The sequence below is a fragment of the Cyrtonyx montezumae genome, unplaced genomic scaffold (assembly GCF_038088225.1).
Source record: "Cyrtonyx montezumae isolate F1298 unplaced genomic scaffold, pur_monq_1.0 scaffold_11, whole genome shotgun sequence".
Taxonomy (NCBI): domain Eukaryota; kingdom Metazoa; phylum Chordata; class Aves; order Galliformes; family Odontophoridae; genus Cyrtonyx; species Cyrtonyx montezumae.
Window position 1 is genome coordinate 18,445,229 of NW_027071837.1, and position 72,089 is coordinate 18,517,317.

The 72,089-nt window shown below is 41.5% G+C and overlaps 1 protein-coding gene across 1 annotated transcript in view; it reads left to right on the plus strand.

Annotated features, from left to right (window-relative positions):
* Positions 1–71,331: 71,331 nt before the first annotated feature.
* The window catches only part of LOC136044507 (uncharacterized), a 1,848-nt gene continuing 1,090 nt past the window's right edge, over positions 71,332–72,089 (plus strand). The window contains exon 1 of the mRNA XM_065729832.1: positions 71,332–72,089. This exon is cut by the window's right edge and continues 1,090 nt beyond it. Within this exon, the coding sequence (XP_065585904.1) occupies positions 71,332–72,089 (758 nt within the window).

Below are 72,089 nucleotides of genomic sequence, written 5' to 3' on the forward strand. Positions count from 1 at the left end.
TGTTAAATATGTTAACCTTCTCTTTCAAGAAAATCAATGTAAGTCTTTGATTTTAATTCAGTAGTGTCGTATCAGATGAGTTGCCAAACTATTGTAAGAAATTGCAACTCAGCCTCTGGATGGGCTATTACCCATTTGTCATCATCTAGAGACAGGAGACTGAAAACAAGTCAAGGGTCAGATCAAAGACTTGGCACGATGGTCACATACTTCAGTTTTAGAGGAGATGGTAAGACAATGACTCGAATGCAGCAAGAATAGCATTAAAGAGCTCATAGTTCTTTGAACAAAAATAAAGCAACCACATTCCTGGCATTGCATCTCCCTTGGATGAATTTACTTTTCTAGTAGTGTCTGGGAATGCCAGGCCCATGAACCCTGCCATGTTCTCTACAGAACAAATTAGCAACTGAATCTCATTTTTCTTAGATGACTTATTCACTTGTGCTGTCTTCAGCCTTAAAAGAAACCATGAAGAATGAAATATGGGACAGCTTCCTGCCCCCTTTCCTCCTACTATCTCTTAATGTCACAAGTTCTTTCAAGAGGCAAAAAACACCCAAAGTGACCTCTGTGTTCCACTCACATCCTATCATTGTACCAGGTATTGCAGTACATTTCTTGACGTTTGCAGCACATAAGTATCACTTACATCTAGACACATATACAGTCTCTCAAGCAACCACTGAATACTCCATTAGCATCATGCTAGGATGAATATGTTTCTGGATTTTACTAGTTGACTTTGAACCAGAGCCTCAGACCTTGTCTTACTCTCAGGATTACAGATCATCTCAAAGTCAGAAGGAAAAGTGGATGTGATACATTTCAGAATTTCTTCAACCTAATCAGACGCTGGCTGACTCCTGACTCTTTTGATCCTTGTGGTAAAAATAAGTTCTGTACTTGTTAATCAAACCGACTCAAGATAGATGTGTCAGTGTTTTTCAGTTTTTCTTTTTCTGAGAACTATGTAGTTTGTAGGAGTCTCAAAATAGGAATATAGATGTTTTGTCTAGAAACTTTGCAGTTTGTGCAAATTGGAGCCACAGCACTTAGTTCTAACACCTGGACAATGAACAACAGATAACAGTGACCTTCTGAGAAGCTGTAAAAGAAAAATAAGTGAAAATCTCCTCTTAAGTGCGCATGATCGTAGCTGAAGAAGACTACGGCCTTCATCATCTCAATCACCAGGAGGCAGAAAACGACCCCGAGTAACAGCCGGTGCAGCCCAGAAAGAGAAAGATAAGACATGAATGCAGAGATAAGAGACAATAAAAAGAGGGGATGGGAGGCCCCCATTGCGCACCTCTGATGGAGCGGAGATTTCCGGCCACCCAGCGCTGTTTTGCTCATTTATTTCTTGCTCAATAAATTCCTTACTATTGGCAACAATTGGTGTGTATCATTCTCTTCAAACCTATAACAATCCTGAGTGCTCGGTGAAATAGTCATTAAGGTCAAATCAAGGTACAAATCATGAATCAGTCTGTGTTTTCTCCCTGATCATTGCATGAGGAGTTAGTAACCACCTTGTGAGATTTGTGAGACTGCTTACTCCCTGTCGTGGGTGCAAGGAGTCATTAGACTCTGCAACTTTGCATTACCTCCTATCTTAGCTTGTGTATGTCCCAGTGACTCAGTGAAAATATGACTGAATGGCTGTAAGAGATTATTTTTTATACCATTGCTTCAAAGCTCGCTGATGAACAAGTCCAAGTAAGTCCTGGGCAAGGGTTGCGAAATCCTTTATCTAAGGGACACAGCAGATGGGCATGTCCTGGGGCAACAGAAGAGATGGCAACGAAAGAGATAAGTTGCAGCTCAGTGGCCGGAGAACACTCTTTTCTGTGGTATTCATCTTCGGGGGGGGGGGTGGGGGGGGGGGGAGAGATAGCCATCTCAGGGGATGCTTGCCTGGCACCCTAGCACAGGATTTGTCACATAGGCAGGAAAAATGGAGGATAAAAGAGGAATCAACCACCATGAGGATAGGTGTTCTTCCATCAAAACCCTCACGAACTGATCCCTGCATGCTGACAGATTCCCTTCTGGGCCTGTTACTGAGACCTGCTGCTTTCTCCTGGACCTCGCCGCTTCTTCCAGGTGTTCTGCCATCAGAACCTGAATCATGAGAACAGCTTCTCTGTAGTAAAGACGACTCATTGCATAACCCAAACAGCCACATAGCTTGTGTAAACAGGTAGAGCTGCTGTTTGCAACTCAATACAAGGGTGGTCTCATGAAGATAAGGACAACACAAAGATGGGTAGGGTGGCTGTTTACAACACGATGGATGGTCCAGAGAAGATAAGTGGAATGCTGTTTTGCAACTCAGTGGGGAAGTCTGTGAAGAAGGCAGATTTGCTGTCAACATAAAGTAATCCCCTTAACATCTAGAAATTTACTTTTAGCTTTAATGCTATGACCACTGGAGATGTCACTCACTTTGGAATTTCTGTCCATATCTTTGGAATGTAATCAATATTAATGTGTTATGCCTTTAAATGTGTAGTTGTTTCTCTCTTCAGTGTGCATGTTTGGTGGAGAGATCCCCCATGCACCCAGCGCTGTAATAAAGGGAATACCTGCTTGTCACACTCCAATATAAAGAAGGGAGACGAGGTTCTTTATATGTATATGTATACCCGATGGCGAGATTAAGACACAGCGGGTCAAATGTTAGCCCAACCAGTTTATTACAAATACTAGTTGCTTAGGGATATGGGGGAGGGAAGGTGTGCGATAGCAAAGAGATGAAAAGTATGGAGATTTGGCAGAAAGCAAGAGAGATATAATCACCACCGTGGATCCAGCGAGGTTCATAGTAGGTCCGCTGATCTCAGGAACTTGTCAGGTCATCACAGGGGATAGGAGGTGGCAGCAAACAGGCCTCAGGGTCCATGCTAAGACTCTTCGTGATTTCTCCTCAAAGATTTTTTCTTTGGGAGTTCTTCTCCAAAATCCTTAGTTCAGTGAAGGCCTTTTATCCCCCATTTCTCAGGAGTTTATTTGTGTGACATGTCTGGCCCAACAGATAAGCAAGCAGCGGATGTTGCCTTCATTGCCATGCAGGAGCATTGTCTTTGTGGTGGTCAGCTTCTCCAAGCCTTACTCCCAGGGAAATGACTATTTGCACCTATTTCTGCTTATCTTTACAACCATAAGCAGAGAATGGCACCATAACACCCATCCAGATAACCAGCAGTTATCAGTCAGAGTCTTGTCACCAGAAAAGGCCTTTCAAAGCAAACTTTGAGACAAAGAAAAACAGTTTCTGTCTTTCACACTGCTTGACATATTTCATTGGTGTGTCAAGTTACTTTGTCTGATTTCTCCCTCCTGAGCCTGCTACCTGAGATCTGTTGCATTCTTCTGGACACTGCTGCTTCTTCCTGGCTGCCCGTCGCTGCTGCTGTTCACCCCAACCCTGCCACCCCTGCTTTTCTGCCTCAGACCATCAGAGCCGCTTGCAACCAGACCACCCCTAGGATCCTGGCTGGTGACTTTCCCTGTGTTGTACTAATATTTGCTTCTTTCCTATCTTTCCTATTGTCCACCTTCCCTTCCCCATCATCCTTATTGGTAACAGTGACCGCCTTCCCCTTCAATATTTGTAATAAACTTGTTGGACCAACATTTGAAATGTTGCTTCTTAATCTCATGCTGGGTATACATATAATCAAATGGCAGCACAAGATAATGGGATGTCCATATCTTAAACACCTCAGTGTTCTGACAAATGAGTTCTAACACCATCATCCAAAACAATATGAAGTAATTGTAATAGTTATTAATTGAAGATTTACCTGTTCTTATTTGGAATGGGTGGGGAAAATAAAAATGATAGTACTGAATGCACAGAAAGATGGATTGACAACTGTTTCATCTCTAGAGTAGTCTGCTTCCCTGTAAGTTCAACTGGCATTTTCAGAGACTTTAGTGAAGCTTAGGACTACTGATTTCTGATTTAAAGAGTAACAAAATCTGGATTTCAATCTTACTTCTTTGTTCTTACACATGGAACATACTGCATTAATTATTCATTGCTCTGTGGTCAGTCTTAGAGGAGAATTATGAGCTTACATAATTCTCTTACATAATTGAATCAAATGATTTTGATTCAAGTTCTAACTTAAATGTTTACAGATCAGCATTTAACTCGATTACTTCTGACCACTGAGTCATACAGTTGTCATGGTTTCATGATTTTTGGTATTGGTATTCCACTTCATAACATCATGTAGTGCATTGAGAATTAAAGAATTAATGCTCGAGCTCTGTGGATCATCAATAGTTATGGGTATACCTGTCTCAGAAGAGAGCTACATTCCCCAGAGGACTTTGCGTTGCTTTGTACTTTGCACTTTTCTGCTCAGAGGGAAAAATAAAAACTGTTTGTGTATCAGGAGACATACTCTTTCCTTTGGGATCAACCTAGCAGCGAGTGCTCACTAGCTGTCTCACCTTCAGAGTTTAGTGTAAGGTCTTCAGTTTATCGGACACTCTCTCTTGTTCATTTTATTTGATTTATTAGCTTCAATTCCAATTATATTGTATTATATTGTGTTATTTTGCTTTCTGATATCTTATTTAGTAAATTAGCTTTCCTCCTCAGATTGTTACCACTGTTTTATTTCTAGACCCATCTCCCTTTTCCCTTTCCCCCTTTCCTGGGGTGTGGGTCCCATGCACCAATCCTCATGGAACTGGGCTGAAACAGCCCATAAAACTTTTGACAACGGTATAACTTTGTTGAACTTTGTACCTCTCTTTTTATTTTCAGCAGAATCTTCTTTCAGTAAAAGGAATTAACTATAGAGTGACAGTATCCTGGGCTTAATCAAAAGAAGGGTGGCCAGAAAGCAAAGGGAGGTTGTTGTTCCCCTCTACTGTGCCCTTGTAAGGGGACAGGATGCATCTGAAGTTCTGAATCCAGATCCCACCACAAGAAGGATGTGGCGCTATTGGAGCAGGTCCAGAGGATGGCCATGAAGATGCTCAGAGGGCTGGACCACCTCTTCAGCCCTATAAAGAAAGGTTGAGGGAGCTGGGCTTGTTTACCTTGGAGAAAGGAAGGATCTAAGGAGACCTCATTGTGACCTTCCAGTATTCAACGAGAACTTAAAGCAAGATGAGAACTTTTTATGTGGTCTGTTACTGATAGGACCAGGGAGGATGGCTTTAAACCAGAAGAGAGGAGTTTTAGGTTAGACATTAGGAAGAAAGGTTGGGGCTCTGGTGGGGGTGATGAGGTGCTGAAACAGGTTGTCCAGAGCTGTGGGTGTCCCATCCGTGGAAGTGCTCAAGACTGGTTTGGATTTGGATACTAGGTAGTCTGTTCTAGTAGTTGACAACCCTGACCATGGTATGGGGTTGGGACTAGATGATCTTTAAGGTCCCCTTCAACCTAAGGCATCCTATGATACTATCATTCTAAGAACTGTCTATGGAAGGATGTAGCTATGATAGAGACAGTGAAAGTGATTAGATTGAGTGACTATGATGTGATGTGGGCAGGAAAGCTGAAATGATCACAGAACAGGAAGGCAGAGGAAGAGAGAAAGCACTAAACATCACTAAATTATTTAGTAAATCTGTCCTGATGACCTCAGTGAGTAATTAGTCATGCCTTTGTTGAAACTTTACTTTTTTTAACATGCACCTATTTGCTGTTAAACATAACAATGATATAATGGGGTTACAGTCCCAGGACTGAAAGGAACAACAGTGACCACAGTAGTTGCCACTGTCTCCAAAGACTCTGTAGGGGTCTACCATGGAGTATATAAAGTATATTATAGTAAGCAGCAGCTAGAGCTACCTGCCTTTGAAAATGGCATCCATAAAAGGAGACATTTCAGAAAACCTCAGCCACATGTGGCAGCAGTCTGACATGAGCTTCACTGACAGCAAGTTTTATTGATTTGTGAGAGCAAGTTTTATTCAATAGATATTGAATGACAGTTAACTAACAAGGCAATTATCCAACACAGCCAATATGGGCCTTAGTAGTTTTATTTCCTTCTATGATAAGGTCATCCAATTAGTGGATGAAGTAAAGACAGTGGACATATTCTTTCTGGATTTTAGAAAGGCTTTGGTATTTTTCTTCACAGCATCCTTCTGGACAAATTGTCCAACTGTGAGATAAACAGGTTTACGCTATGCTGAACGAAATACTGGCTCGATAGTAGAGCTCAAAGTTCTGTGGAGAATGGAGCTGTGTTTGGCAGGCAGCCAGTCATTGGTGGTATTTCCCAAAGCTCAACTCTAGGGTCAGTCCTGTTCAAAATTTTATCAAAAATCTGAATGCAGAAATTGAAAATATCCTTAGCAAGTTTGCTAATGAAACTCACCTGCAAGGTGCTGTTGATTCTCTGGAGGGATGAGAGGCCTTGAAGGGGAATCTAGATGCCATGGAAAATTAGACAATCAGTGCAAGGAAGTTAAATAAAGGCACATGCCAGGTTCTGCAGACTAGGAGAGCAACCCTGAAGAAAGGAATCTGGGAGAGCTGGTTGACATCAAGCTCAACATAAGTCAGCAGAGTGCCCTGGCAGCCATGAGAACAATACATTAAACACAGCATAGTCAGTTCTACCACTAGGATGTTTCTATCACTATCTGTACTATCACTGCAGCCTCGCTTTGAATATTGTGCATATTGTGAGAATTTGAGCCAGCAATGTGCCCTGGTGGCCAAGAAGGACAGTGGCAGCCTGGGGTGCAGTAAAAAGTACCTGTTCATCAGGTCGAGGGAGGTGACCTTCCCCCTCTACTATGCCCTGGTGAGGCCTCTCACCTGGAGTACTGTGTCCAGTTCTGGGCTCCCCAGTACAGAAATGACAGGGATCTCCTCGGAAAAGTCCAGTGGAGGGCTACAAAGATGACAAAGGGCCTGAGCGCCTCTCTTATGAGGAAAGGCTGAGCCTTAAGAAAGACTCAGAGGGGATCTGATCCATGTCTATAAATATCTAAGGAGCAAGAGGCAAAGGGATGAGGCTGGATTCTTCTCAGTGTAGCATGGTGGTAGATCAAGGGGAAATGGCCACAAATTGAAGCACAGAAGTTCTGCGCAAATGTGCCTAAGAACTTCTTCACAGTAAAGGAGATGGAGCACTGGAACAGGCTGCCCAGAGAGGTTGTGGAGTCTCCTTCTCTGGAGATATTCAAGACCCACCTGGAAGCCTACCTGTGCAAGCTGGTCTAGGGAGCCTGCTTTGGCAAGAGGGTTGGACTAGATGATATCCAGAGGTTCCTTCCAGCCCCCACAATTATGTGATTCTGTGAATTCTGGACTACACAATATATAAAAGATGTTAGAGTACTTGTCCAGAGTGGGGTAGTAAATCTGGTGAGAGACTGGAAGGCATGTCCTATGAGGAAAGGCTAAGGACACTTGAGTTGTTCAGTCTGGAGTGAAGAAGGCCTAGAAGTTACCTCATTGCTCTCTGAAACTTCCTGAGGAGAGGAATGTGAAAGAGATGCACTGGTCTCTTCTCAGTAACCAGTGACAAGGAAATGTTGGAATGGCACAGAGCTGTGCCACTGGACGAACAGACTGGATGTGAGGAAACATTTATTTGCCTTGAAGTTGGTCAAACAATAGGACAGGTTTCCTAGAGAGGTAGTTGATGGATCATGACTGAAAGTGTTTAAGAAGTCTTTGGGTAATGCTGTCAATAACATGTTTTAACTTCCACTTAGCCCTGAAGTAGTTACATAACTTTGTAGATCCTTTTCAACTGGACTGTTCTGTTCTGTTAACATTAGCAGAACATTGCTCATCAAAAAACAGGATGTAGCGTACTCTTTTTAATAAGATAGAATTAAGACATCTGGAGATTGTATCAAGCTTAGGTAGGTAGATATAGGTCCATCTAGAAGCGAAGAACAGATTACAGCAAAACATTCCTTCTGTATTACTGCAGAAGAGCTTCTCTTAGTCACTACTTCACCTGTCCCATACATGGCTACCAAAGTAGGAATAGGAAGCTATGAATTTCAAAATGGAACATTATATATATTCTCTATATTACTGTGAATCATTATATAGAGTAAGAGCAATGTTGAATTGGGTCCAAATTCACTCAACAAACATTGTCAAAAGGACAGAGAAAAAGAAAAAGAATATGAACTCTGAGTAAAACATTTTGTTTGTCAGAAAGTGATCATTAATGACCAATTTTTTTCTCATAAAGAATTTCACCTTGTGACTAAATTCTGTTTGAGACAGTTTCACAAAATAATTTCACTGGCAGCCTTTTCAATGCTTTGTACAGTTATCATACAAGTAGGGAGAAGAGAAAAGAGACTGATAATATAAAAATCAGAATTCCAGTAAGATCAGGATTCATAGAGCACATTTAAAGGCTGTGTAGGCCTTTTCAGTGATTATGATGGTATCACATGCTCCCCAGATCTGCTGAAGATCTTCAAAACTCCTGAAAGACACCTCTGCCTTATAGACACTTCCTTTATTAGTTTTCAAACCAGCTCATAGAGACAAATGAAGACACAACCTGTTACCTTATTCATATTCCAGAGAAACGATCAGGAAGTTTTTGTCCATGTTACAAAGACTATCAATCTCAAAAAAATTGAAAGTCTAGACTAGGCAGTTCTTTGGAATCAATCTGAACTCAAAAAGGCCAAGTTAAGTGTATGTAGTCCTATATGGGAGGTAGTTTCCAGCAGTTTCTGCTGAAATAGTACTGCATTGATTGTTATACATTTGTTGGATGCTGTATTTGCTTCCTCAATTTTCCAAAGACGGACGTATATGCTTTGCACCATGCTAGTTATGTAAGTCCATGACATTTAAAGTATATACAACAAAACACTTAGATAATTCCTTTTTTATGAGCTCAGATAGACTCTAATTTCACAGACTGTTCAAGCCTGACTAGCAGAGGTGAAGAAAAATTCTAATTTCGACTGCAAATACTTTTTCCCAAGTAAAATTTTAGAAGTTATGTAGCATTTTTATGCACATTTAAAATGGTAGTTTTATTATTCATCAATATAGAAATTTGTTACATATATAATACTCTATATGTAAGCAATAGAATCAATTGATGTTCCCAGTAATTACTAAGATCATGGTTACAGATATCTTGAAAATTAGCCCAGGTTTCCCACTATGGCTAAATCTGTAGGAAAAAAAACACAGCAGCACCCACAACAACAAAACATGAAATAGCAAATGAATACCATTTGCTACATTCTGGTAGAGTACATTTTATTCAGCATATGACTGACATTTCAGAACTGGGTTTCCTGTAAAGCTAGAGATAAAGTAATTGTACACATACCCACAAGTCTCTTATTAGTTTATCCTCAGATGCATCACAAAATCAAAAATAAACTTAGAATCATAGAATCACAGAATCCTGAGAGTTGGAAGGGACCTTCAAAGGTCATCTAGTCCAACTGCGCTGCAGTGAACAGAGACATGCACAGCTAAACCACGTTTCTCATGCAGACATCTTATGCAGACAAAATTAAGACAGTAGGAATCTGAAATACATTATTTGTGGTCATTGAAATATTCAAGGATTGGGGAGATGTGGCATTGAGAGACATGGCTTAGTGTACATGGTACAATAGTTGAGCAGCTGAACTTGGTGATCTTGGAAACCTTTTCTAACTTTAATGATTCTATTTATCTATGATTTTATGTTAGTGCACAGCTTTTTTATGATACATTTCTATAGTACTCAGACAATACAGTGTGCTATCTTCTGTACTTTGTAGCACTGGCAATTTGATAATTAGACTGTGAAAACTATAACATAGTGAAAAACACACTGATTAACATTACAGAAATATGACCCAGGTTTTTAAATAATACACAAAGTACCTAACAGCCTCTCAATTACTGAAGATAATTTTCAAGCTAGTTCTAAGGAAATGCTTTCAATTCCAGTTATATAACAATGAAGTAATTTTCTTTATTCTTTTCACTCCTGTCACTCAAAAATACCTCAGTATTTGAAATATCTAAAGGTCAAAACAAAGAGAAAATAGTTCAACAGTGTTGTACTGAATTGGTCAGAGATTTAGGCATTTAGCAAAACAATAGATTAGGGTACCACCAGTATATATGACTACTGTGTTACTAACATATATTAAGAAGTTTGTTTGGAAGTCTGGATATTTAGGCATTCTTGAAAGATCACTTAAAATCTAAACCTTTTTCTGCAACTGAAATTTTCATTAAAACTCTTTGAAAAGAATCCCTCAAAATGCATATCTTTCCCTGTCTTGCCCCTAGCCATTTTGTACAGATAAATCAGAAGAGAGACAGAGCAGATATCCAAAGGGAAATATAACTGAAAATAAATGAAAAGAATTAATTTCTGTTTTCTTGTCACCAAATGTTTTTGTATATTTTGCCAAACTTGAGACTAAAGAGCTAAAATAGGGATTTCATCTGATAATGTAAGCTCGAAACAATTTTGAATAGCGTAATATTTTATCTGTAAATAGTTCATATATAAAAATTATATTAAATAGTTCTATATTTTTATTGTAATTGGAGGACAAGATAACTGAAAAAAGAGAGAGGAAGGAAAGGATGCTATGGGTTTCCTTGAGTGCTACTGCTGGACATGGTATTTATTGCATCAGTAATCACTTTCTCATCTTTTTATCCAGACCTGCATGAGCTCTGAGGCCCTTCCAGTCCACTTTGCAAGCTGTTATACATGATCTTCTAATAGGCAAGAAGAGTTAATAGTGGCTGCTTCTTTCCTCCTTTCTCAACCGTGCCTGGATCTGCTGAGTGAGCTTCAAGCAAAGAGAAAAACAGTCTTTTGTCAGGTTAAGGACAAGGTGTCTTAGAATTATATTCACATTGACCCAGTTTTCACATTCACCGATTATACTGTCATTTTTGTGCCTTATTCCTCTTACATGAGTAGATCTAGAGTCATCTGGCAAAAAAAATGAGACCCAAATTAGCTCTTTCCATCTCTACCAGCCCTCAAGCACTCAAGGTGCCAAGAAGTCATACTCAGCTTCATGGTACTTTTGGCCTTGAAACTCCTAGTCACCACTTATGTACGTTCCACATACTGAAAACTTGTTTTCTGCTGTATTTTAGAAGATAGAAAAGAATATATTTATCCTTCTTATTTTCTTTTTCTTTATTGTATTTTCTGGTTGTTTCTTATTTACTTGCTGCCCCTTGACTGTACAAGCTGCAAATAAAAGTGAAAAGAAATGCAGCTGACAATGGGCAAGCAGGAGTGAGGATATGAGCAGCCCTTATAGAAGGAAGATTATATCAGTAGAGACTGCAATTAATAGTCTCCTCAGTGTGATTTCTATTTTTCTGAAACCTTCCAACCTGTGCCCTTTAAGAAAGGACTTTTTCTAAAGGCCTATTTTTTTTTAAATAGGATTTTATTTCATGTCAGGGAATTCAGTAGCCATTGCAACACATAAAAAGCATTTCTGGGCTGAAAGGAAATGAATTTAAAGTAATTGCTACTCTTTTTTTCCTCAGTACTGCAGTTGTTTAAACAAGTGTATCTGCAGTATCATTCTGTTTAGGTTTGGAGATGAAGAGCATTCTCTTGCCTAGGGGTGCAGTGTGGTATAAAAATTTTTCTCATGAATGCACCTATTCCTCTATTGTTGATTCATATTTTATTATTTTAATTATGCATTCTTCAGAAACTGAAGTAAATGGTGTAGTAAGTACTAAATCTTGTATTTGTACTTTGAAGTCTGGGACCAAAGCAGTGCTATGTTAGTTCTCCAGTGTTAAAAAATATTTTCAATCAGCTTTTCATTCAACTAAAGCAATAATATTGCTGAATGCTAGTAATGTCAGTTTCCTTCCAGAATTAAGTTAATTTTTTTATTCCCATTTTTTCATTTGTTATTAGATAGAAATACACAGAAGTGATTTTCCCGTTCCTGGCTGCATGATCTTGTGAGTGGTGCTGGTCTAGCAGTTATGTGGGGGTGGAGGTAAGCATCCAGATGATCCTTCATGAACTGCCCAAATAATAAGGGAAAGTTACTCTGTTTTCTAAATGATTTCTTCCACCATGAAAGTGAGAATATGATTGCTCAGTCATAGAAGAGCTATGAGGAGGCACGGACAACCATCTACGTTCTTAACTAGTTGAATAATGAATGAGTGGAACACGCGAAAACAGGTATCTTCCACATACCAGCAACAGGGAATCATTACCAGAATCCTAATATACCTAAAATTATTTTGAATGAAGATGTCTCTCGTTTATTTGGTTATGCATGTTTGAAGTGTTGTTTTGTGGTGTAAAGTTACTGATGGATTAGGAAGAGTTAGGGCTTAAATTATTTTAGGGTCTTCTTAAGTACAGTAAAGATTTGTTCATTTCCAGTATTCTCTCATTTTATCATAGCGAGCTTGTTTTTATGAGCTAGTTATTTTCTTAAACATATAAAGAAATAAAGGATAAATATATTTCAGAAGCACCTTAATTGTCTCAGTTACTTGACCAGTTTTGACAGATGGGGATGGAGGGATATGTATAGACATAAGACAGTGTTTTGCAGAATCACAGAATAATGTAATTTTAGGGGTTGAAAGGGACCTCTGAGGATCATCAAGCCAAGCCCCTGCTAAAGCAGATTCCTTAGGAAAGCAGTCTCTCTGAGCAGCCTGTTCCTGTGCTCTGCCACTCTCACAATAAAATTCTCTCATGTTGGTATGAAACTTTCCACGTTGCAGGTTTTGCCCATTGCCCCTTGTCCTGTCACAGCACATCACTGAAAATGATGAAATGACAGTTATAATATCAGTATCTAGATTTAAAAGTATACTATGTGCAATGAGAAAGAAAGAGAGCATCAGTGAATTCTGTGAAATCTATTTTTCAATTAGCTTTTTGCAGGAGACTTACACAATTAGCACTAAATCAGTTATAATTAACCAAATTTAACCAAAATCAGCAAATAAAATTTCCCTCATATTTCATTATTTTAACTGCTATACAAATAGATTAATTAAACCACCTTCCATAGTATCTTTCAGGTAAAATAATTACCAATTATAATTGCACTTCTTGGGATGAAAGTTAGGCAACATATAGTTGTCCTAAATCACTGATGGAATGATTTGCTGATACAGTATGCAATACAAAAACCCTGCCACCATGTCAGGGGGAACAGATGTAAAGGAAATAACGGGGTTTTTTGGGTCTTTTTTTAGGGATATTGAACATTCTTTGGTCTTTAAATATATATTTGAACTCACAATCTTGACTCTAGTTTGAATTAAAGAAGATGAAAGTACAGAAACTTCCACTCCTTGCAATGTCTAAAAAGAAGCAATTTGCCTCTTCTGATGAAAGGCTCTGGTATCAGGACAATTTCAAGAACAAAGTTAATGCTGAACATGCCCTTACACACTGTCCTGCAGAGGTGCTTCCTTGAACTAAGGTCATGGTTAAGCGAATAAACAGAAATAGAGGCATTCTACTTTTTCTTCCTAAAATACTGTAGCAAGGTACCAAAATTAGCAAAATGTTATTCTCATCATTAAACTGAGTTGTATAAAAGTAATTGGATCTAATATAAAATAGTTCCTTCAAAGTTTATTCTTTGGGGTAATCAGGGAGCAGGTGATCATAAATTAAACCAGGAGAGTCAAATTCCTCAAAACCAGGAGAGTCAAGTTCCCAAACCCCCACTCAGTTATTTAAAAAAATTCACCTTTTTAGAAGAAAAGCAGATGAGCTGGTAAAAATAGCTATACTAGACATGTACATATTTTTTAATAGCTTTATGAGCAGAAGTATCCAGTAAAGTAAGCAGAAAGAAAATACACAACAAAAAGTAACAGAATAAAAATAAGTAGCACTCGGTGTCTCTGAAACCATCAGGGACATGCATATGCAAATGTAGAAATACAATACAAAAAACAGCTCAGTGATGAACCACTACTAGCAGTCATAATCTATAACGCCTAGTAATAAAAGTTTGTTCTCCTTGTGAAATGAATGTGATAATGCAGTAAACAGCTTGCTACTGGGCCATTCTTGCCACTGCATGTACCATCTATCACACTGAGGCAGAATAGCTCTTGAAGAAAAGATCTTCTTCAAGCAAAGCTTAGAATATTAAGCCACTCTAGGCAAGCAGTGGGGAGGACTTAAATCCATTTCTAAAAGATTTGTTTTATTGGAAAATAGAAAGCATTAAAAACAAGGAATGTAACAGTTATGTTTGAAGTCCAGTTCATGCATATTTTCCTCTTACTCCAGAAATTATTTTTTACAGAGATATTTACTATGAAAATTGAATTATATTTTCATCAGATGAATTACTTGCAGGTACTTTAGGTTTTTGGCCTTTGAGGCTGTACTTGATTCAACCAAACTTTATCCCAATTTAAGGCTATCCCAGTGGAATCTGGATGTTAGCTGGTCCTATTACAAACTAATTCCAGTTCTTTGGATACTATCGCAGACAGATATAAAATCTTATCAGATGGAGAATCATGTATTGCATACACCTCTTAGGGATGATGATGTATCCTAAAGTTCTTTGAATTCAGGCTATATGCCTACTGCTCAGCAAACAACATCACAAAACTTACAGAGACAAAATAATTAGTTAATCCAAAGCTGTCTAATAATTTTGATGCCACAGACTGCATGCATGATGTAGTTGAAAACCACTGGCTACAAATCACATACCTGAAGGATGAATGCACTGGAAAATTCATAGGCGAAGTATGAGAGCCACAACTCAACTTCTTTTTTGAAGATATGTACTCCAAGAATGAGAGGGTGGTCATTATTCTTCAACTAAAACCAAAATCAAGTCCTCATATCTACTATATTCTGGTACCTTCCATAGTTTTTGCTAATCTAGTCTTAGGCTGTCATTACTTAGAAGCGAGAACATCACATTCTGTCAAAAAACTGTGTATTAGCAGCACCAAAATTACTTTCAGAAGGTCATTAGGATTCATGTCCATCTTCCTCTTGGTGGAGGACAATGGATCAAAGAGAGCACGTATTTCTTGTGATAAAACAAAAATCCAGCCATTTTAATCTTTCCCAAAGACTGAAACCTGCACTGTTTAAATCCTGTAGATGTCAGCCAAGCATAGATCTTCTAGAGGACGAAGTAGTAGCATTCGGGTACTACTAATTCTGCTTCCCTAGTGGCTCAGTTTTCTTCCTTTTTAGCATTTAAAAATCTTGAAATACAGTATTTTTCCATCATAAAGAAAACGTCAATCCAATATAAATAACAAGTGCCCATGTACTCCTCTACACTGACGAAAGTAATAGAAAGTAGCTGGGCTTCTGCATCCCTTTTCACTAACAGACAATTGTGAAAGATAATTGTTTCATGTCTCAAAGCTTGCTTTCTGAGGCATTTTTTTTTTTTTTGTGATAAGATTCTGGTTTATCTAGGAGGGGAGTGGTGAGTGTCACAAAGCAACATTTTGTGGACAGCTTTACATTTGAAAGCACTTCTTTGGAGGAGTTTGCATTTGAGAGTGCTCAGGAGTGATTACTGGCAGAAGATCCAGCCTATGACAGGATAACTAACAAGGGAGACTGAGGGATGATACCATTGTTCTCTGTGAGGGCAAGGCACAATTTGGGCATCTTCCTGCTCCATCTTATCTCCTGGCAAGGCCTGGAGGGTGGGAACAAAGGAGTTCCTGTGGAGATCCAAAAGCTAGGAGCTACCTCTCCCGAAAGAGCTGACTTTGGACTTATATAAATAAGTTTGTACCTTTGTTAAGGAAATAGAGGAGAATTAAAAAAGAAGTCACCATCATCACCCAAACAACACAACCTCCAACAACCCACTGCTACTGGAGATCAGCATCTGAACTATGAACCTTGGTGACTCTCTCTTGCTTTCTAAAAAGACTCCCTGCTTTATTTATTTATTTTTAGTTTTCTCTCTCTTTTCTACTGCCCATCTTCCCTTCCCCATCTCCTTAAGCAACTAGAATTTGTAATAAACTGGTCAGGCTAACATTTGACCCGTTCTGTCTTAACCTCACTATAGGGTATACATATTAAAAAGATCCTCTTCTCCCTCCTACAAATTGGAGTAAGACATTTTTAAATCCACCCAGTCACTTGAAGGTTGCTTGAAATTGATGCATAAGTGATCATTCGTTGTGTCGAGGAAGAAAAAAGTCAACATAAGGGAAAAGAAGGGCGGGGGGTAAGGGAGAGTTAAATGTTACACAGTTGCTACAAAGGATTTCTTGGTCTTGGTTACAAATGATGCTCTGATCTCTTGGATTTGTCCATCACCAGTTGAAGTGGTTACAAAGTACATAGAGAATACAACATATTGCATAAGTTGAATAAAACACAGGATCATGCAACGAATAAACAGAAGAGTTGCAACAACAAACAATAGATAAAACAGAATACGTTTCACCTATGGGTCACCTGTGAGACAGGAAAAAAGATCAAAGTCTAGGCCTTTCCAAGTTTGGATGGGAACATGGGCAATTTTCCATATACTCTGGGCAATTTGTTTAACAACTTGGCCATTATAATCAATCTTTAGACAATAATTAAAGTCATGCAATTTGACAAAAACAATCTATTCCTTACCAAACTATCAAGCACTAACTAGTTTTGCAATGCCATTATCAGTATTTGTTGCACTTGCAATCTTAATTCTCAGGAGTGTGGGGTAAATAACTCCCAAGGATGGTACTTCACAAAGAAATAGTATAGATGATGGTGTATTTTGAGTAGTTCTATATAGATAGTATACAAATAATACAAAAGAGAAGATGGCTCACATTCAGGATGACAAGGTTCACAGGGAACTCCACGTGGGAGGGATCTCCAAGAAGAAACCCTTACCCGGTAGTGGTCAGCCCTTAAATGGGGTTTGGGAGAGGTGGAGCCAGGCTCCACCCCTTCCAATCACACAAGTATAGCACCTTCATCTGTGCATCCGTGGCTGACTTGGTGCTCACCTCAGGTGACCAATCAGTGGTTCAGGCCATGATTCAGCAGTTCCCATACACTCCACCCCTTCACAACATGAACCACTGATCAAGTAACCATAAGTTGAGCTCCCCTTGATACAGAGATCCAATACATCGCAACGCTTACAAAATTGCCCGTCGCGACGCATGTTGATGTAATCCAAGATAAGTGATGATTGGCATATCAGTCGAACACTTTGGGCCAGTGCTTGGTGGTATCTACTGGAAGCATGCAATCACTCAGTGCAGGTCCATCTTATGCTCCATCAGTCCTGGTTAGACCATCACCAGATGCTTCACATGGTCTTATAGCAACTCTGGAACACTGCAGCATTGTTTGGTTCCTCCTGGTGACTCACAGACTTACGGGGAGTAATATAAGTGTTTTAGAGGTACCAAGAGGGAAAGATCCACTCTCCAGGGTAAGATACAGGCTGTATTCCTGTCTGGGGTTAACACTTCAGCTTGTACAGGGGCATTCCCTGGCCACCTGTACCAAACCCTTTGACCTGATGTCTGTGGCTGTACGACTATATCAGGCACCAAAGCGGGTGTCCTGATCTGCCACAGAGACATGATAGGGGCCCCCTTAGCAATAAAGGCTGGAGTGTTAACCATTATTTCAGTAGGCCATGTACCAATTACCGGAGGGGCTACCGAGCCCCCCACCTCCAATAATCTCCCCCAAGGTGCAAGTAGGCCACACCATCGTGGTCCTACCTGCACCGTCCAAGGCCATCTTATTTTATTGGTACCTGGTTTTAGGACCTCAGGGGCAGGGAGCAGAAGATTGTTTCCACGGCCAATCTGAGGTTTCACTTCGTTATCGGTGCCCGTAATTTGGATCCTAAGTGGGGAGGCCCATGTTGTTTGTAACATTTTCAAGGCACTGGGTCTGCCATCTCTAGGTCTTTCATTCAGGTCCTGCAGGGTCTCGTGGAGTCTCTTTGTCCACCTCTGCAGGGACTGAGAGTCTGTCTTCAGGGCAGCCTTGAGAATACCACTGTAACGTTCAATAAGGCCTGCCCCCGTTGCATTATATGGCAGTTGGAATCTCCACTCAATGTTATTTTCTTCTGCCCAGCATTGTATCATTGCAACCGTGAAATGCTTTCCTTGGTTGCTCTTGATGACTTGCAGTGTCCCGTAGGCAGCCATCAACCTTGTGAGCGCCTTTATAGTGTATGCCTGGTTGGCTTTTTGGTTCATCCCACAGCGCCAGTTCTGCTTACCAAAAGTGGCCCACTGAGCGCTCGCATTCCACGGCCCGGCTCCACTCCAGCGATAGGCCTGCATTAGCCCACTCGTGGTGTCGACACAGGTTAGGGCATATCTCGCCCCCTCAGACTGAGGGAAGGGCCCAATATAATCAACCTGCCACCTCTGTAGAGAATTGTGTCCTCTAGCAAGATGGTTTCAGGCAACAACCTCGGTCTTATCTTAGAGCAGGCGTCACAGTCTCGGCATGCTTGAGCGATGTCCGATAGTTGTACGGGCAGTCCCCACGCTTTAGTGGCTGCCCACATGGTTTTCTGCCCAGCATGCCGCAGCTTTTGATGTAGCCAGTAAGTGATATTCTCAGATGGCGAGTTCTCAACCCATCTAACTCGGGCCAGTGTGCCAGCTTCATAATTTCCTGGTGACTGTAGGGGTCGATGACCAGAAACATGGTAGACACACACAGTTCTGTGTTTAACTGCATTCCATATGTCTAACCACATATCTTTGCCCCAGATCAGTCGGGAGAGAATAGTCCAATCCTGGGTGGCCCACTGTGCGATCCAAAGAGTGAGCCCCCGATACACAGCCCAACTATCTGTGCAAATATTCAGGATACCATCACCAGGTTCTTTGATTATAACCATCCACACCGCCCGCAGCTCTGCCCACTGGCTGCTTTGACCATCCCCCTCTTCGAACCAGATTGTGTCTGTGGCAGGATGGTACGCTACTGCTCTCCACTTACTTGGGTTGCCCTTGCTGGACCCATCCGTGTACCAGGCATCTTCAGGAATAGGATATTTTCCTTCCTAGATGGGACTCTTCTGTGGTGGAGCAACCAAAGTTTGTTTCGGTGCATCACTATGATACGTTACTGGGCCTAGAATCTTCTAGAGCTCTTCTTTCAACAGTGTGTACAGACTGCTACTCTGACTGAGATAGGTGACCCATCGTGCCACCTTCTGTGCCTGGGCCATCCCTGTCTTAGGAAGGTGGGTCAGATCTCTTACCCACCCCTGGATTGGCAATGTAGTCTTGACTATAACTTCAGCCATTTGGGTTATTGTCTCTACTGCTTGTAATGCGGAATAGGCAGCCAATAACTGTTTTTCAATCATACTATATCTTTCCTCTGCTCCATGCCACACCTGAGACCAAAATCCAATGGGGGTCTGAACAGAACTTTGACATTGCCACAGGCCCCAGCCAAAGCCATCCTGAGTTATGTGAACATCTAGCTCAGCTGGGAGGGCAGGATCAAATATACCCAATGCCTGGGCTTGTTTAACCGCCTGTTTCGCCTGATGGAAAGCATCCTGTTCTGTTCTCCCCCAATCCCAAGCCCTTTTTTGTAAGTCTATATAAAGGTCTCAGCAGCTGCACCAAATGAGATATAAAGGAACACCAATATCCCAGTATACCTAGGAATTCCTGCAGCTGCTTTGGTGTTGTAGGGACTGGAAATGCCTGAACCTTATCTACGATGGCATTGGGTAACACTTTGGTCTTTCCTGACCAGACTACCCCCTAGAAATTTTATGGACAGACCTGGACCTTGCACTTTTTGAGGATTGATAGCCCATCCTCTTTCACTTAGGTAGGCAGTTAATGAATCTGCTGCCTCCCCTACTGCTTCCAGTGAGTCGGATGTTAACAGGAGGTCATCAATATAGTGGTATAGGTTCACATTGTTCGGTTTTCTCCAATCAGCCAGGTCACGTGCCACCAAATTATGACAGTATGTTGGTGAGTACACGTACCCCTGTGGCAAGACCTGAAAGGTCCACTGCCTGCCTCCCCACGTAAATGCAAATTGATCTTGTGATTCTTTAGCAGTAGGTATGCTAAAAAACGCATTCGCTAAATCCAGGACAAAATGGTAGGTTTTTAATTTCCCTACTAAGAGTGTCCATTAAGGAGGCAATATTGGGTACGGCCGCATGGATGGGTGGCGTGACCTTATTTAGTTCCCTATAATCCACCGTCATTCTCCATGTTCCATCCAACTTCCATACTGGCCATATGGGGGAATTATATGGGCTGTGTGCAGGTCTTATAATACCTACTTTCTCTAATTCCTGCACCATTTTGATACATTAGTAATCCGGTGTGGTTTCAGCAAACAAATGGGCTCATGTTTTGCGTGGCACCTCAATATTGTCCGTATTGCCCAGATACTAATGTACCTCTGCCATAGTCTGAACTCTCCCACAGTCGTCTGGAGAGCCAGACCCCATAGAATGTCTATGCCCAGGATATATCCTGGAACTGGGGCAATCGACACCTTATACTCCCAGGGTGGGAGACACCCAACCCCCAATTTCAACCATGTTTGGGTGACTGGAATAGTCTGTCCCCCAAACCCACCAATCATCTCTCTATTACCCTTAAATTTTGTTGGGTCTCCATATATAATTGACGTTTCTGCACTGGTATCCACTAGAGCCATCACTTTCTGTACATTTCTTTTAGACCAGAATATTGTTAATTCCACATAGGGCCTCCGGTCACATCTGGAGGCCCTATGGGGACCAGTGTTTTTCGTTAATCCATGAACTTTGCCAGATCCAAATCTTTTGCCACAGGTGGCTCAGGCACTGTAGCCCGCAACACCTGCGGGTGTTTTTTCCTTCTGTTTGGTATTATGAAGTCAGCCAGATTCCAGGTTGTTGTCGGTGTTTCTTGTATAATTCGTACTCCTGATTTTCTGGGAGCACTCTGAAATTTTTGATCATTTTTAAGCTGTTTCCACAGCTGTAACAAAACATGGTTGGGTTGCCCATCAATTTTGGTAAATGCAACCCCAGCCCATATGAGGTCATTAAACATGGTCCTTCAGGAGACCCATACGGGGCCTGATTAGGGTATCCGTGGAGCAGGCTTTCTAGTTTTAATGGGGAAGGCCTCAGCTTCTTCCACTATGCAGACATTGCACTTGGTTCTTATGTGCTCTGTTTCTCCTAAATCTGCCACCAACTGGGCTGCCTGCTGTACGATGGCTTCTGAGGCCACCAATAGATTTAATATAGAAACTAATGTCCCGTAAAGGTGGGAGGGGGCCTGCTGTAATATTAAATCTCGCATGCCTGCTGTAAATTTTTCTGTATCAGGGCTTTCATAAGTGTCCACGTACATAGCCTCCCTCATACCTAATTCTCTGATGTATGTCTGGAGGTCCTCCATAGAGGACCACAAAACAGTGTTGAGGGGAACATCTGTTTTGTTAGGCCATGTTAGGCGGCATGCTGCCATCAACCAATCTATAATAGAATGGTTTTCATCATTGTAGTGGACGGCTGCATATAACCTTTGTATCAAGGCCAGGTTTATTATTATGGACGCTAATTTTGACATCTCTGTCCCATTCACTAGAACACTTTCAGCTCCTGCATCCCATAACCTTAGGAGCCACGATGGTATGCTTTCCCTTGGTTTTTGATGGAACCGTTATACTAGGTCCATCAACTCATTAGCTGTATATGGACGAGCTGTCACATGGAGGCAGGTTTCAGCAGGAGGACATTGGTCAGAAGGCACCCCTGCTGGTCTATCTTGTACCTTTTTTGTTTTTAGAGTTATAATAGGCCAAATCTCGAATGGGTCCATCATAGATGGAGTTTCAAGATCTGCCTTAGAGATCTTTTTTTCTGCAATATCTAAGTCTGCCTCCTCTGATTTTTGGATGTCCTCTACCAATATATTCCGTATTTGTCTTGTGGGGATATTTAGGCCAGGCATTTTGGTTGTTAACGTACCCAGCTGTTGCTCAAGTTTCTCAAAACGCTCTCTTAATAATTGATTTTCAGTTTCCATGATATCATTTGCAGTATCTAATTTAAGTATGGCCATGGCTACTGCAGAGGTGGCTAAGCGCCGCTACTTGGTAACGAGTATGTCTTTATCTAATCCTAGAAAGTAGTCAGTCAAATAAGATGGGGAGGGAGAGGCAGTCCCTGGAACACGCATGGGTCCCCATTTCTCAATAATGGATGCCAACCCATAGTAGGGTGACCCCATGAACCCTGGAATTAGACCAAGGATTGTTTGGTTTAGGGGGGTAACATTCTCCCCCTGGCCCATTTAAGCATATTCCAAATAAAGGACATGTTGGGTAAGTACAAATTATTATCACTAGGTCTGGCTGGCTCGCCAAGTGTGGGGTAAATAACTCCCAAGGATGGTACTTCACAAATAAATAGTACAGATAATGGTATATTTTTAGTAGTTCTATATAGATAGCATACAAATAATACAAAAGAGAAGATGGCTCATCTTCAGGATGACAAGGCTCACAGGGGACTCCACATGGGAGGGATCTCCAAGAAGAGATCCTTCCCTGGTGGTGGTCAGCCCTTAAATGGGGTTTGGGAGAGGTGGAGCCAGGCTCCACCCCTTCCAATCACACAGGTATATCACCTCAGGTGACCAATCAGTGGTTCAGGCCGTGATTCAGCAGTTCCCATACAAAAGGTGATGGAACAGTTTGTTCTGGGTTTCATCTCCAGGCAGTTAGAAAAGAGAGTTATAGTGAGTAGTCAGCATGGATTCACTAGGGGGCGATCATGCTCAATTAACCTGATAGCCTTCTATGATGTCACTACTGGCTGGGTGAATAGGAGAAGAGCAGTGGATGTGGTCTACCTACCTGGTAGCTTTCTGTGATGTCACTACTGGCTGAGTGAATGGGGGGAGAGAAGTGGATGTGGTCTACCTTGATTTCAACAAGCCATTTTACAATTTCTCCCACAGCTTCCCTATAACAAAGCTGAGGAAGCACGGAATGGATGAGTGGATGGTGAGGTGGGTTGAGAACTGAATGACTGGCAGAGCACAGAGGGTTGTGATCAATGGTGCAGAGTTCAGTTGGAGGCCTGTACTTAGCAGTGTTCCTCAGGGGTCGGTTCTAGGTCTGGTCCTGTTCAACATCTTCATCAATGACCTTGATGAGGTGATAGAGGCTACTCTCATAAAGTTTACTGATGATATGAAGCTGGGAGAAATGACTGACATGCAAGAAGGCTGTGCAGCCATTCACTAAGACCTGGACATTCTGGAGAGTTGGGCAGGAAAATAAATAAAAAAAACCCATGAAGGATGAGCTGCTGGACAGGAGCTCTGCAGAGAGGGACCTGGGTGTCCTGGTGGATGACAGGTTGGCCATGAGCCAGCAGTGTGCCCTGGTGGCAAAGAATGCCAATGGTATTCTGGGGTGCATTAAAAAGAGTGTTGCCAGCAGGTCAAGGGAGGTGATCCTCCCCCCCCTACTCTGCCTTGGTGAGGCCTCACCTGGAGAACTGTGTCCAGTCCTGGGCTTCCTGGTACGAAAAAGACAGGGATCTCCTGGAAAGAGTCCAGCAGAGGGCCACAAATATGATAAAGAACATGGAATACCTCCATGTTCCAATACTTTCTTTATGAGGAAAGGCTTAGAGACCTGGATCTGTTCATCCTTGAGAAAAGAAGACTCACATCTGTAAATATCTAAGGAGTGGGAGGCAAAGGGATGAGGCTGAACTCTTCTCTGCAGTGTGTGGCAATAGGACAAGGGGAAATGACCACAAAATGATGCATAGGAAGTTCTGTACAAATGTGTATGGGAACTTGTTCACAGAGAGGGTGATGGAGCAGTGAACAGGCTCTCCAGAGTGGTTGTTAGATATTGAAGACCCACCTGGACATCTACCTGTGCAACCTGGTCTAGGGAGCCTGCTTTGGTGGGTGGGGTTGGACTAGGTGATCTCTAGATATCCTTTCCAACCTCTACAGTTCTGTGATTCTGTGATCCTGTGAACTTCAATATGCATTTCATTGACATGTCCTTCTTCTAAAAAAATACAATATAGTAGATATAACTTGGGATGTTCTATGATTCTATGTTTCTATATATTAAAATACATATTTACCTACATAGGTCCTCCTTGGTCATATAAAACTTGTAACATTACCTCTGGATTGAGTCACTTTCACATGCAATATAGATGAAATATGAATGTTCTGCAGAGCTTGCTACAATACCCAAGATATTCTATGACCTCATTCAAAGCCTTTGGAAAGAAATATCCAGCTAGTTTCTGTTCAGAAAGACCTGAGGTTGTTGACATGTACCAGAACTGCTGAAATCAGAACAGTAACTCAAGGCAGCAAAACAAAACATAGAAGTAAATCCAAACAAAAATCTGTTCAGAATCAGAGCTCGGGAGAATGTTGATAACTATAAAGAGAATATATAAATAATCCTACATAGCTGGCTGTGTTTTCATTTTTCTTTCCACTGTATTTCAAAACTGACTCTCTATAGGCTTCAGATAGTAGAAGCCTGCAGAGTAAGCAATTGTAATCCCACCCCCTCCCTCTCTAGCCTACATTTCTTATAAGTGAAGTATAAATTGTACAAAACAAAAACCTCTATTATTTTACACTGGCTTCCTTTTTTATTCTGACACTTCAGATGTTTCTTCATTTGTCATCAGAGAGATTGTTAGAATGTAGGAAGTGGCATGATAGAGTAAATGTATGAACAAACAGAAATGATTTGACTAGTTCATATTATTAAATATCATCTAATATGCTTCCCACAATAAGTACATGGAAGAGAAAACAATTTGGAAAAGTGTTAAATACCCAGTTATCATACTGTCTATATAATATTTTACCAAAATATGCTTTAAGCAGTTATAGGTAAAGATAGACTGCCATCAGAAAATTGCAGTCACTTGCTGATGGTATGTTATAAATTGAGCATATCATCCTTTAATTTTAGAACTCCTTCAATTAGAAAATGATTTTTTTAATTACAAATTTAGTAAAAAAAACCCAAAAACAAAAACAACAAAAAAAAAAAAACACCTCAAATGGAATAATTAATTTTTTATTCAATTTTGGCCAAAGTATTTTTGAAAGAAAGACTTCCAAAAAATTGTTCCATAAAGTTTTGGATGAGCAACTGAACAGAAGAGTCCATAAAGAATGTAACTGTACTCTCTAACCATAAAAAATGTGATGCTACCTTGAATTCTAGTGTGTTGCTAAGTTTATTTGTTATGCTTTATGTAACTATAAGTTATTTAAGGTAATGTTTTTTTCTACCAAGTACAGATGATCAGAAAACTGGAGACCTGATCCCTCCCAACATCAAGGATAGAAAAAAATTCAACTAGTTGTAAGAAAATGACTCTCAAGTTCCTAACTGCTGTTCACAGCTATTGAATCACAGAATCACAGTATCACATAATCACCAAGGTTGGAAAAGACCTGTAAGATCATCCAGTCCAACCATTCACCAATCACCAATAGCTCTCACTAAAACATGTCCCTCAACACAGCGTCCAAAAATACCTTGAACACCTCCAGGGCTGGTGACTCCACCACCTCCCTGGGCAGCCTATTCCAGTGCCTGACTACTCTTTCAGAGTAGTAGCATTTCCTAACATCCAGCCTGAATCTCCCCTGGCGAAGCTTGAAGCCATTCCCTCTAGTCCTATCACTTGCCACACGAGAGAAGAGGCCAACCCCCATCACACTGCAACCTCCCTTCAGGTAGCTATAGAGAGCAATAAAGTCTCCCCTGAGCCTCCTATTCTCCAGACTGAACAATCCCAGCTCCCTCAGCCGCTCCTCATAAGGCCTGTGTTCCAGATCCCTCACCAGCTTGGTTGCCCTTCTTTAAACATGCTCCAGGACCTCAATGTCTTTCTTGCAGTGAGGGGTCCAAAACTGGACAGAATACTCGAGGTGTGTCCTCACCAGAGCTGAGTACAGGTGGACAATCACTTCCTTGTTCCTGCTGGCAACGCTGTTTCTGATGCAAGCCAGGATGCCATTGGCCTTCTTGGCTACCTGGGCCAAGTGTCTGAAAGTATCTGAAAGATACTGCTAAATATTTTCCTTCTAGAAGGGTTTTTCCAAGCTAAAAAACATTCCCTCATGTTACCTCTTCTGTAAAACAGGAGTAAAAGCAGGACTTTGTACAAATATTTATGTGAAAAGATTCCTTCAGAGTAAGTTAATCCTTTCAAGCTCTCATACATAACTGCTACAAGCATGAAACACCAAAGACAATTTTGTCAGAGTTATTACAGTAGTAAGATATGACATACTTAGATCTATTATTGAGATAGATAAAAGTTACAAAATAGTTGATGTTGGAAGAGACCTCTGGAGGTCACCTTGTCCAACCCTTATAAAAATGACCGTGTTGTATTTACAGGAAACAGAATCTTTCTATGTTCTGTCCTAAGATGCTCTGAAAGTTTAAATATTGTTAAATTCAGGAGATAAAATGGGTTTTTTTTAATCCAACCACAGATCTTGGGTCTCCTGAGACTCAATTCAAAGTTACCAATTGGTTCTTTCATATGTATCCCCTTTGCACACATCATCATGAAAAAGAAAAATTGGTCATGAGGGAAATGGCTGCTGATACAGAACAGAGAATTCCAGTGTATTTCTGAGACAACAACCAACAAACAGGCAAAAGATGAAAATACCTAGTCTAGAACAAGAGGGAAAGAGGAAGGGTAACATGGGCTAGCAGTTGCACATAATGTGATACAGTCACTGGAATACCCTAAGGTGACAAAACTGAGAGACAGAAACAAATGTCTGCTTCAAGGAGGTGTCATTTGTGTGGTATGATACGCTAATGTGTGCATGTGTGCACACTGATGCAGGACTTGAGATGGTCTGTCAGACCACAATTGTTTATTTTCTGTTTCAGTTTGAAAGAATTTGTATTTGCCTTTAAACAAGTATTTTTGCTGCCCAGTAAAACAGAAGCACACAGAAAAGATTGTCAGTATGCTATCTGTGGTAAGAATTTCACAGGAGATATCACAGATGTTCTGGAATTCCATAGCAAGATTTTGCTAGTGGGAGGGCTATGGGGTGGCCTCTGTGTACAGAGCCCAGAAGCTATCCCATGTCAGATCAGAACAAGCTCCAAAAGGGACCTGCTGCTCCAAAAAGTCAGATCTGAGCCAGGGGTGATACTGGTTGTGCCTTTGGGAGAGCAGATTTAAGAAAAGGAAAAAACACTACGTAAGTTGGAAGAAAGAAGTGAGAATTATGAGAGATGCTGCCCTGCAGACACCAATTTCAGTGCCAAAGGAGGGCAGGAGGAGCTCCAGGCAGAGATTAGAATCACCTGCAGCCCAGGAGAGGCTCATAGTGGAGCAGGTAGTCCTGTGCAGGTCATGGGGACCACATAGAGCAAATCTCCATGTGTAGGAGGAGCCCGTGGTGCAGCATATACATGTGGTTTGGAGGGTGATTCAGCCCATGGAGATCTTGTAGAAGCACATCCTTTGGTGGAGCTGCCACCTGTGGAGAGGAGCTTGTGGTGCATCAGGAGGAGTTGCAGCCTGTGGGGCCCCATTCTGGAGCAGTGAGCTCCTGTAGGTTGGGCCCCATGGTGCAGAGACATGTTGGAGCAGTACTTGGCGAGCTGCAGCCCATGGGAAGTCCACACAGGATTAGTTTGGGAAGGATGACATCCCTTGTGAGGGACTCACTTGGAGTGGGCACAGATAATGACCATGAAGAAGCAGCAGAAATGAAGTGTCAAGGAGTGACCAGAGCCCCTATTCCCTGTTCCCTTGTGGGGTTGATGTGTTAGAGGATGTATTAGTGGAAAAGTGTTTTTAGTCTCCTTTCAGTTCTCACTGCTTCAGACTGTAACAGGGAATAAATTTCATTACTCCCCCTACACTGAGTCTGTTTTGCCTATGACAGCAATTAGTGAGCAGTCTCCTTGCTCTTATCTCAACCATTAAGATCTTTTTCATTATATTTTATCCCCACCTTCCTTTGAGAGGGAGGAGTGAGAGAACAGCTCTGGAGAAGTCTGGCTGTCAGTCAAAGTGAAACCACCACAAGGTTCAGCCAGCATGACTATGTCTTGCAGCCAAGTCACTCTTCAAGTGGCTTGTCCAGACCCAGAAAGTTTTCCAGCAGTGTGCACACTGCAGAAGGCACATGATTATTTTACTAGAGAGTGGGAACCTGTCAAGCCAGAACTCTGCCACTTTATCAAGTAAGAGTTTGTGAGTAAGCTGTGTGAATTTATCAGGGAGTCAGACAGCAACTTGTCTAAATAGCTAATGAAGAGCCCTACAATAGTAATGAGTTATTGCGTCCCCTCCCCTGGGGAAAAAGGAACATTGTCAGAAAGCTATGCTGACTGAATAAAATGACCTGGACAAATTACTTGGAATCTATTGCAAAACAGGAAAAAAAAGGTGCCTGTTTCTCCTTTTCTTCAAAGAGCTATTGGCACAGAATAGTGCCTGGATGTTTATTTTCTACTCAGATAAAAATGTAAAGATAAAACAGGATATTTCAGTTACTTTTATTTATTACACTGGGAGCAATAGAATTACATAAAAAGTAAAATATTGCCTTTTAAAAATCTCTGGTCCAATAGAGAGATCTGGAAAGTTCTCTGAAATTTGTGGAAAGTTCAAGCTGCTTTATTCCAAAAGTGCCAAGCCTGTAGTGCAATAGAGACTGCACAAAGCTTTTCTGGAGTTTGCAGCATGGCAGTGGGCAAAAAATAAAATGGGTGCACTCAGACTCAAGTACTTAATGTTTATTAATGGAGAATCTATGGTGCATCACGTTGATTCTTAATACACATGCCATATTCTTGCATTCCACAACCACAACACACTCATCATACTAACACATAGTAAGGCCAGAGGTAATGTCTACAGAGAAGCAGCACAAAAGCACACAAGGAAGTCTCATAAAAGTGATGTTGGCCAAAATCATCAGGAAATTTTTATCAAAATCTTTAAAAGAATTTTTCTAATTACTAACACACTTTTAAAATTACAGCTATTTTCACTTTTTATACCTAATTACTTGTATAGTTTTGGCCACAGACAAGCACTGTACAATCTACTCCAGAATAATAATACACTGGGAATGGAGAGGAATGAGATACATAAAGATAAGGACTATAAGAACATGAGCCCAGATTGCAGAAACAGTGTTTATGACTTGATTTCACATTAATGTAGCTAAACATGCCTACACATCTTTCATTTAAACTGAAGCTGCATCTATCTGTCAGTGCTGCTAAGCATGAGATGCTCTATTGAAAATCTCACTACTTTCTGAGGGTAAAAAAAGTGGAAAAATTTGTATGATCTGTAGTAAATTAAGAAGACTCGCTTTGTAAAATGCAAACTGATGATAAGCATGTTCTGGTCTACCACTTACTTTTGAATATTTACAAGAAATAAGCTGTTATAAGACTTCTCCATAAAATAAGCAGTATACAGATCACAACCCCTAAGACAAACATCTAAATCTGTATTGGCTGAGGACAAAATATTTGCAGAAAAAAAATACCTGTATTTTAAAACATGCTCACAAATACTGACTGCATCATTTCACAGAATCTCAGAAATATCACATAACCCCCAGTTGCTCTAAAGATTAATCATTGTCTCTATAAAACCTAAAGAATTAGAGAATACTGGTATATTCTCTATTCATTAGATACGAGGAGATAAAGTTATAGCTTTAACTTACAAAAACTTCATGGAAAAATTAATTTGATTTGTTATTGATATTATCACATAAGCAACTCTAGAGGAAAACATTTCAGTAATCTTCCTGAGAGAATCTGAAAGTTTATGTAAACTATTTGTTGTTGTTGTTATGATTTTTTGTTTGTTTTTGTTTATTTTTAATCAGTGTTACTGCTAAGTGTAGGTATTTTTTCCTTCTTTTTTGAAAGTTTTTGTACATCTCATATTTTGTCCATCTCATATTTTGTCCTTGCTTATCTCATCTGTAATATATTCCTCACAATGTATCTGAGTATATAATCTGATAATTTTAACCTTATTTAACAAATATGGGACTGAGACACAGTGATTATTGCCTTCCAAAACTCTCTGTAGTTAGCGGCACTGGAACCAGGCAGACATACCTAATTCTAAAGAGAACATAAAGTAATTCCACTGAATAATTTTACAAGAAGAGAATTGTTAATATTAGATAATTTAATCTCTCTGAATCTAGTTCAAGACCCTGGTCCAGATACAATCCAGTTATGTTTCCATTATAGTCTATATTTAATTTTAAAATTAGCATGTTATTTCATCATATTGAATAGAGGTCCTGCTTAACTCTGGTGCATTAACTTCCTTTACATCTGGTTCTGTATTAGCTATTGGCTGGCTCATTGCAGAATACAGCTTTGAAAAATGAGGGACATAGTTTCTGTAAACTGTGTAGTTAAATTGACACTGTGATTTTCATTTCTGTGCAATAGCAGTTACTTCACAGTAGAGGAAATAAACTGTGCTTGAGGCACACAGAGTTTAGCAAATTTTTTTAGTGTTTTCAGGAAAGAAACTGCAAACACTCACCACCAATCACTTTTTCCACCAAAATCTCCCTCAGAACCTGTGTTCATCACAATTAAAGTAATGTCTCTTTAAGACAAAAGCCTGCATGCTGTTCTTGTCAAAATCTGCACCAGGAGGGGTGCCCCAATGTCACTGTTACTACTGCTGAAATGCACTGTGCACTCCTCACTGTGCTGTCATCCACTGTTTGATCTCCACAAACATTCAGCAAGCATTGGTGAATGCCAGTGGGTGCCATCTTTTCCACATGGAGGAATTCAGTGACATGTTTGCTTCACATGCACTTCCATGTCAGACACCATTTTCTCAAACTGCCCTTCTGCTGCCATCTGTTGCGCAACAACAAAATGTAATGATTTAAGAATTTGGATAATGATGAGTACTTTCTTTTTAATATTTTGCAAGATGGGAAACTAGTAATAAACAAACAAACAAACAAAGAATAAATAAAGATATAAACCTCCCTTTAATTTATTTATTATTGTAAAAAATTCTTCCTTTCTTCCAGTTAGACACCATTTCCTGGGTCCTATCAAGCCAGACCATGCTAAAGAATCTGTCCCCTTCCATCTTACAGAAGGCCTTTAGATACTGAAAGGCCACCATCATGTCTGCTTTTGGATACCATAATAAAGCAGCTCTCCTGCAATTGCAATTGCTTACAGAATTCCTAGTTTTCTCAATAAAGACGTTTGCTATACAATCCTTACTGGATGTTATTACAGTAGTCATGACAAGTCCAGCTGGCGTCCTGTTACGAGTGGTGTCTCCCAAGGGTCAGTTTTGGGGCCCATCTTGTTTAATATCTTTATTGATGACCTAGACGAGGGAATTGAGTGTACCCTCAGTAAGTCTGCAGATAACACGAAGTTGGGAGGATGTGTCAAACTGCCTGAGGGTAGGGAGGCCCTTCAGAGGGATTTGGATAGGCTGAATAGCTGGGCTGAGCTCAATGGGATGAGGTTCAATAAGACCAAGTGCCGGGTCCTCCACTTTGGCCACAATAACCCCATGCAATGCTATAGGCTTGGGGCAGAATGGCCTGAAGAATGTAGAGAGGAAAAGGACCTGGGGGTGTTCTTTGATGCTCGGCTTAACATGAGCCGGCAGTGTGCCCAGGTGGACAAGAAGGCCAACAGCATCCTGGCCTGTATTAGAAATAGTGTAGCCAGCAGGAGCAGGGAGGTGATCATCCCCCTGTACTCAGCTCTGGTGCGGCCGCACCTTGAGTACTGTGTTCAGTTTTGGGCCCCTCACTACAAGAAGGACATTGAGGCCCTGGAGCGTGTTCAGAGAAGGGCAACAAAACTGGTGAGGGGTCTGAAGCATAAGTCTTATGAGGAGCAGCTGAGGGAGCTGGGATTGTTTAGTCTGGAGAAGAGGAGGCTCAGAGGAGACCTTATTACACTCTACCACTTCCTGAAGGGTGGTTGTGGTGAGGAGGGGGTGGGCCTCTTCTCCCTGATAAATAATGACAGGACGAGAGGGAATGACCACAAGTTGCGCTGGGGAAGATTTAGATTAGATTTGAGGAAACGGTTTTTTTTCTGAAAGAGTGGTCAGGCACTGGAATGGCCTGCCTAGGGAGGTGTCTGAGGCACCATCCCTAGCACTGTTCAAGAAGCGTTTAGATGAGGTGCTAAGGGATTTGATTTAGTAGTTCAGTGGGTAGGGATGGTGATAGGAGGATGGTTGGACTAGATGATCTTGTAGGTCCTTTCCAACCTTATGAACCTATGAACCTCTGACTTCCGTACTGGCCATATGGGTAATTATATGGGCTGTGTGCAGGTCTTATAATACCTTCTTTCTCTAATTCCTGCATCGTCTTTGATATTTCTTCTTGCCCCCCTGGGAGTCTATACTATCTTACATTAGTAATCCGGCATGGTTTCGGCAAACAAATTAAAATGGCCTTTAGTTTATTGGACACTCTCTCTTGCTCATTTTATTTGATTTATTAGCTTTAATTCTAATAATAACGTATTATATTGAGTTATTTAGCTTTCCATTATCTTATTTAGTAAATTAGCTTTCCTCCTCAGATTGTTGCCACTGTTTTGTTTCTGGCCCATCTTCCTTTTCCTGATGCATCGGTCTGTGTGTCCCCTGTACCAATCGTCATGAAACTGGGCTGAACCGGCCTGTAAACTATTGACACATGTGTGGGATGAAGGTTTTAGTAGCAAGATCTAGTTTTGTTAGTTTGTCTCTCCTCTGACATCGTTCGTACCTTTTACACCCCACAGCGTTACATATAATTTTCAGCATATTTGATTCTTTACTCACTGTCATTTTCTCTGAAACATTTGCACCTTCCTGATGTATGGTCACAGTGCCTAAACATGTGCTTTTGAGGGTATATATCACCAGCTCTGCAACTACCTGCAAGATAGCAGCTATTCTCATTCTGACACACTTTGCATGCTTGCAGCTGGTGGTTGGCATTGTGGATTACAGAATTAAAATGACATCAAGGGAAGTACTGGCCGTTACATCTCACAAATGACAGAAAGTAAAGAGATGTGGAGAAAGCCAGATTCTCTTCAAGTTTGAGACTCATTCAGTGGTTTCATCATCACAGCAGCTTTCTTTGAGAAAGACTTCTGAATAATTATGGATCCAGATTCTACCTATGACACTGAGGCAGTTAAACTAATTTGACAAATTTAAATATATTACTCCAGTTAATAATTCTCTAGGATGATGATTTTTAAATTTTAGCCTTTTATAACAGAAGTCTCGAAACAGGATTGAAAATCAACCTTAGTATATCATAAAATTGCTCAGTCAGTCACATAAAAAAAAAGAATGAATCTAATAAAATCCTCTATTTGCACATATTCCCCCCATGCTGACATGGCTCAATCATTAATGCCTTAATAATCAGTCATTCTCTTCTATTGATGCTGAAGAAACTATTATATTTGTGGAATGAAATATATTACAGTGTAACTTAGAGGTCTACAATCTATCCAGTGTTCCGGGTGTACGTGCTGAGGTTTTAGTAGCAGGGAAGCTGCAAGGGCAGCTTCTGTGAGCAGAGCCCAGCAGCTGCCCCATGTCAGATAAGAACCAGCTCCAGCTGGCTCCAACAAGAACCCACTGCTGCCAGAGCTGAGCCATGAATAATGCTGTTGGCATCTCTGGGAGAAAAGGAAAAAATACGAAGAAGCTGGGAGTTAGAGAGCAACAGCCTTGCAGCCCCTGAGGTCAGTGCCAAAGGAGGGCAAGAGGTGCTCCAGGCAAAGGGCAAAAGCTTCCTGTCACCCAGGAGAGATCCATAGTAGAGTAGGCTGTCCTCTTGAAGACCACAAGCACCACATGGAGCAGGTCTCCACATACTACCTACAGAAAAGCCAGCAGTGCATCAGGAGGACAGGGGGAGCTGTCCATGGGAGACCTGTGCTGAAGCAGTGCATTCCTCAAGGATGGACCCCGTAGTATGGATTCATATTGGACTCTTGCTTGAAGAGCTGCAGCCTATGGGGACCCCAAGACAGGGTCACCTGGGGAAGAACAGTATCTTGTAGGAGGAAGCCCATGTGGAGCAGGGACAGATGGAGTCAAGATTAACAAAAAGCCAATGAACAGAATGAGAAAAAAACTATTCTTATTCTGGTTTTGAAATTCATTCAATGAAAGTCATTCTTATTCTAGTTTTGAAACAGAGATTAGGAAACTTGTGAGGGACAGAGTCTTATCAAGACAAACTTTTGTACCCTTACGTAAAGCAAACAAAGGCAGTGACAGAGCCTTTATTTAAGGTATAGGTGCTATGGAAAGAGATACTAGAGATAATGGGAATGAACTCGCCCCTCCCAGCAACCGTTTTGGATAAGGAATGCAGCCGCCCCTCGTTCAAACACTGGCGCGATGGAAGAAAGGGAGCCAGGGAGGTGGGGGGGCAACCTGCGCAGACTCTGAATGTATCTGTGCTCCCGGAAGCACCGCCAGAAGCACCATCAAGAGGGAGAGAGCAAGAGGACGGGTGGACCTGGGCTCCTCCACTCCAGTCTCTCAGATGCTCATTCAGCTGTGACCAGGCAATCCCATTGCACTCCACCCCTTCACAGCATGAACCAGCAACTGAGCAGGATGGGCATGATCTCCTGCTGTTATGATGGCTCAAAATACAAATTACATTGTGATGCATGTACAATACCTGCCGCAATGTAGAGTGTTAAGGCACTGAAGGCCATTTTTTGTAGTCCCTTTCTGTGGTTCTCCTGGGCTAGTACTTGATGTTCCTTCTGGAAGCGTATCTTCTTTAAGGACCAGTACCAGTTAGGTTCACGCTCGCCAGTTCCCAAAAGATCAACAGTCCACTACCTGATGTCAAGATGTTTCCTCATGGACACTGGAGCGTGCTGGAGTGGTGTTGCTCCTGCGGGCTGTCTGGTGAACTTGATAACCTCAAGGGGAGTAATATAGATGTTTAACAGGTACGAGAAGGGGTAAGTCTGCCCTCCATGGTAGGATACAGGCTGTATTTCAGTCTTGAGTCAATACCTCTGCCTGCACTAGGGCATTTCCTGGCCTTTGATACCCATACCCTTTGGCCTGATATCGGTGGCTGGATCACTATATCAGGTACCAAGGGAGGAGTTCTAATTTGCCATAAGGACATGATTAATGTTCCCTTTGCAATGAAAATTGGAGTGTCAACTACTACCTTTGCTGGCCATGCACCAACCACAGGAGGGTTTACTGTTCCCCCAACCTCTAACAATCTCCCCCAAGGTGCAAGGAGACCGCACCATTTTGGTCCTACTTGCACCTTCCAAGGCCATTTTACCTTGTGTTTCCCAGGCTCTAGGTCCCCAGGCGCAGGGAGCAGAAGATTATTCATGGTGCCAACTTGTGGCTTAAGTGAGGGGTCTTTGCTTGTGATTTGTATCCTAAGTGGGGAGGCTGCATGTATCAGCAGAGTGACTTTATTTAGTTCTCTGTAGTCTACTGTCATTTGCCATGTACCATCTGACTTCCTGACTGGACTTATGGGGGAGCTGTATGGGCTGTGTGCAGGTCTAATAATCCCTACTCTCTCCAACTCCTGCACAGTCTTGGTAATTTCTTCTTGCCCACCCAGGAGTCTATAATGTTTTGTATTTGTGATCTGATGTGGTTGTGGCTAACAAATAGGCACAATTTTTTGCATGGCCCCTTAAAATTGCCTGCACCACCTGGATACTAACACATCTTTCTCTTATTCTGAACTCACACAGTGGTCTGGAAGGTCAGACCCCACAAGATGTCTATCCCCAGTATGTACAATGGAACTGGGGCAATAGACACCTTGTATTCCTGGGGTGGAAGATGCCCAATCCCCAGTTTCAACCACATTTCGGTTACGGGATCATCTGCCCCCTGAACCCACCTATCATAGCCTTAGTGCCCAGGAATTTACTTGGGTCACCACATATGATTGATGTTTCTGCTCCAGTATCTACCAGCGCCATCACTCATGGTACAATTTTTCTCGATCAATGAATGGTTAATTCAATGTAGAGTCTCTGGTCTCCTCTAGAGACCCTAGACCTGGGAAATTTTGGCTCCCCTGTCATGCCATAAGCTCTACAATCCCCAAATCTTTCTTCTCTGATGGCTTGACCATGGCTGCCCAGGGCACCTGAGGAGGTTTATGTTTTTTCAATGGCACCATGAAGACTTCTAGATTCCATGTCTTGTAGAATATGTTCTATGAGTCAAATTCCTTCCCTTCTGGGGGAGGATTGGAATCTTTGATTATTGAGCAACTGTTTCCAGAGTTGTAATAGTTCCCATTGCCTTGCTCCTCCCATTATTTCTCCCATCACTCCCCCCATGTATGGAATATAACTGAGATAAAGGATATAATGTTTTGACTAGGAATTCCAGATATAGTGGTGGCAGGTAAGTAAGCAGCTGTAGGCTTCCATCACCTTGTTGTTTTTCATTTTTCAAGCGGGAGACGATCAGTGCTGTCAGCGCCATCCTGCTTCTATTTTCTCCCAAGCCTAGTATAACCAAATGCTGGTACTATCTTACTCATAGCCTCCGGTGGCAGAGTGATCACTTCAGCCAGCCCTGTCTCTTTTTGGTCTCTGCAAACGACAACCGCTCCCGGGCTCCCACCGGACATATGGCTGGGATCCCCTCCGGAACCCCCGTGTCCAGTGTCTAGCCCCCACTGTCGCTGCTTAAGCCTAAAAGCATTTTAGGGTCTCAGCCCATACTTTCCCTTCTTCTCTAGCTGCTTTCAGGGCTTTCAAAATGAAACCCCAAGTTTTTAACTCAGATCCCATCTGGGTACTCATAGTATGTTGCACAAGCCCAGAGGTAAGGTCATTCCATCTCTGGTGGTCGAGAATCTCTTGGGGGGTTTTAACCTCCCCCTCCTGTTTTAACTGGGAAATAACTGCAGTAATCTCCATCTTAGAAGGAGCATTCTTATAAAAGTAATACTTACATAGCAAGAATATTAACTCAATTACCGATTCCATGATCCGTATGGCCAGCCAGCGTTGTCCCCCCACTGTTCTCTGCTGGTCACGTACAGTCAGTTTAAGACCCGGATTTTCCGCACCGTCACTGTGCCTTTCCACTTCCACCGGGCCCTGGCTCAGTACCGTCACCGCACTGCTTCAAGCTGGAGGGAAAAAAGAGGGGGGGGGGAAAGGGGGCAGCAGTCCAATCTTCCTCAACGGGGCCTCACACAGGGCACCATATGTTGACTCCATTCTTGGAGATTGGACTGCTGAGGGCTAGCGATCTCCCCAGGCTAGGGCCACTGCCATCACAGACACTAATATGGATATGTAGAAAATGGCAAAATGGCGTTTAATAAGGCACGGCAGCTCCTTATATACATATATCTATCATCATCTGTGCCCCTAAGCATGCATAATTAATCAATCTCAGAGCAGGGGAGGTCCTGTCCCGTAACATCCTGCTGTCCCAGCCACGTCTACTACAACAAATAGTACCTGATCAGGCTGTCCATCAGTCTTTTCAAATTGAACTTCAGCTCTTATCAGGTCATTAAACATCTGTTTCCTTGATACCATAATAGGTTCAGATTGGATTACCTTAGAGGCTGGTCTCCTAGATCATGGTGGTGGATGAATCTCCGACCTTTCCACCACCATTCGGGCATTGCACCTATCCTACAGGCACTCTGTTTCCCTCAGATTTGCCACCAGCTGGGCAGCCTGTTGTATGATAGCCTCTGAGGCCACTAGGGGGTTCAGTAAAGTACCAAAATACCATACTGATAAGGTGGAGCTTGCTGCAAGATAAGATCTCTCATTCCTGCTGAGACTTTCATCAGTTCTGGGCTTCAAAATCTTCTTCATAGATTGCCTCTCTCATACCCAGTTCCCGAATGTAATTTTGCAAATCTTCCTTAGAAGGCCATAGACCTGTATTTAAAGGGACATCACTTTTGTTTGGCCATGTTATATGGCACACAGCTGTTAACCATTTGATTAATGAATGATTTTCATCATTTTGTTGGACAGTGGCATATAGTCTCTGTCGGAGGGCAGGGTGAGTGGTAATGGATGCCAGTTTTGAAATTTCTGGCCCATCTACCATAACACCTTCTGCCCCCATGCCCCATAAGCGGAGCAGCCATGCTGGTACACTCTCTCACGGTTTTTGTCTAAATCGTTGTTCTAGGTCCACCAATTTAGCTGCTGTATATGGGCAAGCTGTTACATGTAAAATGCTGTGGGCAGGGGGCCACTGGTCAGGGTGCAGCCCCACTGGTCTCTCCTGTGTTTATTTTTTGTTGTTTTTTGAGTTACAACTGGTTGGATCTCAAAGGGATCTAGCTCAAGTGGAACCTCAAGATCCAACCTTTTAGTGCCTTCGTTTATGTAGGGCGGATAATTCAAAAGCATGGAATTCAGAGGAGATATCGCAGAGGATGGTATATTTCCATAAGGCTTTATATAGATGGTACACAGACTACTGGTAAGTAAAGGGAGGCTCACCTTTTACGATGGTTGAGGCTGACCAATGACTCCACTCAGGAGGGATCTCCAAGAAGAGATCCTTTCCTGGTGGTGGTCAGCCCATAAATCAGGCCTGGGAGTGATGGAGCCAGACTCCACCCCTTCCAATCACACAGGTACATTACCTTCACCTGTGCCCCTGCAGCTGACTCAGTGCTCACCTCAGGTGATCAATCAGTGGTTCAGGCCATGATTCAACAGTTCCCATACACTGTACAGAAACCAGGTTATGTGGGTTGTCTTTTACAGGGTCCCCGGTAACTTCTAGAGAGATATTCCGGACCTTCCATAAGGGAGTGACCAGTTTAGGTATTTTTCCCATCAAAATTGCAACTTGTTTTTCTAGATCTTCAATACAGTCATGCAAGAGTTGATTTTCATCAATCAGACCCTCTTCAGTCGTGTTCATCTGGTTCAAGACCATCAGCAGTGGCCATGCCACCATAGGCACAGCTAATTTTTGCACCTGAGTAGTCAGTATGTTTTTGTTAAGAGAGAGAAAATACTCAGCTAGTCGGGACAGGGATTCATGGATGTTTCCTCTGTCTCGCAGGGGGCCCCATTTTTCAATGATAGAATCAATTCCATGGTATAGGGATCCTAGGAATCTTGGGATGTGTGTGGGCAAAAGATCATTTAAGGGGGTGGTCTTTTCCCATGCAAACCACCCCACGATATTACTCAGAAATGTCATAGTGAACGTTTTTAAAGGTATTTGGCTGCCTGGCTCGCCAAGTGTAAAGCAAACAAAGGCGGTGACAGTGCCTTTATTTGAGGTACAGGCACTATAGAAAGACATACTAGAGATAATGGGAATGAACTTGCCCTTCCCGGCAACCATTTAGGATAAGGAATGCAGCCGCATCTCATTTGAGCACTAGCATGCCAGAAGGAAGGGATCCAGAGAGGGGGGGGTGGGGGTGAGGGGGGAACCCACACTGATTCTGAGTGTATTTCTGCTCCTGGAAGCACAGCTGGAAGCATCACCGAGAGGGAGAGAGGGAGAGGACAAGTGGACCTGGGCTCCTTTGCTCCGATCACTCAGATCACCGATCACTCCGATCGCTCATTCACTGATTCAGGCTGTGACCAGGCAATCCACTGCACCTTACTACTACACTCAGGTCAGCTCAGAGAGTGCACATTGCCTGTACAATGAAAAATAACAGCTTTAGAATGATGGAGAAGTGAGGATGGGATTAAAGAAGAGGTGTAAATAATGCAGAGAAAGAAGGTTGATGATACTCAGGGCTGATGATGGAGGTCTTATAATAGTCACTCCACCCCTATTCATCCCTATTATGAGCTGCATGCAGGGAGTTTGCATGGGGAGGATTAACGCTACTGCACCAAGGACTCAAATCTTGCCACTGTTGAAATTTTCCTCAATTTCTGTCAAATTTTGTCTAATGATTCTGATGATCTAATGATATCTAACCAATAGTTTTGGAAAAGGCTGTTGGAGGGATTCTTTACACAGGACTTGGACTTCTTGGAAGATCACAGTGCGGTCTAACTCACGTGCTTTTCTTGAATGATCAAATCTAAGATAGCGTCATATTTACCATTCTGACAAAGTGGTTCATGTTCCTTTGACTTTCTCAAATTAAGTTTCTTGATAGGTAACTGTATCTGCAATTTAACTTATTACTGAAAGAGTGCCGGACAATGAAGGATCATACAGCTCAATTTCAGATGAGTAGATGTGAAAGAAAAAAGAAATACCAGTGGAAGTAGTAGCAAGGACTCTAACTACATAGCACATTCATAGGTTCATAGGTACATTAGGTTGGAAAGGACCTACAAGATCGTCTAGTCCAACCATCCTCCTATCACCATCCCTACCCACTAAGGTACTAAACTATATCCCTTAGCACCTCATCCAGATGCTTCTTGAACAGCTCTAGGGACGGTGACTCCACCATTTCCCTAGGCAGGCCATTCCAGTGCCTGACCACTCTTTCAGAGAAAAAATGTTTCCTCAAATCTAATCTAAATCTTCCCCGGCGCAACTTGTGGTCATTCCCTCTCATCCTGTCATTATTTATCAGGGAGAAGAGGCCCACCCCCTCTTCACCACAACCACCCTTCAGGAAGTGGTAGAGTGCAATAAGGTCTCCTCTGAGCCTCCTCTTCTCCAGACTAAACAATCCCAGCTCCCTCAGCTACTCCTCAAAAGACTTATGCTCCAGACCCCTCACCAGTTCTGTTGCCCTTCTCTGAAAACGCTCCAGGGCCTCAATGTCCTTCTTGTAGTGAGGGGCCCAAAACTGAACACGGTACTCGAGGTGCGGCTGCACCAGAGCTGAGTACAGGGGGATGATCACCTCCCTGCTCCTGCTGGCTACACTATTTCTAATACAGGCCAGGATGCTGTTGGCCTTCTTGTCCACCTGGGCACACTGCCGGCTCATGTTAAGCCGAGAATCAAAGAACACCCCCAGGTCCTTTTCCTCTCTACATTCTTCAAGCCATTCTACCCCAAGCCTATAGCATTGCATGGGGTTATTGTGGCCAAAGTGGAGGACCCGGCACTTGGTCTTATTGAACCTCATCCCACTGAGCTCAGCTCAGCTATTCAGCCTATCCAGATCCCTCTGAAGGGCCTCCCTACCCTCAGTCAGATTGACACATCCTCCCAACTTGGTGTCATCTGCAAACTTACTGAGGGTACACTCAATCCCCTCGTCTAGGTCATCAATAAAGATATTGTCAGTAAAGATACTGACATGGTTGCATCTCCCTAATCCAGAATAGACATCCAGGAAGGAAGGTTCTTTCCAAATAATTATAAACTAGCTCAGAAGATTGTATGCAAGTCTGTTTATAGAATTTATGGCATTTCACCCATCTTGAGATAACAGATGCAAAGAGTATGTTTTTTTGTTTGTTTTTGAGTTCTACATTTTTTGTTATTTCAACCACTGCCTGTTCTGTAAGAAATAAATTGTAAGCACCCAAGGAAGTAGGTAGTGTATGCAACCAAATATCACCCAAGTAGTCTGTAGCAGGTACCTTTCACCCTCCCATCTGCTTTTCAGGGAGAAGAAAACCAAAAATGATCAAATTAAGATAAGGAGAGAGAACACATTTAGTACAGATGGTAAAAGAATGTAAGATAATTATATAAAAAGGAATTGCACATTATAAATCAAACAAATGGGAGAGAAGGATAAGGATGTTCTTCCTAATATCTAATCTAAATCTACCCTCTTCTCCTTGTCCTGTCACTCTTATAAAAAGTCCTTCCCCAACTTTACTGTAAGCCCCTTCAGGTCCTGGAAGGCTGCTATATGAAATTCTGCCCCCCTAGAATCTGGCAGAAGAGCATGTCTTTACAGGGGAGGTGCTCCAACCCCCTGATCATCTTCGTGGCTCTTCTCTGGACCTTCTCCAACAGCTCAGTGTTCTTCTTATGTTGGGGACCCCAGAAGTACATGCAGTACTGCAGTACATGCATGACCATGCAGTACTCCTGGTGGTGTCATACAGGAGCAGAATAGAGGGGCAGAATCACCTCCCTTGACCTGCTGGTCACACTACTCTTGATATAACCCAGGATATGGTTGGCCTTCTGGGCTGCAAGCACATATTGCCAGTTCATGTTGAGCCTTTAATCAACTGACATCCCCAAATCCTTCTCTTCAGGACTCCTTTCAAGCCATTCTCAATCCAGTCTGTAGCTGTTCTTGGAGTTGCCCTGTCACAGGTGCAGGACCTTGTACTTGGCCTTGTTGAACTTCATGACGTTAGTATGGACTCACCTCTCAAGCCCGTCCAAGTCCCTCTGGATGGCATCCATTCCCTCTAGTGTGTCAACTGGTCTTTAAACTAGGTATGAAGGGGGAAGGGGGCAAAATGAGAGCCACTGGGGCTGAGGGGGTAGTTCAAGGCTCAAAACAGAGCTTGATGGGTGAAGAGAGTGGAGTTCCTAGGCATGGTGAGAGGTGGGGGGATGCTGCTTCCCTTAAGTGTCTGTACACTAATGCGTGCAGCATGGGAAATAAACAGGAAGAGTTGGAGATCTGTGTGCGGTCGCAAGGCCATGATCTCATTGTGATCACAGAGGCATAGTAGGACAGCTCTCATGACTAGAATGTTGCCATGGAGGGCTGTGTGCCTTTTAGGAAAGATCAGCTGGCAAGGCAAGGTGATGGAGTTGCTCTTTATGTGAGATAGCAGTTAGAATGTATGGAACTCCACCTGCGGGAGAGTGACGTAGCAGTGGAGAGCTTGTGGGTGAGAATCAAGGGGCAGGTTGGTAAGGGTGACACTGCTGTGGGTGTGTACTACAGGCCGCCTGATCAAGAAGAGGAGGCTGATGAGGCCTTCCATAAGCAATTAGAAATAGCGTCACATTCCCAGGTGCTGGTGCTTATGGGGGACTTCAACTATCCAGATATTTACTGGATGAGCAACATGGCCAAGCACACATGGTCCAGATTGTTCTTGTAATGTGTTGAAGACAACTTTCTGATGCAGGTGGTGGAGGAACCGATGTGGGGAGGGGTGTTACTGGACCTTATTCTCACTAACAAGGAAGGACTTGTTAAGGAAGTGAAGGTTGGGGGCAGCTTGGGTTGTTGTGATCACAAGATGGTGGAGTTCAAGATCCTGAGTGGAAGGAACAAAGCAAAAAGTAGGATTGCTACCCTTGACTTTTGGAGAGCCAACTTTGATCTCTTCTGGGACCTACTTGAAGCTATCCCGTGGGCTAGGTTAGAAGGTAAGGGGGCCTGTGAGAGCTGGTCAGCATTTAAACAGCTCTTCTTCCAAGCTCAGGATCAGTGCATCCCTGTGAGCAAGAAATTGGAAGGGGTGGCAGGAAACCTGTGTGGATGAGCAGAGAGCTCTTACACAAACTCAAAGGGAAGGAGAAGGTCCATGAAATGTGGAAAAAGGTTCTAACCACTTGGGAAGAATATAGAAATGTTGTCAGGGCCTGCAGGGATGCAACGAGGAAGGTATATCTGGAATTCATATCTGGAATTCAGTCTTCAGTGAAAAAGCTCTCCCTCAGGAATCCCAGACCCTGGAGGTTAGTGAGAGGGTCTGGGGAATGGGAGACTTTCTTCTAGTCAGGAAGAGATGGTTTGTGAGTGCCTAGACAATGCTAATGTTCATAAATCCATGGGACCCAATGGGATGCATCCACGGGTGCTGAGGGAGCTGGTGGAGGTGATTGCTGAACCACTCTCGATCATCTTTGATAGGTCTTGGAGAATGGGGGAGGTGTCTGATGTTTGGAGGATAGCCAATGTCACTCGGGTCTTCAAAAAGGACAAGAAGGAAGATCCGGGTAATTACAGCCTCACCTCTGTCCCTGGAAAGGTGATGGAACAGCTAGTGCTGGATGCCATCTCCAGACAATTGGAAGAAAAGGAGGTTATCAGAAGTAGTCAGCATGGGTTCACCAAGGGGAGGTCATGCTCGACCAACCTGGTGGCCTTCTATGACATTGTCACTAGCTGGGTGGATGGGGAGAGGGTGGTGGATGTTGTCTACCTTGATTTCAGCAAGGCATTTGATACTGTCTCCCATGACAACCTTATAATAAAGCTGAGGAAGTGTGGGATAGATGAGTGCACAGTGAAGTGGGTTGAGAACTGGCTGGCTGGCAGAGCACAGAGGGTTGTCATTGGCGGTGCAGAGACTGGTTGGAGGCCTGTGACCAGCAGTGTCCCCCAGGGGTCCGTGCTGGGTCCAGTCTTGTTCAACATCTTCATCAATGACTTTGATGAGGGGATAGTGGCCACCCTCAGCAAGTTTGCTGATGATGCGAAGTTGGAAGAATTGGCTGACACGCCTGAAGGCTGTGCTGCCATTCAGCAAGACCTGGACAGGCTGGAGAGCTGGGCAGTCAGAAACCAAATGAAATTTAACAAAAGCAAGTGTAGAGTCTTGCACCTAGGGAGGAATAATTGCATGCAGCAGTACAGGCTGGGGGATGACCTGCTGGAGAGGAACTCTGTAGAGAGGGACTTGGGTGTCCAGGTGGACGACAGGTTGACCATGAGCCAGCAGTGAGCCCTCATGGCCAAGAGGGTCTTCTGGGATGCATTAAAAATGGGATTCTTCTGGGATTCATTCTGGGATGCGTTAAAAAGAGCGTGGCCAGCAGGTCAAGGGAGGTTATCCTCCCCCTCTGTTCTACCCTGGTGAGGCCTCATCTGGAGTACTGTGTCCAGTTTTGGGCTCCCCAGTATGAAAAAGACAGGGATCTCTTGGAAAAAAGTCCAGCGGAGGGCCACAAAGATGGTAAAGGGCCTGGAAGATCTCCCCTATGAAGAAAGGCTAAGTGAACCGGGTCTCTTTAGCCTTGAGAAAAGAAGATTGAGAGGGGACCTGATCCAGCTTTACAAATATCTGGGGTGTGGGGGCAAAGTGGCGAGGCCAGACTCTTTTCAGCAGTGTGTGGAGGCAGGAGAAGGGGAAACGACCAGAAACTGCAGCACAGGAGGTTCCGCACGAATGTGCACAAGAACTTCTTTACGGTGAGGGTGACGGAGCACTGGAACAGCCTGCCCAGGGTGGTTGTGGAGTCGACCCGTCTGGACATTTAGCTGTGTGACCTGGTGTAAAAGACAGAAACTGTTTTTCCTTTCGTTTGTCTCAAAGCTTGCTTCGTTAGGCCTCTTATGGTGATAAGACTCTGACTGATTAACTGCCGGTTATCTGGAGGGGTGTCATGGTGCCTCATTGTCTCTGCTTACGGTTGTAAAGATAAGCAGAAATAGGTGCAAATAGTTTTCTTCGTGGGGGTACGGCTTGGAGAAGCTGACCACCACAAATCAATGCGCCTGCATGGCAATGAAGGCAACATCCGCTGCTGGCTTATCTGTTGGGCCAGACGTGTTACACAAAAAAAACTCCTGAGAAATGGGGGATAAAAGGCCTTCACTGAACTAAGGATTTTGGAGAAGAACTTTCAGAAAAGAACTTGGGAGAAGAACTCCCAAAGAAAAGATCTTTGAGGAGAACTCCCGAAGAGACTTAGGACGGACCCCGAGGCCTGCTTGCTGCCATCTCCCATCCCCCACGGTGACCAGACAGGTTCCTGAGATCAACGGACCTACTACGAACCTCGCTGGATCCACGGTGGTGATTATATCTCTCTTGCTTTCTGCCAAGTTTCCTTGCTTTTCATCTCTTTTCTATCGCACACCGTCCCTTCCCCATATCCCTAAGCAACTAGCATTTGTAATAAACTGGTTGGGCTAACATTTGACCCGTTGTGTCTTAATCTCACCCTCGGGTATACATATACATATAAAGAACCTCATCTCCCTCCTTTATATTGGAGCGTGACACCTGGTGCTTTGGCAGGGGGTGTTGGACTCGATGATCTCTAGTGGTCCCTTTGAACCCCTATGATTCTATGATTCCCTGTCATCAGAACATATAATAGCACTGTAACATCAAGAAAAGTTTCTGATGACATTCCTTGCAAATAATTATTACTGTAAATAAGACACAATCCTATTGAGCGTACATCTCTAAAACAACCCGTGTGATAGAAATTGCTATTCTGTAAATTTTGAGATAACAAAAAAACTAAAAGAATGGAACTTAAAAAAAATAAAAAATAAATAATTCTGATGTGCTAAATAACTAAATATTGCTCTTAAACTGTGTAGCTGAATTCCTTTTCAAATGATGTGAAGAGAGAGAGGAGATGTTCACAGTGACCTCAGCTCTTCAAAAGTTGATCGCACTACTGCTCAGTCAAACTTTTCTCAAATTCACAGCACTCATAAGGTACTCAAAAATATGTATATTCATGCACTACTCCAAACTAACATGTTGAAAACAATTGGGCAATTAAAAACGTAAAACAATTAAAAACATAAAAACTGCCATATATCATCACAGAATCATATAAAAATTAAGGATTGAAAGTAGTTCAGGATACTCATCTAGCTGATTCAGTGGATACTCATCAGCTGATTCATTCATAACTTAATGGCTAATTTAGATGATGAAGTTTAGGACTTTTTCCTTTTTTTGTGTTTTAAGGAAAAGTTTAGAACGATTTAATACAGAGTAATACTGGGAAAATTACTCCTGTATTATCTGTCAGATAGAGTGAGATATGGACACAGCATGTCAGTGGAGTTTTCTAAAATTAAGCAAATTCCAACATATGTTCTTATAGTTAAAAACTTTTTTTTATGCAGCTGTGACTCAAATTCTATTCTTTAGCTACACTTATAGTATTCTGGATGTGCAAGAAATGTAGAAGAGCATCATTATAATGCATTATTTTTCCTTAGTATAAAAGGTAGAAAATGCACTAATTAATCATATGGTAGGACAATATGAGATATGAGGATGTGCACAAAAACAATGGAAAAATCTTCAATAAATAAAAGTTCATCCCCTTGCCATCTATTGTAGTGGTTTATCTCCTAAATGAACTGCTAGATTAAATTACCAAATTTACTGTTTGTATTCACATAGTAAAGGAACACTTGAGCCCAAGGCAAAAATATATAAATCAGAAGCATAAGTGATGTGCTTATGACTAATTGCTGTTCATGCCACAGAATCAGTCTGAATTCAATGTTGACATCTTTACATTACAGCATATTTTAAATCAAGAACAATTAAAATAGTAACCCATTAGAGTCTATTTTATTCCTCAATTAGAAAACTTCTGATTTTCAATCTTAATTTACCTGTTGCCAATTAGTGCTCTTTTGATAACCTTGTTATTTGGTTTATGTGGCTCTAACTGCGAAGTACATCTGAAGCCCTTTATGTTTTTGGTGTTTTGTTGGGTTTTTTTAATCATTACAGTTAACTAACAGGTATCATTTAGCATATGAAAAGCCATATATAAATTTTGAATATGTTTGGTAGCACTAACAAAAAGCTGTATGTCTAGTGAAAGTACTCACTGACTCTTTCAAAAGGTACTTTCAAAAGCTCTTAGTTTTATAGATTTATATTTATTTAAGAAGCATGTCTGCCACTGTTCACATTAAATGCATGGAAAATACTAGCAATATGTAACAATATTAGCTAAGAAAGCAAAATGTTAATAGGAACAATTTGAAGTAACATTTTCCATATTGATTATTAACATATTATAAGCATAGAAACATAGAAACACTAGGTTGGAAAGGACGTACAAGATAATGTAGCCCAACCATTCTCATGTCATCATCCCTACCCACTGAGGTACTAAACTATGTCCCTTAGCACCTCATCCAGATGCTTCTTGAACAGCTCTAGGGACGGTGACTCCACCATTTCCCTTGGCAGGCCATTCCAGCATCTGACCACTCTTTCAGAGAAAAAGTTTTTCCTCATATCCAGTCTATATCTTCCCTGGCACAACTTGCAGCCGTTGCCTCTCGTCCTGTCATTAGTTATCTGGGTGAAGAGGACAACACCTCCATCACCACAACCTCCCTTGAGGAAGCTGTAACTGTGATGAGGTCTCCACTGAGCCTCCTCTTCTCTAGACTAAACAATCCCATCTCCCTCATCCGTTCCTCAAAAGACTTGTGCCACAGATCCCTCACCAGTTTTGTTGCTCTTCTCTGAACACATTCCAGGGCCTCAACAACTTTCTTGTAGTGAGGGGCCCAAAACTGAACATAGCACTCAAGGTGAAGCCACACCAGTGTCACGGTGTTGTCCGTGACAGTGACCCAAAGGAAACCGAGAAGGGAGAGGGGAGAGAAAAAAGAAGCTGCGTCAGTGGCCGCGCGGCCGCCCGAGCAGAGCCGCGCTCCGGGAGGGGGAGGGGGAAACGGCGGGAAGAGATGGGTCTACAAGAAAACAACGGCACGATCTGAGAAGGAACGGTAACTTTACTAAATCTAATAAAATTGAACAATTGAGAGAGATAAAAATTTCCAACCCAAAAGCTGTGAGCTTACGTTAAGGAGGACCTGCAGGGGAAGCACACGTGCTGAACCTCCACGGCAGCCCAGAGCAACGCGCCCAGACCGAGCGCCGCCTCCATCCGGTGCGGAGCTCCGCCCCTCCCCTCTGCTGCTCCCCCAGCATTAACTCCTTAACTGCTGCATGATGCTCTGATGTGGAATACCGGCATCAAAGCCACAAAACCACAACAACCAGAGACAAGTACAGAGGAATGATCACCTCCCTGGCTCCTGCTGGCTACACTATTTCTAATGCAAGCCAGGATGCTGTTGGCCTTCTTGTCCACCTGGGCGCACTGCTGGTTCATGTTAAGCCGAGCATTAACCAACACCCCCAGGTCCTTTTCCTCTCTACATTCTTCAAGCCATTCTGCCCCAAGCCTATAGCATTGCATGGGGTTATTGTGGCCGAAGTGCAGGACCTGGCACTTGGTCTTATTGAACCTCATCCCACTGAGCTCAGCTCAGCTATTCAGCCTATCCAGATCCCTCTGAAGGGCCTCCCTACCCTCAGTCAGATTGACACATCCTCCCAACTTGGTGTCATCTGCAAACTTACTGAGGGTACACTCAATCCCCTCGTCTAGGTCATCAATAAAGATATTAAACAAGATGGGCCCCAGTACTGACCCCTGGGGGACACCACTTGTAATAGGATGCCAGTTGGACTTACCTCTATTAACCACTACCCACTAGGCAGAGCCCTCAAGACAGTTCCTTACTCAAAGGAGGGATATACCTGTCCAGGCCATGGGCTGTCAGTTTCCTCAGGAGAATACTGTGGGAGACCATGTCAAAGGTCTTGCTGGTCTAAGTAGACTGTATCAACAGCTTCATCTACCAATCTAGTCACCCAGTCATAAAAGGAGATGAGAACAGACAAGTAGGACCTGCCTTTCATGACTCCATGCTGGCTGGGCCTGATCCCTCGGGTGCCATGCACATGCCGTTTGATCTCTCTCAAGATCATCTGCTCCATAACTTTCCCTGATACTGAGGTCAGGCTGACAGGCCTGTAGTTCCCCGAATCTTCCTTACGGCCTTTCTTGTAGATGGGAGTCACATCAGCAAGCCTCCAATCTTCTGGGACATCTCCAGATGTTGTTTAATACAGGAAGGTAATTTCTCAGTCTTAATAATAATTATGTTGAAAGAAATATTTATATTTGAAGTCTTGACTGGCTACTTTTTAAGAGGGCTAACAATTAGTATATTTGTTCTGGAAAATTACCACCCATCCAATGACAATGACCTTGGGGGAAAGAAAGTACAACTAAAGCACCTTCTCTCTTCTTTATATAACATGCATTAACACAACAGAAGTTAAATATTGTTGTGGTTTTCTGGTTTTGATGCCGGTATTCCCCATCAGAGCATCATGCAGCAGTCAAGGAGTTAATGCTGGGGGAGCAGCAGAGGGGAGGGGCGGAGCTCCGCACCGGATGGGAGGCGGCGCTCGAGCTGGGCGCGTTGCTCTGGGCTGCCGTGGAGGTTCAGCACGTGTGCTTCCCCTGCAGGTCCTCCTTAACGTAAGCTCACAGCTTTTGGGTTGGAAATTTTTATCTCTCTCTCAATTGTTCAATTTTATTAGATTTAGTAAAGTTACCGTTCCTTCTCAGATCGTGCCGTTGTTTTCTTGTAGACTCATCTCTTCCCGCTGTTTCTCCCTCCCCCTCCCGGAGCGCGGCTCTGCTCGGGCGGCCGCGCGGCCACTGACGCACTTTCTTTTTCTCTCCCCTCTCCCTTCTCGGTTTTCCCTTGGGTCACTGTCACGGACAGCACCGTGACAAATATAATTCCATCAGTGGAAAAAAGATGTCTTTAATTGCTTTATGTAAAAATCAATTTAAGCAGGAGAAGGTGGAAAATGTCAAACCCTAAAAATTACTAATTACATTTCCAAATATAATTTACCATATATTAATCTGTTATTGACGAATTTAGAAAACAGAAATTTCATGTATCCAAGAGGCAAACTAGTAACTGATGCTACATAAATGTATAAATGATATATAATAACATTATTATTTGATTTGTCTTTTTAGGAGTCCAGCCTACCTAAACCATGGTATTTCTCGAAGTACTTTAAAACATTTCCTATTTAAAAGCTACTTTGGGCAGGATGAAATAACAGACTAGACTAGTGAATTGTGCCTATTTTATGATAAGGTGAGAATATCAAACCATCTGGTTATAATACATGTGCATGCATTTGGAAAATAAAACACACATTGCTATTAATGCTGAGATTAATAGAAGATGGGTATGCACCTTTAAAATTCTGGCATTTAATACATCAGAGTTACAGAATCACACAGAATCATAGAATGGTCCAGATTTGAAGGGATCTCAAGGATCATGAATCTCCAACCCCCCAGTCACAGGAAGGGCCACCAACCTCCCCATTTAATACTAGACCAGGCTGCCCGGGGCCCCATCCAATCTAGCCTTGAACACCTCTAGGGATGGGGCATCCATAACCTCTCCAGACAGCCCATTCCAGCACCTCACCACTCTTATCATAAAAAACTTCCCCCTGACATCCAACCTAAATCTTCTTTCCCTCAAATTAAAACGTTTCCTCTTGTCCTGCTGTTATCTACCCTTTCAAAGAGTTTACTCCCCTCCTGTTTACAGGCTCCCTTTAGGTACTGAAAGGCTGCAATCAGGTCACCCCACAGCCTTGTACTCCAGATAGGACCTCATAAGAGCAGAGAGGGACAATCACCTCCCTGTGCCTTTTAGTAGTTTCCAAATCCAAGTAAATGAATATTTTCTTTTAAACTGTAAATACCACTGTTAAGATAATTGCCTCATTGACAATAACTTCAGATTTCTCTTTAGAAATAAAATTTATTATTCATTATGCTTATTATAATGAGAAGATACTGTCTACACTTTTTCTAACAGCTTCTGTAACAAAGGCATTGAGTTAAAGAAGAGCTTTATGACTCAGTACATTAACTCAGTAACATGCGACTCACTGACCAAGCACATTCCCTTCATCAGCAAAGGTAGAGCAATGGAGCATGAGATCAAAGCGGTATTCAGACAAATTTAAAACAAATGATCTGTGAGCTTGCTCTTAAAAATTGATACTTAAGAGCAACAGTGGCTTCCAAGGGGCTTTCAACAGTCACAGATGTAGTCATTAGTTTGTATATTGCCAGTTAGTAATTTGGTATTAAACATTAAATAAATAAACAAATAAAAGCTGCTTATTTTTGAAAAAAAAAAATATGGCTCTTGGGAGTATGGACTTCTCTGTGTAATGAACAAGTCAATAAATAAATATACAATTCATGATAATTGAAATATATTTAATATAATGATATCATATTGATACCTGAACATAACAGTGATGTGAACTACTAAAGGTGAGAAATACGACCTATACCTGCTTGTTTTGCCAGTGGTTTGGTGTTTTTTTTTATAATTACTGTTGCTCAAATAAAGAATTGTCAGAAATCTGTGTGCAGTTATTATCAAATCATACCTGCCAGAGAAATTTCTATAAAGAGTGAATATATTTCAAATTTTGCTTAGCATATATGTAATATTTTTGCGTCCGTATTAAAAATTTTAAATTCAGGCACATTTCAGTAAGATTAGAAATTTTGCAGTATTTTATTACGTACTGATGTACACATATTTTTTTATCAATACAGCGGTGCAAGCATAAATGGCTTTTAACTCTTGCACAGAAATTGAATTTTTCATGGTAATTAAATGAACAATAAAAATTGTGCTAGCAGTTCTTTCAATGGAAATAATTGACTTGATATCATGGCCCACCTGATATCTAGTCTGAACAGATTGCAGGTCATTGAAAGGAAGAAAATGGGCAAAGGGTATAGACAAGAGACTAGCCAGAGATTTTAATTACAAGACCACATCCATAAACAATAAATAGATAATATGAAATCAATACTTTTAAAGTGTCAGTGTCTCTAATAAAATCTCTTCAGAGATAGCATAATTTAACATTAACTTCCCATAAATATATATATGCCCACATAACAACTTTGATACATAAATAACTATTTAAAATATGCTGCTTTCACACTAAATTTTAAATTTTTGCAGGCACTAAGATCCTCTAAATTATATAGAGATAGGTTGAGAAGGAGTAGTTGCCCAATACTTTATCCTCATTAGCATCATAGGACTCAATATAGACAAGGATGTGGAAACTGTTTAAATATTCTATACAGATATACTTTAAACACTCATATTTAAATCAGTAGTGCAGAAGGAAGCCGCAGTATACACATACTCCATCCAACTTGATTTGCATATTAGTGTCAGTAGTTTGATTCAAGCCATTTAGACCACATAGATATCTATGGAAAACATATGGTAGACTGATAAAAAACACTTCTATGTTAAAATCTACAGCATTTCATTTGCATAGCAAAAAGCAGCTGAATGATATTACCCTTAAAGGACTAGACTAACTGATACAAGGAGAACTCCTTGGGCTGGATTTTCAGCTGATAAAGTTGAATACACTGGTGAACTGAGATGGAGCTACTCAATCTGAAAATAAGCACATACTCACAGAGGCATTTAATTGAGCACTTATTTCTCTTTTTTTTTACCTGTTCTTTATCTGTAAAATGGGACTAAAACTTTTTCTCACCCATTCTTATTTCTATTAACCAGTAAGCTCTTCCGAAAGAGAATTGTCTATTATTTCCTGTTTGTAAATAATTTGCACAGAGGACCTCATCTTGTTTAAGCAACTGCCTTAACATGAATAATGTCAATGGTAGCTCAACATTGCTACTTCCATGTTTTTCTTTTCATAATAGCCAAAGGGATTTGCTTTACTTATATTTACTTCTAACAATGAATTATGTTTTCATTGCATTCCTGAACCACTGGAGAACAAATTAAGAATTGAAAAAAAAAAAAAAAAAGAATGAGGGAAGAAATAAAGGAAGACAGGTAAATGAATTTTAGTGGGAAAGACAGCACTGCTTCTAAATGTATTATTTTACTGTTGTTGCTTCCTGTATTCAAGGGGAGAACAAAATAAAACAACAGAACAAACAAAAACAACAGGACCATACCAAACCAAAGTAATAACAACTCCTTGAGCAGTGTTATAAAAATATCTGATCTGTGCAATCTGATTAATCATTTCATAAGTGCCATATTCAGATGACTAGACTTATATACTCCTCTGACAATGTCTTTCTACTATCACGTATCTGAAATTCAACTTCATCATATGAAATGACAATATGTGCTACTTTCTCCTCTCTCCAGCACATTCTTCAGGAATTAAGTCAGTTCAATATAGATAAATTAACACATAACCACTAAATAATGGAAATACAGGAAATCTCGTCACTGGTCAAAACAACACCATTACTGATTTATTTATCTAACTATCTATTTATTTAGCTATAAATATGAAGGTCCTAGTATCAAAATTATCCTCTTCTAGCTTGCAGCTGAAGTTCAAGGAGAGCTACTGTGAGTTTCTCAGTGGTGCTCAGATAGTAAATGCTGGAGGAAGAGAATCAGCTCAAAGATGTCCTGTCTGTGAACGCCAAAATAGCTTAAGCCTTTACTAAGTTTATATAACTTAAATTTAATGACTAAGTTAGTGGGGAAAAGAATGTCTCCTTTTTTCTATCCAAATCAAATATTTTCCCAGACCAGTCCATTTCTTTTACCTACCTCTGTAATTATAGTTTTATCTAACTGTGATTTAGTTAATGTTGATATCATATTGGATGCTTTTCAGCAACTGTTTTCAAAGTGAAATTTGACATAAAAAAAGAAAAGCTTGGCAATGTCATCATTCTTTCTACTGCATCAGTAGTTGACATAAGTTAAAAAGAGCAACAGAAATTGAGGTTAGTTGCACTCTTACCAGGGTGGTGAAGGAAACTGAGAAGACAAGATTTGTAGCAATGCTGATAGATGTGCTGGAATACTGCTACACAAAATGTTCAGTTTCGTGAAAATGCCTTCAGATACTAGTAGGAGCTCTTGCCTTGTAGTCTGTCCTACTCTTCCCTTCCCCTTCTTAGAAGTACTTACCTCATTGTTGAAACTTTTCTCTCTGCAGAGAAAGAATTGTGTAGAACTGCAGCTAGAGACAGTAAGTTAAAGTAGAAGTTATTTCAGACACCACCTGTTATATGCTGCAAGTTGTGGCAGCTCAGACATGGTTAGAAAGGAATATAAAAACTCAAAAATGGCTGCCACTCATAGGATCAGTTAAGTCACCATCTCCCAGAGCTGGTTTCAGAACTACTCAGGAAAGTAACGTAGGATAGGTGGAGTAACAGAAGTTCATTGTGAAGTACATTAGGAACACTTCATTCTTAGCTACAGTAGGTTGAAGACATCATTACCCTATTTGAATACATAGTAAAAATTAAGCATGATTTAGAATTGAATTTATGTTTTTACTTTCTTTTGCTCTGTATTTTGTACATAGACATTTTCAGTATTGCATATTTGATTCATTTATTTTTCTTGAAAAGCAAGTGTACCTGAAAATGTCTGGTCTGTCTTCATGGTAGAAGATAGATCAAATGAGAGAATTAACTGCCTCAAGAGAAATAATCTCTAATGAATGTGTAAGAAGGCAGGACGAGCAACTCCATATCTGAGCTAGAACAGCAGGAAGAAAGTGCCTTTAGAAGAGGCCTTCAGCTTCTGCGGTTTGGGAAATAAAGTTCTCCAGGAAAAGAGTTAACAGTAAACTCATCTTTATACTTCACACTTCTATAAAAAATTATTAGATAGTTAAAAGATAAGGAAAAACTCAAAGATGTCCTCACTAGCTTTTTTACTGTCTATAGATTCAGAAGATTCAGAAAAGTCAGAAAATTATTTATATTGTTACTAATCGCAGAGAAAAGGATACTATGCTGCCCTTTCAACCTGATAAAATGAAAGCAATCAGTGCATTACAATTACAGTGCAGTTAAGTTCATTCAAAGTGTGTTTCATAGTTTAAAAAACGCGCTAAATCTTAAACGTGCATGTGAGAATTTCAAAATGAAACATCACCAACTTTTAGGACATTTTATACAAAATATCTTCTACTAATGAAGCAACGATGTTAACCAAATCAGAAGACTGAAATGTTTGTCCCCCTATCATAGGAATGCTTCCTGACAAATAATGGAAAACTTCCTTTGATATCTTTTTTCTAACAACATCAATAGAGAAGTGCATCCACTTTCTTAAAACACCCTAACGCAGGGTGACTATGAGAAAAATACTAGATATATTTTGTGGTACAGAGGTTGTTGAAAGCCATTAAATACAGATGTCTCAATGCATTTTTTATCATAAAATTAAAGAAATACAGAATTGTTAGAGTTGGAAGAGACCTTGAGTTGGAAGGTAATCTGGTCCAACACCATTGCAGTGAAAAGGAACACCTACAGCTCTATCAGGTGCTCAGAGCCTGTCCAGCCTGACAGTGGGTGTCTCCAGGAATGAGTCATCCACCACTGTTCTGGGAAATCTGTTCCAGTGCCTCATTACCCATACTGTAAAAAAAAATAAATTATATCCAATCTAAATCTTCTGTATTTTAGCTTGAAACCATTTGCCTTTGTCCTATCACAATGGACCCTGCTAATGAGTCTGTCTCCCTCTTTCTTGTAGCAGGATAGAAACACAGCAATGACTTCAAAAAGAATACCATTAGAGAACTACTGTCATAGAAGTACCTAACCTGCTATTTAACTGCCACAAATTCACATACTAATACCATTTCAAGGGTAGTAGTGCATCATTTATCAACCATATCACTCCAACCACCTCCTTTCCTGACGCAAACTAATGTAGCATAACAAAATATGACATCACTATATTTCATTTTAGCGAAGAAGATGAAAAAGCATCTCTATCTGAAAGACATTTATAATCTAAAGGACTTTGAGCCTTCAAAGCATCAATAAACATTTTGGGAGAATGCATATGTTTACAGGCACACAAGTGAAGTACCAATACCAGACCATGGGTTGGACTTAAAACATTTATAGTTAGATTTATCTTTAGTACCTACCAACAGCTTCATTGTGGGAAATATAAACAAGATAAATACAGAAAATGCCATTGAGATTGCTATTAATATTTAGACAGAGAAGAACCAAAATATTCTTCACTGTTGGCAACCTCCCAATATTTGTTGCCTCCTTCAGATGTCATTCTTTTTTGTTTGTTTGTTTGGTTGGTTGGTTTGGTTTGGTTTGTTTTTCTGGGAAGGTGGGGTTATGTTTCGTCATTAGATGCTTTTATTTTTGCCTGTGCTAGTGGATAAGACCAGCTCTAGATTGAAGCAGGACTTGGTTTGCCCTTTTCCTGTGAACTTTTTGTTCCCTGATTGTTGAGTAGGCCCACCTACCACAAAATCATAGAATCCCAGAATTTTAGGGCTTGGAAGGTTGGAAGGGACCTCTAGAGAACAGCTAGTCCAATTCTCCTGCCAAACCAGGTTCCCTAGACCAGGTTGAACAGGTAGGCATCCAGGCGGGTCTTGAACATCTCCAGAGAAGGAGACACCACCACCTCTGGGAAGCCTGTTCCAGTGCTCCGTCACCCTCACCAAGAAGAAGTTTCCATACACATTTCTGCGGAAATTCCTGTGCTTCAGTTTGTTACCATTTCACCTCATCACCACATGCTGCTCAGAAAAGTCCAGCCTCATCTCTTTGCATCCTGCTCCTTAGATATTTATAAATGTGGATCAGATCCCCTCTGAGTCTTATTTCTCAAGGATGAACAGACCAAGGATTCTCAGCCTTTCCTCATGTCACGCTCCAATATAAAGGAGGGAGACGAAGTTCTTTATATGTATATGTATATGTATACCCGAGGGTGAGATTAAGACACAATGGGTCAAATGTTAGCCCAACCAGTTTATTACAAATGCTAGTTGCTTAGGGATATGGGGAAGGGAAGGTGGGCAATAGAAAAGAGATGAAAAGCGAGGAGACTTGGCAGAAAGCAAGAGAAATATAATCACCACCGTGGATCCAGCGAGGTTCATAGTAGGTCCATTGATCTCAGGAACTTGTCAGGTCACCAAGGGGGATGGGAGATGGCAGCAAGCAGGCCTCAGGGTCTGTCCTAAGTCTCTTCTTTGGGAGTTCTCCTCCAAAGTTCTTTTCTGAAAGTTCTTCTCCCCCAAAAATCCTTAGTGAAGGCCTTTTATCCCTCATTTCTCAGGTGTTTTTTCCTTTTCTCTTTGTTTGTGTGACATGTCTGGCCCAACAGATAAGCCAGCAGCGGATGTTGCCTTCATTGCCATGCAGGAGCATTGTAGTCTTTTTGTGGTGGTCAGCTTCTCCAAGCCGTACCCCCACGGAAAAGACTATTTGCACCTATTTCTGCTTATCTTTACAACCATAAGCAGAGACAATGAGGCACCATAACACCCATCCAGATAACTGGCAGTTATCAGTCTTGTCACCAGAAAAGGCCTTACGAAGCAAACTTTGAGACAAAGGAAAACAGTTTCTGTCTTTTACACCTCATAAGAGAGGTGTTCCACACCCTTTATCATATTTGTGGCCCTCCACTGGACACTTTCAATGAAATCCCTGTTTTTTTGTACCAGGAAGCCCAGAACAGTACTCCAGGTGAGGCCTCACTAGGGCAGAGTAGAGGAGGAGGATCACCTCCCTTGACCTGCTGGCCATACTGTTTTGAATGCACCCCAGGATGCCATTGGCATTCTTGGCCACCAGGGCACACTGCTGGCTCACGGTCAACCTGTCATCCACCAGGTCCCTCCCCTCAGAGCTCCTTTCCAGCAGATCATCCCTCAACCTTTACCCGTGCATGTGGTTATTCCTCTCTAGGTGCAAGACTCTACACTTGCTCTTGCTAAATCTCATCTGGTTCCTTTCTGCCCAACTCTCAAGCCTGTCCAGGTCTCACTGAATGGTATCACAGCCTTCCAGCATGTCAGCCATTCCTCACAGCTTTGCATCATCAGCACACTTGCTGGGGGTGGACTCTATCCCCTCATCAACGTCATTGATGAAGATGTTGAACAGGACGAGACCCAGAACCAACCCCTGAGGCATATGGTAAGTACAGACCTCCAACTGGACTCTGCACCACCGATCACAACCCTCTGAGCTCTGCCAGTCAGCCAGTTCTCAACCCACCTCACTGTACACCATCTATTCAACATCTCCTCGACTTTGTTATAAGGAAGCTGTGGGAGACAATGTCAAATGCCTTGCTGAAATCAAGTAACACTACACACACTGCTCTCCCCACATCCACACAGCCAGTAATGACATCACAGAAGGCCACCAGGTTGACTGAGCATGACTTCCCCCTGGTGAATCCATGCTGACTACTCCTGATAACTCTTTTCACTTCCAAGTCCCTGGAGACAGCATCCAGAACAAACTGTTCCATCACCTTTCCAGGGATGGAGGTGAGGCTGACTGACTTGTAGTTCCCCAGATCCTCCTTCTTGTCAATTTGAAGACCGCAGTAACACTGGCTATCTTCCAGTGTTCAGGCACCTCTCCCATTCTCCAAGACCTCTCAAAGATGAAAGAGAGTGGTTCAGCAATCACCTCTGCCAACTCCCTCAACACACGTGGATGCATCCCATTGGGGCCCATGGATTTACATGCACCGATGTTGCACAGACACCCAGACCATGACCTCCCTCACCAAAGGGGAGTCTTCAATTCCCCAGACCCTCTCATTTACCCCCACTGTCGAGGAGTCTTGAGGGAGAATTCCCACAGTGAAGATAGAAGCAAAGCATTCAGGATCTCCGCCTTCTCTGCAACTCCCATTACAAGATCACCCCCCTCATTCTGTAGGGGTCCCACATTTTCCTTAGTCTTTCTTTGACTGTTGCTATTCTTTAAAAAGCCTTTATTACTCTCTATCTCCTTTGCCAGATTCAATTTCAAGTTGGCTTTGGCCTTTCTCATCACGTTCCTGCAGGCTCTGACAACATTCTTGTATTCTTCCCTAGTGATCAGACCCTTTCTCCACTTCTCATGGACATTTCTCTTCCCTTTGAATTTATGCATGAGCTCCTTGCTCATCCACACGAGTCTCCTGCCACCCTTCCCTGATTTTTTACACATAGGGATGCACCAATCCTGAGCTTGGAAAAAGTGCTGTTTAAATGCTGACCAGCTCTCACAGGCCCTTTTTACCTTCTAACACCCCAGCCCAGGAGATAGCTCCAGGAAGGTCCTGGGATCTAAGTCATCTCATCTCAACTCCAGGGTAGCAATCCTACATTTTGGTTTGCTTCTTCCACTCAAGATCTTGAACTCCACCATCTCGTGATCATTTCATCCCAGTCTGCCCCTAACCTTCACTTCCCTAACAAGCCCATCCCTGTTAGTAAGAACAAGGTCCAATAACACCCCACTCCTTGTCAGCTCCTCAACCACCTTCATCAGAAAGTTATCTTCAACAGATTGCAGGAACCATCTGGAGTACGTCTGCCTGGCCGTGTTGCTTTCCCTACAGATATCTGGAAAACTGAAGTTCCCCATAAGAACCAGCACCTGAAATCTCAAGGCTATTTCAAGCTGCTTATTATAGAAGGCCCCATCAACTTCCTTCTCCTGATCAGGTGGATGTTATGATTTGGTGATTTTTGCTGTCAGTATTCCACATCAGAAAATCATGTTAAAACAACGAGAGCTAAAGAGTTAATGTTCTGGTGGGTAGAGGAGGTGGCTGGAGCTCCTGGCCAGACACCAGCCACTCTCTCTTGCATGTTTTGCTTTTGGTTTTGGCTGCAGAGAAACCACGTGTGCTTTCCCTGCAGTCTTCCAGAGTAAGATCTCAGGTTTTGTTTGGTTTTTTGGTTTTGTTTTTTTTAGACCCATCTGCTATCTCCATACACTTCCCCCTCTCCCCCTCCCCTGGAGTGCATGGGGAACAGCCCCATTTGCATTTCCATTTAATTTCCCTCTCTCTCCTTTTTTTCTTTGTGTCCCTGTCACAGAGTCAGATCTAAAGATAACTCTATGAGAGTAACCTGATCTGGTACTTGATCTAGTGGTCAGCAGCCCTGCCTGTGGCAGGGAGATTGGAACCAGATGATCTTCGAGGTCCTTTCCAACCCAAGCCATTCTAGGATTCATTGATTCCACAATTCTACGATTCTATGACTCACCCCAGGAGAATCACACAGTAACTTAGTTTGGACAGTTGAATGCTTTTTTTAAATCAGAAATCACATGGAGAATCTTATTACTAATTTTAATCTCCAGACTGGTTATCAAAGCCGACTGTTTCATCTTAGTGAGAGGGTTTTGTTAACAATTCCAAGTTAAAACAGTTGAAAAATATGCACTTAGTATGATGAACTTGGGTTAAATATGAAGTAATATGCTTATCCCACTGTTGTCATTGGATTTATACCAGTGTCATTGAAAGCAGGACTAGATCCCAATTAATCTTATCAAACATATTATAACAGGGATGGAGTGGGAGGAGGAGGCACAGAGCTCCTGGCCAGACACTTGTCACTCTCTGGCACACTTTCTCTCAATTTGCCGTGGAGAAAAAGCACATGTGCTTCCCCTGAAGTTTTACTAATATAAGATCTCGTATCTTGGATACTCCTGTCTCTTTGTTTGCTCAGTTTTGTTGGATTTAGTAAATTACCATTCCTCCTCAGATAGTTGCCATTGTGTTGGTTTTGTTGTTTTTTTTCAGACCCATCTGCAATATATGTACCCTTCCCCTTCCCCTCCTCATTCCCAGGATTATGGATACTCTCCTGGGTAAGATTATAAGAAATTGGGAAAACAACACTAGAACAAGGGATAAGGATAAGAAAACTATGGTCAGGAATTGAGTACTAGTGTGTTCTGAAAAACCAGTACTTGAGTATTTTGGCCAAAATATAGGTCTGACAAAGACTTTGTGTTCATACGTAAACAATAAGACTCCTTTCTATGCAACAGAACTGACTTATGCTACTTAATGGGTCCAAGGAGTATAACAGTTCCTCACAATAACAAGTTCAAGTTAAAAAGAAAAAGAAGTAGAAAGATCATAAACAGGATCCCCTAGAAACTGCCTCCTTACTTATAACCCAAATATTGCATGGGTGACAGTAATAGCTGCTCCAGGAAGAGAGCCAGAGAATGCAGTCAAGTACTGGTGTCACTCCCTCCCTTCCAGCTTAACTGAGTCTGGAACGGTGGCTGAAGCCAGCTCTAAAGTGGGGAGTTCACTCTAGGTTTCAGCAAGAATTAGAACAGTATAGGAAACAAATTAAAAATTTCCCCTTTTCCAGTACTAACCTTACTAATGTTCTTATGTATTCCTTTAGAAAAGTCCCACTGGAACAAGAATAAACAGGACACTAAACTCCCTTTATCAGTGGGGAGTATTAAAAGAAAAAAAGAAGAAGAAGAAATGAAATCTCTGATTGAGAGTCTTATTGGACTAGCAGAGCAGTTTGTTCCATTCTTAGGACCTAAATACTATTCCTGGGCAGAAAGATGTCTAAGCATGCTGTTCAGCAAAGAAGAATGGGAAATGATTAGGCAGGCTGCTATGCAGGAATGAGACAACGCATCCACCAGGACAGGAAGTATTCCCAGGAGAACCAAAATATCCATGAGCAGACCATAACTGGCATAATAATTATCAGCAACATGGGAATAATATGAGAGAGTTGTGAGATATAATGGAATTGAGGAGGCAATACCTAAGTCTTAAAACTCTACCAAAGCATTTGAGGTTCAGCAAGGTAAAGATGAAATTCTGAATGAATTTCTGGAAACAAAGACAGGATTCGAAGGTATTCAGGGATGGACTCTGATGAGTCTGTAGCCCAAGGCTTTTTAAATGTTAATCTTGTGACTAAAGCCTGGAAGCTTCAGAAGACAGGAGGATGGAATGAACAACCATTAGAAAACTTTCTGAGGGAGGCACAGGTAATGTATGTTAAAAGGTAAGAGGAGAGGCAGAAACAAAAGGGAAGAATTATGATCTCTATGGTGCAACAAGTGGTAAGCTGGAGAATGGAAACCTGACAAGGAAAGGGTTCCTGAGGAATGAAAAATCAAGGTGGCAGCCTTTCCCTTCCCAATCTCAAGGACAGGTACAGAGAAAATGTTTTGTGACTGTAATTAGTTGAGAAGAGAGAATGGCTTAATTTGTAATGCAAATTAGTGTGACCAAGGGATGGGGTGAACATGGTATGGAAGTGACCCTGCATGGGTTGCTGGAAAAAATCTGTGCAGAAGTTGGTCATGGTTTGGGCTGCACCAGAAGATTATGGGAAGTTGGAGTTTGGGCCTCTCTAGGTTGCATGGTGAAAGCCAGGGCAGATGGTTTCAGCCTCGAGGGAAGGGGAGAGGTTAGAGAGAGATTTAAGTATGCAGTTGAGGAAAGAATGACAGCAACAAAAAGAAGGACCCAGATAAGATAGCTAAGGTGATGAATTTTATGTGGTGTCAATCAGATAATGAAGGAAGTAACAAAAGTAAATTGAAGGATATATGTTTAAACATTGGAGAAAGGGGCAATGGGAAAGGAGTAAGGGTACCCTCCCTTTGGAGTAGATAGTTTGGAAGATTATTGTGCTAACTGTAAAGGGTTTGGGCATTAATGCCTGCAGGCTAAAGCTGCTGTTCTGGCTACAGCAGATGACATGTCCCTCAACTAGCAACAGATTCAGGCATTTGCTCTATTTCTCTTCCTTTTCCCTTCATTTTGGGAAGTGAGCCCCAGCTGAGATTCTGGTTACAATAAGTTACCTCTGGCTTGGGCTACCCAGAGGGATGTTCTGTACTCTGTGTTGTCATACAGGGGAGGTCATCTTTCCCCTCTGTTGTTCAGAGCCTATAGCTGAGCATTGGTCATTTATTTATTAATTTATTCTATCTTGGTGAATGGTTCTCTCTCAATTCATGAGTTCCAGGTGAAGGAGAGTGCTTTGAGCATGGGGGGATGGGATGAGGGAAAGTACTATGGGGGTAGTGAGCTGAGAACACTGCTGGGATGGTGCTGTGGTCATGCTGCTGATGGGATCTTGCGGTGCCTCTGCTTTCTGGGCTCTCCTTTTTGCAGGGTGCCACAGATGAGATAGGTACCTCCCATCTACAGCATCAGAGCTGTGAGAGTGACGGGTTAGGAGAGCTTTGGCTGTCATGAGCAAGTTCTTGATGCTGTGTTTAATTTTGTAGCATAACTAGGTATGTGGAAGTGCTTGGAAGGAAAAATGTGAATACAGTTGAATGTTTGAATGTTAAGATATTTTATTTTCATTTTCTTTCCGATTTAGGCCACATCTATATTCCCTGTGAACTACCAATAACCCTTTGCTCCCAGCTCTGTAATTCCTTGACTGAGGTGACAGCAGTGCCCTGGTGCTCAATGGCTTAGTCTGTGCAGAACTTATGTCCATCATACATTGGGACACGTGTAGCATGAACAGGTGGACTTGTGGTGAGGCAAACTGCATAAAGAACTATTTAAAATTGCTTTTTTGACATGATATTTGAGTGGTGTAGAAAAAGAGCAGAAGTAATAGGTGGTATTAGTACCTATGAGTTGTAGATGGTTTTGTACCTAAAAGAGTTGAATGGTCTAGCACAGATTGAGCCTAGAGCTGTGAGGGCCAACCTTGATTTGTTATACCAATTTGTGGTGTGGTAAACCACTCATTCAGTTATCTTCTACAAAAAGCTCACTTTCTTTGCAAGATTAGTAATTATAAATACAACACTTACATTACATTCTTTTTTCAGTTTTACTTATTTCATTTTTATTGGTATGGAAGCTTTCATGTGTTCTTGCGGAATAAACATTTTAATCTTTTATAATCTTCTCCCATAAAGAATAGACTTCCTTGCTCTTCACGAGAGTTTTGATCTTGCTGTGAAAAGCTGTGTGTTGAAGTGGAAGTTTTCTGAAGGAATCAATAGGAACATGATAAAAGAAAATCCAGTTGTGAGAGCATGTTTTTTGAAAAATTTCTGTCATTTTCTTTCTCCCAAATTTCTAAAAGCATTATGAGTTATGGAGGCTTTCCCCAATTATTTCTTGTATTTAATGTCAGTCAACTTGCATGGTAGATAGAAAAGGGTATGTGCAGAAGTGCAAAATGAAAGGTGGCACAAGGAGGGATGGAAAACTGGAGAATGCTTGCATCTTACTTAAAAAAAAAAAAAAAAAAAAAAAAAAAAAAAAAGGAAAATTAAAACTTCCAGGCCAACCAAACTGTTGTATATGTAGGTATAGGTTTCTCTTTCTACTAATAAGTTCATTACTAAATCTTACAACTCTTTTTCTTTTTTTATTGGATGTTACATGTGTAATTCCAAGGAAGAGGGCAGCTCCAATTGTCCTTATTAAGTAATGATCAGTTATAAATTCTGATTAAGGCATCTTTAAAACTACCAGTTGCTGAAAGAACACAACAGGAGTAGGATGATTTGTGTGTGCTTAAATTCAGTGTCCTGTCTGCCAGTCAGATGTAAGGGAAGCAGGGTAGTGGATCAGATGGCCTTTTGTTTCCTAGTGTGGCAATTTTCCTTCTCTCATAAGCTGCTCACTATAGAAAAATGATTTCTGACTTTTATGTTTGTTCTTTCATATAAGCAATGTGACCCTTAAATGCAAAGTACAAATTATTTATGAGAATAAGTTAATCCACTTGATTTGTTCTTTGAAAGAAAGCAATAAACTTGACTTCTAGTAACATTAAAAATGCTTTAATGTTCCTTATGTAGATTATCTTCTGCTTTAAGAGTTTTTCAGTATTTTCTTTAGTGTAATCAATTTAACATCTACAGAGTGATGCAGTGTCATTAACTGCAAGAGTCAGTAAAACTGACAACAGACCGATGTTTTATTTATCTTGCCCAGTTTCCTTTGGAAATAATACATGTAATGGGTGTTTTAAAAAAGGAATAATTAAAAAAAAAGTATTGCATTTCTCGTATCCTCAAAATAGTATTCAGTTTAACAGTTCTTGTCATTAGTCTGATTTCTCTCTCTTTGTCTTTTCCCTAGCCAAATTTTGGTGCCTCCCTACACATCCTCCAGGTATAGACTGAAGGTGACGGACAATCAGCAGGTATGGATTGTGTAGGATTTAGTTTCCTACTGCAGTGACGCTGGAAGTAATACGTGCTGCATGCTTCCTTTCAATTCAGATGTTGTATTGCATGTTCTACGTTTATGTCAGAATGTAAGTTCTGTGTGTTAGGTATTTAAATATTGTCTGGTTTCTCTTTTGTTATTGAAATTTTGTATGACCGTGGAGAAAAACAACATCTGTAGACCCATTGTTAATAATATGTAATGTGTAACAAAGCTAAGCATTGTAGAGGTCTCTCATAGCATTAGTGCTCTTCTCAGCAAGGCTACAGGCAGCAGGCCTGAGAATGACAGAAATAAGCATCAGCCTCAGATTTCATAAATAATTTTTCCCTGGAGGGCAAATAAAGACATTAAAGGCAATTTCCTATTGCAAACTAAAACCACAGAATTCAATAATGATTGTAAATAATTTATGTATATACAAGATGCTAAAAGTATTGACTGCTTGAAATGGTTTTTTACTTTTTCCTTTGTAGATACAGAATGAAAGGGCATTTCATAGCAAATGGATCAAGATATGTCTGTTTTTCTTCTCAAAAGTGAAATGTGCTTCTGAAGTTTCTTCATTATCGTGTGATTTGCTTGTCTGGCTTTGTCTGGAAAACTGAATACTGTGTGTAGTTCACTTACTGACCTCTTGTGGTAGCTGCAGGCATCGAACACTAATAGGATCGCTGGATCAGCTCCTCAGTCGCTTTCTTTTTTTTTTAATCTGAAACTTTTATTTTTAATCTCGTAAGTCTGTGCTAAATATGCAGGCTATTTTAATGGAAGTTGCAGTTGAATCGTACAAATTCATCTTCTTACGTTCTGGAAAATAGCTTTTTCATGTCAGAGATCTAGAACTCCTTCAAATTCTCAAGTAAAGTTTCAAATTAATTTGTTTATAGAAAAAGGGTACACAATGAAGCTCATTCCTTTTAGCTTTACTCTAACAGAGTCATGCTGAGGATACTGGGATAAACTTCTTAATAATCAGCTTTATTAAAAATGAAGTGATGGCTTTTCCAACCCCATATCCTGCATATATTGTCTGAAGGGACTGTTCTTCCTTACCATGCCTCAGTAGCCTATTCTGGGACTTGCTGACAGGAATTCATTGGGAGACAATGGACATAGACACTTACAGAGAACAGTGGGCATGAGCATAGTGAAGTAGTGTGTTTAAGCAATGGAGACTGCAGCAGTGGGTCATCTCAGCTGGTTCAGGAGTTTAGAAGCACAGCAAGCTCTTGGTAATCACTGGTGAAAATGGATAACTAACAATGGTGACTATGTTGAAAAATATTGTTCTGTAGCTGAGAATTTTTTCTACCAAATAGTGTTCTATCAAAAAGTGTACCCTTTGTATCGGATGAATTTTTCAGGGAAATAAGTATTACTTTTGGAGCAACCCATGTTTATGTGGATGTATATTAAATATTTCATGTTTTATGTATTCAGGATTCTCAGGAAGAGAATTAGCTCATCCTTAGAAGTTACTACACATTGTGACTAATGAAGCTTGAAGAGATAAGGAAAAATTAGACTGTAAAAAAAATTCCAAGCCATTTTGGCAAAGTGACATGACTTTCTTCCCAGCACACACAGAGAATATCAGATACCAGTTTCATTGGGTGTATTTTGGACGTAAGTGAGGCTGTGCAGATTTTTTCTCCTTTCATTTTTACCTCTGTTTGACTTTTTGTTCAATTTCCTACAACAAAGAACTAGCCTTTGATGCTGCACATATGATAGATCAGAATCAATGACTCTTAATTCCTCAAATCGTGTGTGTGATGTTCTATTTTGGGTATAATTCCCAGAGACACCTCTCCCAACATAACCTGAAACTCTTCTATGAAAATGCTACTTTCTTGAAAGCTGGGGTACTCCAGAATATCATTGCACACCCTTTCCATCCTCCCTCAAATGTTCATTCCAAGATGTTTAGAAATTCTTTGGAAAAGAATTAAAAATAAACATGGGAACATTTTATTTATTTATTTATTTTGAGCCTTCATTATCATAAACAATACTAAGAATTAATTTGATTGTACTTTCTCCATGAATCTATCTAACTGATTGATACAGGTCCCCTAGAAATCCTTCTGTCACTACTTCTATGTGAAGGAAACCAAAGTAGAAGATAAGCAGCAACATTTCCTAAGAACAGAGTGTGCCACATTCAAGAGCTATGAGCAGGATTAATGAATCCTTGCTCTACAAACATGTAAACACTGCATTGGCTGTTACTTTAGAACTGGTTTAGAGGAGGCAGAGAAGAATAGGGAAGAATGGGAAATGTGGTATCAATTGATTTGCCCAGTCCAGGTGATCTTTATTCTGATCTTTTCTGTACATGAAAGTACAGACTGTAGAAACAGGCCAAAAGAATACATAAGCTGAATGAATGAGATAAGCTGTAAAAATCACTTTTGTAAGGAAAAAAGAATTGCAAATAACTTAATTGGAGGAAGAAGTACCTATCTGAATTGATTTATCAGTTTCCTTCAGGTGATTTAATTTCTGTTAAATGGGGCCAAACTCAATGACTAATTTTTTCTGAAGCAGAAGGGAGAAAGAAAATAAAATAAAAATATAGACACACAAAACTATCCAATAAATTGGACAGGCCTCAATGGAAATTAACTTCGCTACCAGGGAATTCTAGCTTTCACTTCAGCAGACATGCATGGTTGACATGTGTGGTGGGTAACAATCAGTAGGAATGTAGACTGGATTAACTATATCTATTATAATGAACAGCGATTTATAAATTAAACAACAGAGGGAAGCGTTCAAGAAGCGTTTAGATGAGGTGCTAAGGGATTTGATTTAGTAGTAGTTGGGTAGGGATAGTGATAGGAGGATGGTTGGACTAGATGATCTTGTAGGTCCTTTCCAACCTTATGAACTTATGAACCTATGGAAAAAAAGGTGGGGAATTGCAATGTCTTTTTAGCATTGGAACTGTGAAGCATATAATTTTATGGTGTCTGCTGCCATCTATTGACCATTATCATTATGATCAGTTTTTTTCAGGTTTACTTCATCAGGATGTAGGGGAAAGGGATTTTGAGGGGTGTCTATGGTAGCCCTGATCACTTGTACTTTTGGTGTTCTTTCCACATTAATGCATACTCAGTAGATAGCGAAGTAATTATAGTAATAAGAAATAAAGGAGATGGAGTGATTTATAGATACAAAGAATGCAGATCATGTCAGTGCTGTCACTCAGTGCTATATACTCACTCCCAAACACTGGTAACTCTGTTAATAATCAAGTGTCCTTGACAAGTCAGAATTCCTTCAAAATGGAAACTGCTGAACTTGGGCTCTTTAAAGTGAAGATCAGTGCAAAGAAAACTTACAAAGCAAGTAAGTAACAAGCAGTGATTTATGTTCGGTCAGCACTCATGTTTAATTAAGCATCCGGAACATTCTGAACATGAAGTACTCTGCAAATGAGGAACCAGGTGAGAAAAGAGTCAGGTTTAAAAGATGGAGAATTATCTTTGAGTGTACATCTGTTGGCAGGACGCCCACCATTGCAGTTGTGAAATAAGAAAATTTAACCAGAGATTTTACTCCTAAAATTATTTCAGAAATTTCTTGGATATTGTCACGCTCCTTATATAAAGAACCTCGTCTCCCTCCTTTATGTATATGTATACATGATGGTGAGATTAAGACACAGCGAGTCAAATGTTAGCCCAACCAGTTTATTACAAATACTAGTTGCTTAGGGATATGGGGGAGGGAAGGTGGGCAATAGAAAAGAGATGAAAAGCGAGGAGACTGGGCAGAAAGCAAGAGAGATATCACCACCGTAGATCCAGCGAGGTTTGTAGTAGGTCCGTTGATCTCAGGAACTTGTCTGGTCACCACGGGGGATGAGAGATGGCAGCAAGCAGGCCTCAGGGTCTGTCCTAAGTCTCTTCTTTGGGAGTTCTCCTCAAAGATTTTTTCTTTGGGAGTTCTTCTCCAAAGTTCTTTTCTGAAAGTTCTTCTCCCAAAATCCTGAGTTCAGTGAAGGCCTTTTATCCCCCATTTCTCAGCACCTATTTCTGCTTATCTTTACAACCATAAGCAGAGACAATGGCACCATAACACCCATCTAGATGACTGGCAGTTATCAGTCAGAGTCTTGTCACCAGAAAAGGCCTTACGAAGCAAGCTTTGAGACAAAAGAAGAGAAAAACAGTTTCTGTCTTTCACAGATATCAGGAAGGGACAAAGAAAGTCCATGAAAACAGACATGGAAGGAAAGGCATGCTGCAGGCAAGGATTGCAGAGAGTAGCAGAGCAGAAAGACAACAGAAATGAATCCCTTGACAAACATGGGGACAAACCTTGACAAACCTTTTTCAACAGTGCCAGGAACAGAACGTCTTCTGCGGGTAAACTGTGCCATGTTTGTAAAAGACAGAAACTGTTTTTCCTTTCGTTTGTCTCAAAGCTTGCTTTGTTAGGCCTCTTCTGGTGATAAGACTCTGACTGATTAACTGCTGGTTATCTGGAGGGGTGTCATGGTGCCTCATTGTCTCTGCTTACGGTTGTAAAGATAAGCAGGAATGGGTGCAAATAGTTTTCTCCGTGGGGGTACGGCTTGGAGAAGCTGACCACCACAAATCAATGCGCCTGCATGGCAATGAAGGCCACATCTGCTGCTGGCTTATCTGTTGGGCCAGACATGTTACAAAAAAACTCCTGAGAAATGGGGGATTAAAGGCCTTCACTGAACTACGGATTTTGGGAGAAGAACTTTCAGAAAAGAACTTGGGAGAAGAACTCCCAAAGAAAAGATCTTTGAGGAGAACTCCCGAAGAGACTTAGGACGGACCCCGAGGCCTGCTTGCTGCCATCTCCCATCCCCCGCGGTGACCGGACAGGTTCCTGAGATCAACGGACCTACTACGAACCTCGCTGGATCCACGGTGGTGATTATATCTCTCTTGCTTTCTGCCAAGTTTCCTTGCTTTTCATCTCTTTTCTATCGCACACCTTCCCTTCCCCATATCCCTAAGCAACTAGTATTTGTAATAAACTGGTTGGGCTAACATTTGACCCGTTGTGTCTTAATCTCGCCCTCGGGTATACATATACATATAAAGAACCTCGTCTCCCTCCTTTATATTGGAGCGTGACATTTTAATGGCGTAGTCGGCAAGATACCCGACAGTGAGAGTGTTGTCCTTCCAGGTATAGTTGATGTGTGTACCTTCTGGAGTTGCCCGGAGTGATATTTTTGATAATCTAGATGTGAGTGCCTCTCCAGAAAGAATCACTCCGCATATTGAGTTTTAAGTGTGAAATTTGAGCTTTTTTCCCGTGTGTGCCTCCTGGAGTTGTAAGGAGTGAGAATTGTGATCATTTAGACGTGTGTACCTCTCCAGGAAGAATCACTCCGCATACTGAAACTTAACTGTGTCTTTGGAACTGTTTGTGTGTATGCCTTTCGGGAACCTATTAAGTAATTTTGAGTCCCGTGAAGATTATTGTGCATTCTCGAAATGTAAGGGTTCCTCCTAACTTAGGTGTGGGGTTTGAAGTTTTTTTTTTCTCTGTGTGGTTTCACAGGGAAGTGAGAAGCGATTTACGTATTTGCATTTTCTTTGATCTTCTTTGACTTTTGCATGCTCCTCTCAGTAAACAGAGGAGTGATTTGCGCAATTGCATTTGTTTGACTCGAAGTTTTGGATACTGTTCCCTCTCTCTTTCTCCGTGTAGATTTTTCTGCACATTGAAAAATGAGTGACAGTGTAGTCACAATGAAAGGTGAAGATGTATTATTTGACCTTTTAGAAAAGCACGGTGCCAGACCCTCATTAACAGAGGTAGAGTGGGCACGGCAGAACTGGTATAACGTGCAGAGCATCTCTGACCGTATTAGTGTTTTGCAAAAGAATGCTCGTACCCGAGCTGGAAAAGGAAAGGCATTTATTTGTGCGGTATTGGGTTCGGCTCTGGTTGCAGCTGTAGAATTCCGCGACCAGCAGCTTAAAGCAGAGAGCGAAGCTTTACAAGCATTGCATGAATCAGTTAAAGTAAGTCAGGAGCTGATAAAATCTCTGCAAAATCAAATTGCAAACCTAGAGAAGCAGTTAGAAAGAGAAAAACATAATTCTGATCTGTTGCAAATAGCTTTAAGGGAAGTGTTAACGGGTAAGGATGCTAGTGATACTAGTGCACCTCAAGAGAAAACTTATCCAAGGGAAGAATTGCAAGGTTTAAAGGCAAATATTGACAAATTAGAAGCTCCCCCAGCTCAGTTGCGTCCTTTAATAAAAACTGAGTATTCATACGATAATGGTGAGCATTTAGATCCTCAAATGAACATTAAAGAAATCCCTTTCTCTACTACTGAGCTAGCAAAATTGAAAAGAGATTTTGGCCGCTCTCCTAAAGAATCAGAAACAGAGTACGTATGGAGGGTCAGCCTCACGGGTGGAGACCAGATACTTCTAACCGAAAAGGAGGCTGAAGGTTATTGGGGACCAGGAGTATT